This window comes from Cyprinus carpio, chromosome B12, assembly GCF_018340385.1.
Source record: "Cyprinus carpio isolate SPL01 chromosome B12, ASM1834038v1, whole genome shotgun sequence".
Classification (NCBI taxonomy): Eukaryota; Metazoa; Chordata; class Actinopteri; order Cypriniformes; family Cyprinidae; genus Cyprinus; species Cyprinus carpio.
The window spans coordinates 19,833,264-19,905,352 of record NC_056608.1 but is presented as its reverse complement, the minus strand read 5'-3'; the positions used below and the strand labels follow the sequence as shown (position 1 = coordinate 19,905,352).

Sequence of the window (72,089 nt, the reverse complement as noted above, 5' to 3'; positions counted from 1 at the left end):
GAGGGTTCAAGAGGTTTCTTATTGCTGTCTCTGTCCTTCTGACTGAGCCGCTTCTGAACATTTATCCTCCTAAGACAGGCCTTTCCCCCTCCTCCATATTCATCAGCCATTTATAAATTATTCTCATCTCCTCTATGACGACCAGATATGCCAGTGTGTGCCAAAGATTGCTGTGCAGAATTGGACCTTGCATGATAAATAAGCCACAGTTTATGGAAAGCTAAATAAGAAACTGTGCTGAAAATATTTGGGATATACAATATGCTGAATATATTTTGGCCAGTATTGGATTTTTAATTATGTATGCTCATTTCTTTTTATTTTTACATTTAGATTAGTTTTTGCTTTCATTGTAAATAATAACCAATATCAAAGACCACTGGTGTCTCCACCAGGCTACAAACTGTCTCAACTAGCAAGATTTTAGCTTAACCAAAGTCAACAAGTTAACCAAAAAGACCATGGCAATCAACCAGGTTTACCGGCTGGAGTTTTTTTAATTAAGCACGCAGAGCAACCACCCAATGAAGCATTACACTAATCTAAACTTGAGGTCATGACGTTTCTGCATTTTACATTGAGAGCATAGGTCATAATTTACATATATTTTTAAGATGGGAAAATGCGGTTTTACAAATGCTAGAAGCATGGTTTTCAAAGGAAAGACTGCTATCAAATAGCACACCTAGGTTCCAAACTGTTTGCTGTAGCAGTGTTCGACAGTGTTTTAGGTTATTATTTGGAGGTTTTTGGTCCAATAATTAAAATCTGTTTTTTTGTTTTTTTTTTTTCTCTGAATTTAGCAATAGGAAATAACTAGTCATCCAGTTTTATTGATATATTTCATCAGGCCGCAAAGAAATATAGAGCTGAGGATCATCAGAATTATAGGGAAAGCTAACACCATGTTTTCTGATGGAGTTACCAAGGGTAACATGTAAATGTGAAAAGCAGCGGCCATAGTACTGAGCCTTGTGGTACTTGACTGATTGCACAGACACTTTTTTTTATTGGAAGAGAGATGAACTGGATGATGACATCACTGAATCATCAATGAATTGGCTTTAAATGGAAAAAGGACTCTTTGTTATTGTCTTCTTGCATTATTTACAAACAATTTTTCAGTTTGACACTGTAAAGCTGCTTTGACAAAATCTGTACTGTATAGAGCACTACATAAATAAAGGTGACTTGACTTGATCAGCTAAGTGCTAACTATCTAATAATAAAAATGTATTGGTCAACCAGCTTTAGAAATACCACGGTGGCTATCGTTCACTAGCTAAACCAGCAAAAACCAGGCTGGAGTATGGAAATTCATTATACAGGTCTGTTCAGCAGGACATGTACTACAAAAAAAAAGAAAATTACCATGATTTTTGGTCACCAACATTATTCCGAAACAAAAAGCTCCCATATAAACAAGATTGCCATGTAACACTAAGCTCTAACTGCTGTCCAAAAACAGCACCAGGACACTGTGAAATCACTCTGGAAGTTTCATGAGATCAGAAGACTAATGTGTGCGGTGAGTTCCAGTTCAGTCCCTCCTTCATCCTGACGAATGTCCATTTTTTCTCTGCCACTAATCCTTTTCACTTTTCCATTTTAACTCCCTGACAGCTTTTCAGAAAAAAAAAAAACATACTGTAGTGAAAAGAGACCCTGAAAATGCTGAGCTTTGATTGAAAGACCATGTTGTTGCCCCTCGTAAGGGCTCCAGATGTAACCAGAGCTGTGTGCATCCGACTGGCCAGATCAAAAGGTCAGTGTCATGTGTACTAATTTAACTGTAAGAGATTAGCTGGCTTGAACATGACACAGGAATGTAATTTACAACACAAGAATGGATCAGTAATGTAGACAGTCATTTCTGTTCTTCTTGGCCACTGTCTGGTTCAGAAGGATTTGATATAATTCACCTAAGGTCTTGGAGACATCAACCAAAGGCTCCACATGTCCTGGCCAAAGTTTCTTATTCCTAAAAGCTAATTTAGATGGATTAAAGCTTATTAGAGCTCTAAATATCTTATATTGGCTTGAATAGTGAGTATTGTATTATAAGCTGTGACATAAGTAAATACAAGAGCTGAAGTTTAGCTGGACGCAACTATTATTTAAATATATATATATATAGGGGCTGTCATCAGCCCATCAGCATTCAGCTGCTATTATAAAATGTAAAAAAAATGAAAGAAAGAAAGAAAGAAAGAAAGAAAGAAAGAAAGAAAGAAAGAAAGAAAGAAAGAAAGAAAGAAAGAAAGAAAGAAAGAAAGAAAGAAAGAAAGAAAGAAAATGAATGGTCAAGTGACAAGAAGTTTGGTGGGCCTACTTAAGGACTTGAAAAAGTGTACACTTCAATGCTTTTTGGACACAATCTGGCACTATGTAATGGCAAACATGGACAACATTAGATAAAATGAATGCATGAAATGTGCATGAATTGTTATCCCATGTAAATACTGGGATAATGGGCTGATGAGCTAATGTTTATCCACTTAGGACCTTGGTTAAAGTTTTGTAAGTTTCCAACTGAAAAATATAATAATTATAATAGTGACAAAAAAAGGTTTCTAACACTTCAATGAATGAAATAGAAACATCTTACAGTCTCTGAAGACAGATAATGCTTCCCTATCGCTGACAGTGATGGGGGAAAGCTGGACCCAACACAAAGCAGCTTTGATGGAAAAGCTTTTACAATTGTTTAGGGAGAGCTGACATCTTCGGAGCATCTCTGTGCCACAAGATGTGGAGTGGTTTTTGCCTGAGTGCAATGCTTTTTGTGCATAAAGATTCTGCAGGGAGACTGGAGATAAGGATGGGCACAAAAATGTACTATTTTCTTCACAGGGCTTTACTAAAGTAAACATTCAGAACACACAAGTACACCGGTAAGGACTTTCCATTGACTTTTTTTACTTTTATACTGAGCTACACTCTTTTCCTATCCCCTAACTGCACCAAAAACTCTCAAAGAAACCTTTCTGCATTTTAAGATTTTCATTAAGACATCATGTTTACTATGCCATTTTCATCAGAATCATCTGCCGGTCTTTACCGTGTAGGTGATTGCAGGTTTTATCTTTCTGGGTGCATTTGGCCTCCACAATGTAGACAAAACCCAACCCACATAAGGAGCACACACCAACACGACTGAGTTCACAAGACGCCCAAATCTAAAACATACAATGTTCCAGCCCTCCTTACAAACACTAGGATAAAAGAGAACAAACAAGCTTAGTTCAAACACAAATACATCAATCTATGAACTCATTTATTCAAGCCATATCATCAGACACATTGCAAATGTAAACATAGGTGTGGGTGTATTAACAAGGATGTCAAGAAATGTTCTAATGTACAATGCATAGCCTGGTGGAAATGACCCAAAATGGTTGTATAAGGCCAATTTAAGCCCTTCTCTCTGCAGCCTGCTTAACAATCGTAAGAAGCCCTTTACAGTAACCACATATGTCTTTAATATGCATGGTGATCGTAACTTTCCCAAACCCACAGAACAAAGTGTCCCGTCACTGTTTGTGCTTTAGTTGGCATTGTTAGGTATGGGTCTTTTAATTTCCTTTCATATCATGATTTATGCTCTGTTAAATTCACAATTCAGCATGGTTTTTGCTTTTCATTATTAAAAACACCACTTCACAACATCCAAAAAATTCTTCAAAAAAGAGTTATAAGACCAAAAACAAGTGCTGTACTGCAAATCAGGCAAGAAACACACGCCACTGGAGGGTTCTGCAAACCAGAAAGGTTTGGCTGTGGAACAAACAAGTTTTATTAGGAAAACTAAAAAAGAAACACAATTACTGCCTTGTCAAAGGGAACTACATATCAAGCTTTTGTGAACTGTTCTTTTACTTCTTTTACTGTTTACACAGGTCGATACAACCGGCGGCAAGTAGAGTGTCAAGAAAAGTGCAAACCAAACAAAGTGTGAATGAGCCATTCCAACATAAACTCAACCCCATAAAAAACAAGCATATGATATACTCAGACCTTATAGGCGGCCCTGCAGCCACTCCGGCCAATCCACAATCTAATCATCACTTACTTTATGGACAAGTCAAGCACGCTGCAGGTAACGGGCCCTAAGCCATCCTCGCCCCAGCCAGACCCCCAATATAACACCTCTTCTGTTCCACAATTTCAGAGCCAAGCATATGGCTGCCCGTATACCTCCAGACAAGGCATTAAATAAAGCTCAGGGCCTGTGACAGCTGGGATGTGGGTGTGATACAGAAGACTAGCTGGGCCATGACATTGTTGAATATGGCTGGACTGGTTATCGGAAAGTTCTGACGCATAGTTTGAAAGGGTTTGCATGCTATGTACACTACTGTTTAAAAGTTTTGGGTCTGTAAGATTTCTTATGCTCACGAACGCTGCCTTTATTTGACCAAATATTTATTTCATTTATTTCCGGCAAAGCTGAATGTTCAGAAGCCATTACTCCAGTCTTCAGTGTCACATGATCCTTCAGAAATGATGATATTATGATTTGGTGCTTAAGAAACTATTATCAAACTATTATTAATGTTGAAAAAAGTTGTGCTGCTTTATATTTTTGTGGAAACGGTGATACATTTTTTCCACGATAGTTCAAATAATAGCATTTATTTTAAATAGAAATCTTTTGTAACAATATAAATGTCTTCACTGTCGCTTCTGATCAATTTACTGTATCGTATACATTTCTTGAAATAAATATTCTTACAGAATAAAACTTTTAAACTGTAGCATATGTTAAAAAAAAACTACATGGTCCATTTAAAACATCGTCTGGTTCATACAGTGGACATATGTTTATGTTTGCCTAACCACATTTAACTCAGCAGTTGCACAAAACGTCGCTAGTGATGTCTGGTATTTCTGGAATGCTCTCCATCATGTCTGCATTATCAGTAAACTGGTATTTTACTTGGATACAGGGTGTTAAAACACACCCATAGACACCAACACACATTCTTATCATGAGCCATAACTGATCACGTGATCAATATAGATGATGGCTAACAATCAACTCTTAAACCGATAGACAACATCCATTATGCTAAGACAACATATCTCAGTCTGTAGGCAAGAGGATCAAACTCAATATCCCTGGTGATAATGACTGGAGCCACTATGTCTTATCATCCTGTCCACCTAATTAGCTCTGATTATAGCTCTTTACAATATAGCTAGATTAAATTTACAGCTTTAGATGTGTGTTGTTTAATGAGAGAATTGGTGACTATACTGGATAAGTTTCTAAGCTAATGATGCTAGTTGCATTCATCCCTGGTGTCAGGGAGTTTGAAGTTAACTCTGCGTACTGCCAGTTTAGATCTATAGCCAAGATATTGTGGAGCTTAGGGAGAGAATTCACTGTTGGAACCTGGCATACATGTAGTGGTGTGTGGCGGAAAGTTTGGTTGCATGAAGCTAATGTTGTTCTAGCCCAACTGGAGCCTTTATAGACCAGCCTGACTGCCTCCAAATGGCAGGGGGTCTCTGACCCTGTCATGGCAACGATTAAAGCTGATCGACACAAGGACTCCCAAACACAATCTCATCCAATGTGCTACAACAGTTTGACATTGCTGTCAAAACTGGGAAGGTAAAAGCTGCCACGTTTGGTGACTCTACAGGCAAAACTTCAACAAAAATAATAGTATTAAAGCAGATTAACGCCTTTTGCCTTAAATTGATAACATTTGTCAACGAAAGGCATTCTTGATGTAGTCTGAAAATCAGCAGAGCAGTACTTATCAGCAGGCAGCCATACCAACCAGAACATGTAACCCTGAGTTCAGCAGGCAGGGACATTAATCAGCTCGAACAAACAGGTCATCTCCTGCTATGCTGAGGGCTTTGAGCCAGCACACCTCCAAATGTCTCATCTAAACACACTGTGACATGAGCTCCAGAGATTTCCAGGTGCTCACCACCCATGACATCACTATCTACACCACAAAAGAAACTTTGAGATAGGCTGGAGAGAAAAGAAAGCGGGAAAAAAAGAACTTTGTCAAGAAAAGTGGCAAAGACTATGTGATTGAGAGATTGAGTAAATACAGACAAAGAAGGAGGCAAGGCTTATCTTCAAAATATGGGAACTTTGTCATGTTATTAATTAACCAATTTTAAGTAAAGCATACTGTTTACAAAAATATAAAATATATCACTGCTAGATATTAACTATGCACTAACAATGAGGATGGAAAAAGTAGTATTTTTTTAACATGTTAAATATTTATGCATTTAAATTTATATAGTCTATCATTCAAAAGTTTGGGGTCAGTAAGATTTTTTAAAAGAAAATAATACTTTTATTGAGCAAGAATGCATTAAAAATGTATCAAATGATTTCTATTTAAAATTATTTTTCTGTTGTTTCTATTCATCAATAAAAAAAAAAAAAAAAAAAATGTATCACAGTTCCCACAAAAATTTCAAACAGCACAAAAGATTTCAACATTGATAAGATTTTTTTATTTCTTTCCTTGAGCACTAAATAAGCTTATAAGAATAATTTCTACAGGATCATGTTATACTGAAGACTGGAGTAATGGCTGCTGAAAATTCAGCTTTGCCATCACAGGAAAACAATACATTTTAAAATATAGTCAAATAGAACTTAAAATTCTAATTAAATTGTAAATATTCCAAATGACTGTTTTTACTGTAGGCTACTTTTTTTATCAAACAAATGCAGACTTGGTGAGACTTCTTACTGAGAAATTCACATTTTTGAATACTAGTAAATTGTAACATTTGGTTTGATTTTGTACGTTATTTTCATTGACTAAAATTAGATGCCAGTAGAGTCACAGTAAAATTGATGAATATAGAGGAGAAGGAAGGAGAAAGAACACAATCAGCTAACAAAGTGTTATGTGAACATGCAAGAAACAATACAAAATTTCTCCCCAAAGCCACCCTGTGCATATACCCAAACTTTCCCAAACACCAGTGCTCGATCTGTTAGCCGAAGGCTTATTAAAATGTCATTGACCCTTAAACTGCATATTTATGCTGTGTTTACTGAGCTGATACCAGAGACCTGCACACAGACTTATTGTCACTGAGCCTGGTTGAGTCAGACAGACTGTGGCAGTCAGAGATAAGCTTTATTGCACAATGTGTGCACAGGGTCCATTTGATTGATGCTTCTCCATTATTATTACACCACAACAAAATAAAACATTCTTTGTCATAAAAAAATCCTTCTAAAAAAGTTATTTCAAACAAATTTTGCTGCCCCCCCCGTCTCCCCTATCGCGCCATCAAAATGAGGTGGCACTGACACGGCGACGATTGGGGGAGCGAGGGCAGCGTCAAACGGTGCTCAAAACACAGCTCACAGGATTTTTCTCATTAAATAATAGATTTTTTCCTCTCTTTCTCACTGTCTTTGTAGACCGGTGAATGTTTGCTGCCGTGCTGTCAAAAAAAGACAGCGAAAGCAATTTGGAATGGGGGGTTCGACAGAAAAAAGCTCACTATTGCTAATCTCTAAAGACAACCAAGTATTCAACAAGAGGCTCACACTGGTGCCCAAGCTATCCTCCCTTCAAATTCCCAAGCAAACAAATGTGTAAATCATCCTGGATAATTAGTGTGTTCAAAGGGAAGGAGTCCATTCCCTGTCCCAGCTCTCCCTTTCTGTGCTCATTAAAAGAGATGCGGGAGGATGAGCTGGCTGGCCAGAGTCCTATTTTATCACCTGTTTGTCCCAGGGGTGGTAACACAAGCGGTGAGGTTACAGTACAGTTCTGTACAAGAGAGGAAGGCTCTTTCAGCGGAAGCACAGGGAAGAAGGAATGCTTGTCATTTGAATGTTAAGGGAGGACAGGAGGGAAATGGAGGTGTGTATAGTTGCGTGTCAGAGTGAAAGACAGTGAGAGAAACAGATATACGAAAGTGTGGGAGAGGTTTGGCTTCATGCCATATATTATCATGTTGATGTGTATGTCTGCTTGGTATGAGGGGGTTTTGGATATAAATGGGGACTGAAAAAGGCACCATACATAACTATATATCCAGATGTTCCGTTAATTTCATTCTCTGATCCCATGATTTGGACACTTTGGATGGCTTACCTATGTATTACACAGGAAAGACTGTAAGAGAGAAGAAGAAAGAGAAAAACCACTAGTCAAAGCACTAGTCTGCACAGCATTAAACAATTAAACACACATGTTAAAGTTTTAACAGTCTTACCATGTATATATTCATATGATTAGGGCTTCTTCAACTTAAATTCCATAGAAAATGGCAAGCTTAGTCATGTTTTTTCTCTACAAATTGTTTCCTTATGATACAAAAGTGCATCACAACTTTTTGAATTTGTTTTATAACCAATTATAACCAAATGACAAAAGCAACACATCTGAACTGTTTAAAGAAAAACAAACACTGCTTGATCTGCAAATACCTGTTAAAACCACTATCTGTTAATAAAGAAAAACACATACAAACATGCACAATCAGAGAACAAGAACAAAAGCTGATCAAAAACAGAAATGTCTGTAAAAAATAAATAAATAAAGCTTTAAATCGATTCTTTCTTTCTGGCTAACATTAAAGAAACCAAATATTTATCTCTGCATACCTAAAGCGTAATTATTATGTAAATAGTTTAACCCTGCCTTGCTGTTTTTTAAAGGCCTAGACACTGAATACACTGGTTAATAAAAAGATTTGTGTTTTAATGATTGTGTTGAGAGTGAATGAGTAACAAACTATTTGTCTCCCATTACTATTTTTAAACACATATATCTTATCAGTCAGACCACACTTAAACACACAACCTGTACCTCCTTTCTTGTGTAATGTGTGCCTTCAAATGCTTTATCAACCACCCCAGACCCCACCCAGAGTCACTAAGTAGAGTCTGACGCCTTTGAGTCTTCGCCAGACTGTAATTTCTTGCTTAAAAACAATGCTCAATGAGACCAACAGGTCAGCACAATTTTGCAGAGTATCAATTACACCGCTGTGTTAAAGCAAACAAAACAGAAAAAAACCCTGTCTCCATCAGCGCCTCCCTTAACATACCACTTTAGGGACTAATGGAGCTATTCAGGCACTTGTGAAAACCTTTAAACGTGCTGGAGGCGTCTGATGTCGCACTCAAGTGTATTCTTAAATGGAGTCGCTCCTTTTGCAGTTGGGAACTTTTCTTCAATTATACTTTTTACTTTAAGGGTTGTAATTAGGATACTTTACAGTCTTTTTAGTATTGTATGACTTGGTGGAGGGGGTACAGATATAGATTCAAGTAGACGGCTAAGGAAATATGTAATATTTTAATACAATAAATGAGACAGACAAGCATAACCAACCATTTTAATTCAGTTTGGTTGCCCTAAAGAGCCATTGAGCTTTCTGTTGAAAGGCAAGCAAGGCAAAAGCCAAAAGAGCAGCAACAAGCACCCTGTTGCTAACTCGCTCAACCTTTCCCCAGATGCAAAATCACTCTAATTTGTCATCACTCTTTGATTACGCAGTGCGGCTAACAAGGTATCTTTCACGCTCTGGCAAATATTAACAAGTCATGGATGGCAGAAATTTAATTATACAGTTTGGATGTTGTAAAAAATGCTAACTGTTTAAATGAGAGCTCTGCTTATGTCCTGGTTAATAGCATTAGGCTAGAAGCTGACATTAACAAATAGTGTTCATTACATATTTTCCGTGTGACCGGGTCAGATCTTCCTGCATGTAAATATCAGTGGGAGAGGAAGTTCATGCTTAAGGATGAAAAATGCTACAGTATTTGATTGCAAATGATAACTGATCATCTATCAAACTATAGCATAAAAATATCCCTGTGCTCTCACTCGGTTAAAATAAATAAATAAATAATTTATTAACCTTCTGTATTTTAGTTTGTTTGCTAGGAATCTGGTTTTCAGGCTTGATTAGAAAGCAGTCTGAGCTACATTTTTCTCCTTTTTGAGTTTTCCCACACTTTTCTTTCCCTCTTTTTTAACATTTATGACATCTATTTGAGATACTGTTACATCCAGCTGTCTTGACTGTCAAAGGCTCATGCAAAAATTCGAAGGCAGGGTTTCCACACTCTATCAAATTAAGGAAGATGAACTGTTTTTGGAATGGATGCAGGTAATGTGTACTCAGGTGGCTAAACTGAACGCCAACATTCTCTACAACAGTTTAAGCCCTAACCCAGAAATTTCAACATGATGGGATAAACTGGGTGCAAAACCAAATCTAATTTTATCATCTATCCCTTGAGTGCCTCAGATGGAACCTAAGATAGTCAAACTGTAGAAGTGAAAAATTAATAAAAACCTTTGTTACACACAGTGCTCCCCACCTCATCAATAACCTCTTGTAAACTTGGAAACAGGTACGAGTGCACATCATAACAGGTTTCACCTACGCAGAAGCTTTCAGTGGCTTCCTCCAGCTCTTCTCTTTGGTGTTGTGGACAAGGCAAGAGTAGGGAGATCTCTCCAGCTTTTGCCTGCAAGCTTTGCAGACCCTTTGAGAAAAATCAGAGAACCTGTCAATCAGGAGATTCTAGAATGGAGTGTGCCATCATTTGCGGTATTTTCATTTACATTCCATCACAGAGAAGAATGACTTCTGGCTTGGCTCAAAATAATTTGTGAGGAATGTAGTAAATCCAAGAGCTGGAATTCACTTTAAATTGCCAAGTGATACAAGTGATACAAGAAAAAAAAAAAAAAAAAAAAACTAAGTACAGAAAGCAATTAAAACTAATAAATTCTGTAGAATCTAACTGGCTGAGAATCTGGCTGACATATTTATTTATTAACTACTATTTTTTTATTTTATTTACATATATATTTTTATATACCATCAAAACATGACTTGCCTTTAAATTCATGAAGGGGAGTCACACATTTGTATTTCTTTTAAATGAACGGTTACTCTTTGACCTTTAATGAGCTGCAAGAGTTTGTTTAGGTTTCTACACTTCTGATATCACATATGCTTCTGGTCCCACAGCAGAGTATAACAGGGAGGTCGGGAACACGGCTGACATTTGTTTATGTAAGAAAGCAATCCATCTAATGACTGAGTCATCTTCTCAAAGGGCCTCTGGTAGAGGAGAGCTGAGATGAGAGTCACACGGGGAGGCTGTGAGACTCATCTCCAAAGCCAGGCCCATTAGTGTGATCAATGTGAAAGAGAGAGAGCGAGAAAGAGACAGTCTGACTAGAGTATTGTATTAGAGTGATATACACAGGAAATTTAACAAGTTTCAATATCATTTCTGTCTGCTAGAATCTCTATTTTGTGGACTGGATTTGTGAAATTCATGTATCACGTTTCCATAAGTCCATTTGAAGAGTTTAAGTATCTTCTCATATTTTTTAAACTATATTATTTGTGTTATACATGCAATAGTCATTCTCTATGGATGATCCCCATGCATCTCTTCTCTCTCTCACTTAATATTGCCTATCAAACCTTCTCCAAGTTGGGTTGAGTCTTGCTGCCTCTCAGAGGTAGGAATGTGTGACACACACACACACACACACACACACACACACTAAATCACACACACATTTAATCACATTCGCACTTAATTAGGAATTCAAAATCTGATTAATGAACACTGTCACACTTTTTCTCTAAATCTATTTTACATTGAGAGTCTTTTGTTGGCACTCATAAAGGTATAAAATTTGATGTAAATAAGCCTTGGGTGGTTCTTTGCAATCAATCTTGATCTAAACATTTAAGCAGCATTTCAAATCTGACTCTTAATTCGACTAAGAGCATGATTTATTTGCATTTCCGCGGTTGTGAATGAAAATCCTTCCTCTTCAGTACCGGAAAAAAACCTTTGCTTGCACGGCTGAACCACAGATGTGTTTATGTATCTAAATACATTTCCTAACCATTTGCTTAGACTTTGGATGTATAAATCCTCCCAGCCAATCCTGTATTACAGGAAAAGTAAAAGTTGTATTCAAATATATCACATAAAGCATAATAATCTATCTATGTCCAACTATCTATCTGGACATCATGGAATCAGAGTTTTACTGAACAGTTACCTCACATGCCCTTCTGTTTCTATGGCTGAACTGCATTACCTGCCCTGTATTTTTCCGATAGCACTGGCCGTAAAGATGTCTCTCTCATGCTGAGATGTCCCAAATCCAGACATAAAGCTGTCCAGAGAAAACTACAGCAAGCTTTTCACTGCAGCAAACCATGGGTCTCAGGATTCACATTTCTCGTCTACTTGAAGTTATGCTTTGCTGACCATAAACACATTAAGATCCTATTAACAAAAACAATGAAAAGAATGATAACAGCTGTTCATCTCATAAAAAAAAACAACAACTGTATTTTGATTTCAAAATGGATATATCTGAACTCTCTAAACAAATGATAGCAGATACTTGCAATTATTTGTTGTAAATTATTAAGCCTGTTTTATATTTCAATAAACTATAAGTATCCAGAGTACTGTAAATATAACAGAGATAACAGAGAGTTATCTATTATTTGTATATATGCTCTTACATTTTTGATTCAAAACAATGCACTGTATAATTACGCTCTGAGATTTCCTCTTCTGTGTTACTCAAGAGAACAAAAAAACCACATACTTCTACAAAAGTTGCAGTAAAAAAACTGCAAGGACAAACCCAAAAATACATAAACACTGGCACGATATTGTGCAATGAAGTGCTCTCAGCCTGCGTTTTAAGTTTCAGTGGACTGGCCTGTCCACTCAGAAACAGCATTTTTGCACATTCCTTTATCAGGAAACCGATAATGGTGGTGCAAAAACATTTGACCCAGGGGGCATTGCAGGGGGACGGCCCGGCTATGGTTGTTGCCTCCCCTTTCTCCCGGGATGGACGAAAAAGGCCAGGGTGTGATTTGTTAAATGCGAGTCAGCCCTTGCATTGTGTCCTCATCATGGGGACATCTGGCACAAGCAAGCCGGTGTTTTGACTGAGGTCTCCATCTCTATTCTGAAGCAGTGGGCTGTACTGCATTGAAACACTCCTTTGGCTTTCTCATGGTAATGCTGCAAACTACAGGAGCAGATGTGAAACATTTGGTTCTGTTCTTGTTCACTTGTAAAGAAATAATGCACTGCTTTTACTTTCATTTCACCATGTTGTGTTCTTCTCCTTATTAAAAACGAAAAAGAATACGGTAACAATGGGGGAAATAAATGACCGTCGTCCTTGGTGGCCTGAAGTGCGCTGAGTTCTGAGTGTAATCGGAGTTGGAAGGATGACGGATTAAGGGAAAAGCAAAAGAAGAGCCAAATGTTCTGTCAATGATGTATCTGTAAGGACATAAAAGATAAATAGTGGTGAAAACTGTGATGGAATGAACACCAACTTTTTTTCTCTCTGTTATCCATCCGAACAAATGATGAAGTGCACACACAGTGCACAATGTAGATTTGGAGATAATGTTTATAGATTTAGTCATGCAGTAATGCATGTCTGAAATAATCTTATTAAACCATTACTGTGACTGTGTAAACACACACTTGCACAAGAGATCAAACAACGTATCAGTTTCATACTAATTTTTTACTCTATCCAATGGCTTATCATATGTTTAGCATTAGCTTAAATATATTTTATATAATATTTCCAAACAAAATGACAAAGCATTCTGGCCTGACTTAAGTAAGGGAATTACAGTAAAATAATGTTTACAATCTTAACAACAATACTATAGCGTTGATTGAAGAGGCATTTGAGTCTTAGCAGTGTAGTTAGGTACTTGGTGAATATGGTGATTATTATGAATCTACAAACCATGTCTTGATTTCTCTACAATCACCTTGCGTAAAACAGAAACCTGCATTTGTTCGTCTGTGGCCACGGGCGCTGAATGTGACATTTGCTTTGAACACGAGCGTGACCGTTCCTCAGTCGAACTGACAGGTGGGCGGAGTCTGCCCTGCCCATCCTGCATCCTATTGGTTACAGACATGCAAATTACATGCGCTCGGGAAAGGTTTCTGGAACCTGATTGGACCGCGACATGTCAGTAACTTCAGGTGACGTCATTCTGAAGTTAGATGCAAGGCACACACGTGTGAGCTACTAGTGCTATGAAAGTTTATCAGAATTTCACAAATCATTTGAAGCAAACGCTGGATTAAAAAAAAAAGAAAATGTAAAATTTTACTTTTAATAATTAATACATTTAGATTCAAAACAAACTAAAGATATAATTCAAATGGACTCCTCTAACATAGTCATTTAAAATTCGCACTAAACTAATTCTCAGACTAGTAACTGTTTACATATCGACAAGGAGCTTTACATATGCGCAAGGATTTTTGGAGAGCGGCGCGTGCGAACTCTAATCCACCTTTGATGCTCTCAAGCTCCAAACTCTGCCTTATTTTTTGATGGCAAGACGGAATAATGGCAGTCTAGTATGGCTGTCTCTTCAGCTCATGCCATCCCTGGACCGACATGGCATTTAGCCGCGTCTTTCCGGACCCTCCGTCCAAGAGCATCTTTAAGACCTTCGCGCTCATGTTGCTGTCTATAGTCACGTCTTTATACTTTCTCCACTGCCTCACGGAGCGATGCGGGACCTGTATACCCACAGAGAGAAGAGAAGCGGGTCCGGTGGAGGCATTTTACGCCTCGAAACTTAAAGATTTTGAGTCGCTGAGGAGAAAGAGACTTCTTCAGAAATGGACCGTGATGAGGCACCACAGCTTGATCCACCGGCTCGAAAGTGTCCGTGAGGGAGGTTTAACGTTACCTGTTATTGATGCTGACAGACACGTTTTGCAGGCGCACGTAAAGATGTCAAACTCTTTGGATGTAGACTTGGAGACCGGAGAATCGTATTTTGATACAGGTAAACTTAGTGCGTTAGGTGAGGGCAGTAAGAAGCTGCCTCAGGCGATCATCATCGGCGTGAAGAAAGGCGGGACGCGCGCGCTGCTGGAGTTTCTGCGCGTGCATCCAGATATTCGCGCGGTCGGAGCCGAGCCGCACTTCTTCGACCGTAACTATGACAACGGAATGGACTGGTACAGGTAAGTTACATTTCCATTATGACGATGTGCCTAGTTTACACGAAAGCTTGAAAAGACATGCGCTATTGTTATTAGATGTCTAATAAATAAATAAATACGTTCTCTGGTGACCTTGGAGAAGAAATATTAGCATTATCATAATCTATTATCTTTTACATCTGAAGTAATGTAATAATGTATAATTGTATAAAATCATATTATTAATAATAATAATTTATTAGTAGTTGTATTATTATTTAATTTTGCTGTATGGAAGGTCAACAAGTGATTAAAAAAATAATAAAATAAAAACGAACAGTACACACAAGCCGAATCTAAATGTTAGCCTACTCTGTAAATATAGAAGTAGAATAATATATATTTGATAAATTTTGTAATAAAAAGAAAAAAAAAAATATTTGTTGAGTTCACAGTTTTGTTCATTCAAACAAATGTAAATTATATATATATATATATATATATATATATATATATATATATATATATATATATATATATATATATATATATATTATATAAATGCAAATAAAACCATCCCTTTTGATTGAATAATACTGTATTAGCAGTATTAACATTAATAATTGAAACGCTTCACACTAATTGCTGTAGCTTTTTCCTAAGTAATTAGTAGACTAAAAGTGTAATAGCCCAAATCTCATCTGCTCATTTTAAAATCAGTTCCTCATTTGGAAAGTTTCTCTTTCTATTGAATTTTTTGGTATTTTGAAATTGCAGAAAATTAAAGGGAGAAATCAAGCTAAAAAGTATCCTCACAATATTACATAATGCACATAGCCGTTTAAGGTCAATATTTTTTTATTAAATATAATAAAGAAATTAAAAAACGTGCAAGAAGCTATTTTTTACTCACTAGAAGATAATAAAAAAATCCCATTAAACTTTTTTTTTTTTTTTTTACTACTTTTCATAATTGTTTTAAGATTTAATTAACTTTTTACCTAAGAAATGCAGATTTAATGATAAAATCTATGAAACTGAGTCTATGGAAGTGTGAGACACTGAATGAAAGTGTTTTCTGTGTTTTCTTTTGACACACACACATTTGTATTTTTTTTTTTAAGAAACACACACACACTTTTACATTTATGCATTTAGCAGATGCTTTACTTACAGTGCAATCAGGCTATACGTTTTTTTATTTATTTTTTTTTATTTTCTTTTTATTATCAGTATGTGTGTTCCCTGGGAATTGAACCCACGACCTCTTGCACTGCTAACGCAATGCAATACCACTGAGCCACAGGAACACTTACTAAATGATATAAGAAAAACACCTTTTAGCATTTTTTTTGATGTGCTTTTATATGTACTGTATGTTTTCTGCATCTATATGGTGGGTGATAGTGTGTGTGTGTGTGTGTGCGTGTGCGTGTGTGTGTGTGTGGTTCATTCACATATCTTCAGGCTGCTGTTAGAGTTTCACAGCTTGTCTTTTGCTGCTCAGAGTAATGGGGCATATCAGACATCGCAGCTCTGTTATTAAGAGGGATTATGGCCATAATGAAAGGTTACCTGTCTGTCTCCGCAGGTATATTTCACCACCAGATTTAGTTAACATACCGGGTCATGCAAAAGTGCAAAGGCAAACTTGTCCTAATGCTGTCTTTCCCGCCCCTCTCTTCTAGATTTCCGGACTTTTTTAATTTGCCGAAAATATAGATAAAAAGAAACAAATAAATACAGAAATCCTTAAAAACAACAACAACAAAAAAAAAAAAAAACGTACTTCTTTTATCAATGTGCAGTCTCTCTTTTCAGCATCACTCTTTCACACCATTCTATTCATTCTTTGTGCTTCGTTATATCCATGAGGATCCGATCCCATCCATCCAAAAGAGTTGCCAGGATTCTTAGGAATGCGATACAAGGCTCGAAAAACAGGCCTGGTAGTCGTAAACCCTTCATCTTTTAGAAAGGAAGGGCCCTTAATTTAAAATGGCACAAGAAAACAATAACTGCAACATTAAAATGATTTGCTTGAACAACAGCATGTGCCAGATTACTCATCCGTTTACAGTATGTCTGCGTGTACTGTGTACTTTTTTTTAAACACTGCAATAAATGTGTTTAAAAGTGTGGCCCATCAGGTAAAATGAACAAAAAGTGAGTGGAATAACTAAGCTAGCAGAAAATATTAAGAAGCGTGATTTACTTGAGCCAAAACACAACTGTGGATGGGTGTCAACTTTCTACAAGACAGGAAAAAATAAAGAAATAAACTAAGCAGCCAATGTTTTTCTCTCACTCTCTTTTCTCAAACGAGCTGAAAGACATTTCCTGAATATATGCACAAGGCGTGACAGTTTGATGGATCTGTGCAAATGTCTTAAAAATAAAGAAAACAAACATAAAATTACTTTTGCGGCATAAATTCTCACCCTTTGTCAAGCCCTCTGGGAATAATTGCGTTCTCCCGACCGCTGAAGTTATGAATGGGCTCTGTTTTTTTTTTCTTTTTTCTCCTTGCACTAATCACTGTGTCCAATTTGCTGGAATTATGTGACTCTTTTCAGGCTAGGCTCTGAATGTTTAAACACAGAGACTTCCATCTGCAGGGATGAAGGTCCTTTGTGTGTCGTAATGGCTGATACGGAGACTGTGAAGGAATCACACAACTTTGCTTCTCTGTGGGAATGTGAGACGTGTGTGTGTGTTTTGTCAATTAAGTTGCTCGTGTCCAGTTGGTCGTATTGGTGGCGCAAAATGTCTGAAGAAAAATCTGAAAATCAAGATGTGCTATGTATTTTCTATACTGTTTTCAGCAGTTTGTCAAAGAACTAAATGAAAAAGTAATTGTAATGATGCCAGACTGCATCTGTGCTACTACAAATATCAGTGTTGTGGTTGCTTGTCAAAACATTACTCACCCATCTGCAGTCAACATCGCAACAGTGAAATCAGACACGCAGCCAGAACATCTGTGAGAGGTAAAACACGGCATATTAGATTATATAATATTATGAAAAAGTAGGCTTTTTCTTTGGGCTACCAAAGAACCCTTTTTTAAATTATTGACAGTTCATCGGCTCACTGTCAGCTAAAACAAAACGTTTCTCTGTCTTGTGCTGAGACAATGCCACTTAAACACCAATGCTTTTGTTATGGAAATCTGTTCTGCAAGTCCAAAAAGAGATCATTTAAAAGGCTTGATGTAATGGGAAGTCTTTGCTTAAATGAAAATATGTTACAATCAAGGCTTCTAAAATGACCCTTCCAAAAACCTGTTGTGTCCAGGGATGTGTGTGTTATTGATTAAATGGCTAGTTGCGCTACATGTCAGAATTGGACCATCATCTGTAATAAAATCATGAGACCTTTACCACTGGTCTCCAATACCTGACTTATCCAGTAGATACTGTATTCCATAATTCCCAGTTGTGGAGGAGTAGACACTTTAAAGAGTGTGTGTGTAATATAGTAAACTTTCCAGTCACATTTTACCTTAGTCTACCATTCAAAAGCTTTAGGTTGGTAAGATTTTCAGATGTTTTTGAAAGAAGTTTCTTATGCTCACCAAGGCTGCATTTATTTGTCCAAACATACTGTACAGTAAAAACAGTAATAGTGTGAAATATATTATTAAAATTTAAATTAAGTTTTCTATTTGAATATATTTTAATATGTAATGTATTCATGTGATGGCACAGCTGAATTTTTTATAAATGTTGAAAACATTTGTGCTATTTATTTTAATTTTTTGGTGGAAACTGGACTCTTTTTGTGAAATAGAAAGTAACATAGCGGTAACATAATGTAAAAGTCTTTTTGCATCTTTCTAAATAAATCTCTTAACTTTTTTTTTTTTTTTTTTTTTTGAAAGGTTGTACATTTATTAAGCTTTACAATGTATTGATAACTAATGCAGGGCCCAAAACCATATGAACAATTACACCCCATTCAAAGTGCGGAACAAACACTGTAACATCACCAAATAAAGTTGTGATACAACATCTTTGAAATATTACAGTATTTTGTTTTTGGTATTGCACTAATAGTCATACGCACTGAATTAGTTTTGTTCATAAATTACTTGGGCCACTTTACTTGCGGTAAATTGTATACTTCCTTTTAATTATAGCATTGTTTTATATGCGAGGAAATTAAGTAATTACACATCTGGAGAGCCTGTACGCTTATGTTTCTTTGCACTCTTCCCCCTTGGTAGCCCCTGCGGTGAGGGCTTCTCTCAAGTGGATTCAAGGAACGCATATCAAAGCGTAGCCACTCAAACTACATTAAAACCTCTTTAAAATTCAAGCTGGTAAATGTGGAAAAATCCTAGGCCACACATCTGAAGAAATTTCTTTAGGACTTCTCATTTTTCTCCTTAAACTATCCTAAGCTGAAGTTTGCATTGTGCAAATAAACTAGTTAGCAAGCGCTCCAAATCTCTCTGAACATTAATAGTATTCAAAGCAACAGACTTTGACTTGTAAAGATGGTTTGTGATTAAGTGGGAAGCAGGCTCTAAAACTCGCCTCTGTTTGGAGCTATAGACACATCTCTTTTATCACAGGTGTTGTGGAGAAGGTTTTGGAGGACCTGTGAAGAGGCTGGCTGGCCATTTGGCAGAGGGTAGTGTGAACTTTGTTGGAATAAGGGGAATGTTCTTGAGCGATACATGGCACAGACTTCTTGTTCTTGTACACAGAACATGGTGTTCGCTTCACACTGGCAGACACAGCCTGTGGTTTATAGTGGAGTGGCAAAGTTCCTGGGAAAATAAAACCCCTGTGTTAGTGGAAATACGGACAGATTCACATGAGTACAGTAAAAACTGACAGTCAGTAACATCTACATTTGCATTCAACAAACTATTATACATGTGGGCTGGTGGAATATTTCAAAAAGAGTTGTCTGAGCCCAGCATGATCTCATTAGCATTCAGATATCTGTATGTAAAGCTTTATAAAAAAAAATAATAATAACAAAAAGGTTCTTTATTGGTTGCTATTGTTCCACAAAGAACCTTTAACATCCATGGCACCTTTCTATAAAAGGTTATGGCACGAAGTATAGTGGAAAAAAATCTGGGATGAAAAAATCAGATTAAGTGTTTTAAAGAAAAAGCAACAAAGTTCTGAATCTCTGTTTAAAAACCCCCCTGTTAATAATAATAATAATAATTAATAATCACCAAGAGTCGGGGGCGGAAAAAAGAATATGAGACGCGTCACGCTCAACAATGTTACCAGTAGCCCTTGCGTGCTTGTCTACTAATATATTTAAAAAAAAAAAAAATGCAGTTTGTTTGAGTATCAATAAAATATCGTCATATTTGAATGACAACATTCATTTTCCCCGTCAACATACATAAATTGCACAAAGCAAGGAATTATCATCAAAGCTCCACAGGTAAATGATAATTAAATAATTAATTTAACTGCATACATTATATATCCAATAAACCCAAACAGAAGATTCACAAACATATTTAAGTTGACCAAAAGTTGTATGCCTCTAAAAAGGTTAAAAATACATAAGTGAAAAAATGCACACACTCAAAATTGCTATTGTGCTAGTTCTGCATCTTATATAAATACCAACGAGATTTTTTTTTTTGCTGAACTTAAGGTGCAAGAAAAACACAATAGAGCTTTATTATTAGAACCTTTATTATTAGAAATCCTATGCAGTCGCTCACCTGCTCGCACACACACCTGCATGTGCTTTATTGGACTAGTATAATGTTTTCTACCTGAGCCAGCCTTGGGGCAGGTTGTACTGTAATGTTGTAGCGCTAGGATGACATAAGCCAGCTGGGACATGAGATCACACTGAACAAAGAGACCCCTTTGCTTGTGTGGAGGCCTTTGATCTGGTTTGGCTAGGGGCACCGCTGTGACATGTTCGCTCAAGTTACCGCAAATACACTGAGAAACACTATCATCTCTCTCTGCAATTCTTACTCAGTTCAGACAGTTAAACAGCATAATTACAATCTTCCAAACACTTTTCGATAACTGCAGGTATGCTGATCACATTTCGCTCAAAGCATTTCCTTGATAAACACACTGTTACCAGTGTAAAATTGCACATGTAATCATACTCCTTGACTAAAATGGACTAAAAGTGGACTTTGTTTATTTTGTAGTGCAAGATGCCAACGACTAAAGCTCGAGCCAAGTTAGAGCCTTGTGATTTGCAATGAGACACTGAGAGTACAAATGTGCTTGTTTGCGTGTGTGTACAGACGTGGGTCACTGGAAGGTTCAGACCTTTTATGTAGGTCATGTTTGGAGGTGAGAGGGGTCAGTAACTGGATCTGAAAAGTGTAGGACTTCAGGAGGGTGAAAATTAAAGTCGGGGTACAACTGTGTGAGGGAACTCGAGAGGTCTCTTAACTCTTGTTGAGGGAATGTGTGAGCATGCAATCTGATATACACAGATAGACTATGGCTGGTTGCCGCCAACTACCTCATAATGCAATAGACCAGGGTTTCCGTTGTCCGGTAATTACCGGACATTGGCCGGGAAAAAAATTAAATGTCCGACAAAATTAAATCTCTCCGGTCAAATTGTCAGATTAAAACTGCCTAATAATCCCGGCCCCGCCCCCCTAACACAATCTGAATCGACCGTTTGAAAGTTTTTAAACAACATCGCATGTTGCATTTCAAATAAAGCGCACGCTATAATATAGACCTAAACCACGAACTATTGAGAGATGTTTCAAATATGGCCAGGCCCAGGCAGACTAGCCTTAAAAGTTTTTTTCAGAGGCCAGACGCGAAGGAGGATACTGAATCAGGAACGCCTGAAGCCTCAGATGTCCAGAGCCAGACAGCTCCGCCACCACCGGACAAAAAGCCGAAGTGTAGAATGGCTAAGATGTGAGGTAGTTGATGGTAACGAAAAAATTTTCTGTTCGCGCTGCGAAAAGGCAGGACGACGCAACGGATTCACAAGAGGGTCGAATAATTTGAGAATGTCTGCTCTCATTGAACATAGTCAGACCAATGACCATGTTTTAATAAAAAAACAATTGGTTGATTAACGCCAATCGGACGTTCATGTTTTTTTTCCGTCTATTTGAAAGTTAGGCTAATAAACATGTTGCATATACGGGCTGATTATGTCATTTTTTAAGTTACATAAACTGCTTTCAGTTTTCCTCAACTTGACTAATTAAGAGGCGATATTTGACCGGCATATCATCAAAATGTCCGGAAAACGAAACCTCTGCCGGTCACTTTGACCGGCACCATTTTTTCCTAGCGGAAACTCTGCAATAGACATTGCGATATATATATTGGGATGAATCATAATGTCATAATAGAGTCAGGATTAAAACTTCTTGTCAGGATTGAGAAACTTCTTGCATATTTTGCTTCACTTTTGTACGCTAATTTCAATATGAACACTTATGACATGATTCTTCATTATCTGAACTGTAGGAAAACATTTATTTAAAAAATTTAGATTTTGAGTTTTTCTCACAGACATAAGCATACTGAAAATAATTATGTTTAATATGTTTGCAAGCCATGTGAAATCTTGGTAATGGGCAAAAATTTGTAGATTTTTATTTATTTTTTTATTTTTTATCGTAAAAGTTTTCCCTAATTAAAGAGAAAAATTTAAGAAGTTTAATTGAAAAGTGTTGCCCGTTAAGCATAAGCAGCGTTAGGTTGTTCATATACACACTTCTTGACTAATATTATACCTTATTATTTTATACAGTAGTTTTGTCATTACTTGAACTCTAGAAATTTATATAAATGTAAAAATAAACAAACAAATAAAGCCTAAAATAAGACTTTCATAAAAGGACCTGAACTATCAAGACAAAATAAATAAAAAAAAAAAAATAAAAAAAAAAAAAAAATAAATAAAAATAAAAACTAACACACAAAATACTTAATCCCTTCCCACTCCTATGATCCTTTTTATTGATGTTTTATTTTTTGTACATTGTTGTACATAGACACATATTATGTATAATATAATATAATATAATATAATATAATATAATATAATATAATACAATATAATATAATATGTTAATCTATATAATATAATAGACTGGACATCTGTCCAAGGTGTTTCCCCATCCATGACTATATAGACAACAAGCAGTTTAGGAAATGGATAATATAATATAATATAATATAATATAATATAATATGATAAATATAATATAATATAATATAATATAATATAATATAATATAATATAATATAATATAATATAATATAATATAACATAATATAATATAATATAATATATTATATATAATATAATAATAAATATAATATAATATAATAGACTGGACATCTGTCCAAGGTGTTTCCCCATCCATGACTATATAGACAACAAGCAGTTTAGGAAATGGATAATATAATATAATATAATATAATAATATATAATATAATAATATATAATATAATATAATATAATATAATATGTTAATCTGCATAAAAATATAAACATGGTGATACAAAGACCTGAAGTATAAATGAATTTCAAAAAAAATTACACTGCGTTATATTTACTATATATTTTGATTATGACAGTCCTAATACATAAACAATACTACCACATATTTTATACCCTCACACACACACACAAACAAGCACACATACAACAAGTGTCTTATGACTTTCTCTACAGAACACACATTGTGTTAACCCCCTCAAACACACACACGCAAACACTCTTAAGCAGCTGATCCCCAGAGCCATTTGGGGGGCCAGGGCACAGTGCTGGCTGTCAACAGCTGCCTGAAAGGCATTCTGGGAATCCAGCCCCCAGTGGGCACTGAAGAGAGCGAGCAGGTGTAGACTGCTCCCCAGACACCTTCACACACACACACACACACACACCAACCTGATGCCATTATCTGCTACAGCTCCCTCACAACCTGAACACAGCTCAGCAGGACAAACATTTGCATCGTTCAGTACTAAGATGAGTACAAGCAGGTTTTGATGAGAAGTGGAAAATGGGATTGACGATTCGCAGGTTACAGGTCACAGAGAGCATCTCTAAAGGGCGAGAGATGTTGGCCGTGAGCGTGACCCATGTGCAGACACAGATGGGAATGCAAGGGATCGGTTACTCACAAGTCGGGTGTCATTACACTTGTTTATTTTGTTCGATTCATGCAAGCTTTGATCACAAGAAAACGGTTAGGGACTATTTTTAACTACAGAGTTAGTGTCTAGGTAATCTCAGCCTCAGACGTCAAAAGTGGAAACACTTCAGGAGTTTTGAAGTCGTCATCGGACTGGTTGAATTATACAGAATTTCTGGGAGACGTCTGTGTCGCGTTCTTTAACGTTCCACCTGGAAACAAAGATGCCGTGCCGCCAAACCCCCTCACGAAAGAAGAAACCCGCCGTGTTTACAATTGTGACGACGAGCGCTTATCAGGATCAACTAAATGCTGGATTCTCAAAAGTATGTAAAATATTTAAAGTTTGCAGCACAGAATCCTTAAAATACGTATCCTTTTACACACCTGACTGTTATTGTGGCGACATTTCCACGCCCCGAAACGTGCCACTGAACGAAACGAATTGTGATCGGTTGTTTGACATGTTGGTCAAACAGCTTTATGGGTGGGCCTTGGCCAAAGAAAGCTGCCATGGATTCCAGACCTTCAGCCATCAGTCTGAAGGTTTGCCTACGCGAGACTAGTGACTAGGCGACTTTTTATGTTATGGCACAGCAAAGAAGTGCAGAAAGACACTTACACGTCTAAAAGCTTCATTCACGTCACTCTCGAGACCAGCCTGCAACAAATAATTCATCTTTTAGAAGAAAATAATTCACACAAATGAAAAAGAGTCATCATTTACCCACCCTCAAGTAATTTCTAACTCTAATGACTTATTATTCTATGAAGAAGAAAATGTGATTTTTTAATATTCTGGTCACTCTTTTCAATGTAATAAAAATAAATTAAAGACTAAGGCTGTCAAAGTGAAAAATGACAGACAAAAAAAAAAAATAAAAAAAATAATTGCATCATAAAGTATCTTAACTCTTTTATTAAGTTAGTGGATTCAATTAAATTCACTAAAAATCAAACAGGTGTGAGGTAAAAACATCAAAACATGATTTAAAACTGTTTAAAAAAGGCTTTAAAACCTGTAAATATTATAAACAGTATTGTATTTTTTACAAAATAAAAATAAGTAGCATGGGAAAATACTTTTTCTTCATGCTTTCTGCAGACAGTAAAGCACAGCTGTAAAAGATCTAACCAGACATTGCATGTAATTTTACAGTAAAATTCTGTTAATTGTACAGCTGTTAAATGTAAAAAAAATTAACAAATCAATGTATAATTTACAGTTAAAAACATTTGACTGATATTCCCAGAATTCCCTTTGTTACACTTCACATTTGAAAGTATTTTGTTTAAATAATCTTGTCTCTTAATAGTTTTTGTTATCAGTTATGTACATTAGGGTTTTATATTACATCTTCCGTTGTTTAATGAATCTTTATCACATTATTTAAGTGTTGTGTGTTACCATGATGGTGTTTTGTGTTTGAGTGAATTACTCTGTGCACCTTCTATATATTAGTATATACTTCAGCTTGTGGAAAAGCAACTTGTGATGAACCATTTTTCAGTATTTTTTTTTTTTTACAAAATTATTCTTGCAACCACAGCTGTCAAAATTATATGTAACTATGGATTTTTTTTTACAATGTACAAAGTAATACAAGTTTGGAATAGCATGAGGCTGAGTAAATGACAATAGAATTTTAAATCTGGGGTAAATCATTTCTTTAAGTGTTTACATCTGCAGTGATTCAGACTTACAAAGTGACTGTTTTCAATAAAAGTTAGTCATTTACGTGACATGAGCAACAGTTACTCATGTGATCTACCTTCTAAAACAGTTGGATACTCATGGAGAAACCTGTAGCCAACTAACAACCAAAAGTACCGCATAGTCACAATGCAACCTCTGCAATTTAATCTGATTCTTTAACACATGTGAATTACTGCGTATCCATACACAAGCTACAGGAGACAACAAGTCTTGATAGCATACGTTAACAGCAGCTGCATTTGCTTAATCTTGTTTTGCCAATGAAGACGTCTCTTGAATATTTTCATCTAAGTGGAGGCGTTTTATTGCCACAAAATCGTGAAACCTCCACAGATAAACACAGCAATTTATTCAACGAGCTCTTAAGGGCATGTCTGTGAATGTAAATTTTTGTTTATTTGCTCTGGGCATTGTGGAACTACACTGGTTGATGTTTTTGTACATTTTAAAGCAAACTAACCCGGGGTGGTTCTCAGTGTATCAACTGAAGCAGCTCAAAATTTCAGCGCTTCCAGCAATTTAGAGTCATTTCACCTTCCTGTGCACAGATTCCTCACTCTTTCCCTAGAAAAACCTTGAAAGTGGTACCAAAGTGCTATCCTGTCATAAAGAAGTTGAAATAGTACACCAAACACTTGGCAGTAGAAGTGCATGTGGGTTTATGTCCGTGCAGAGCCTGCAGGAACAATGCAAAAGGAGTCTGACAATATAAAGGAGCCGCTGATGTCTGTGAACTAGACCCAGCAGTTCTGAACAAAACTACCCGCAAAAAACAACTACAATAGATCAATCTTGCAAAAGACTGCATGCGAGCAAAGCTGTTGCTAAAGCGAGCCAAAAGACGGTACCGAGAGCCGACACAAAGAGAGAGCGAGAGGGGTGTTGTGGGTAAATGATGCATGGCAAGAGCACATACGTGTTACGGGCCTCAATGGGGCGGAATGGTGGAATAAACCCTCTCCGTCGCATGATGGATTTCACTTTCCCAGCACACAGGCAACAGCTTTATCACAGGAAAGGGAGACAGCAATTTTCCACCCTAAAACAGACATGAGAGAGAGAGAGACAAACCATAGTTCCTTTTCCATTCTGAAATAACTGTTAAAATGGTTTAAATGAGCAAAAATCAACACTTTCCCAGCATGATGATATTAATAAGTAACATTTATTATTTATAAACTTGAAATGCAAACCCATTATAAGTACTTATTCCATTCGTGAATCCAGCACAAATTCCTCTTTTAAAATGCATAAGTCTTTTCTTGCGTTTTTGGCATACTTTGTTCACATTTGAAATATTACAAGAGCTCTTTTAAATTATACGTTTGCACTAGTGTTGATGTGGTTTCTATTGTTAGGTCTTTAACACTGTGGGTGTCCTGAGAGCTGCTGTGTGTAATGTGCGTGTTATCTTTCCATGTGACCCATGCCAGCAGTACAAACCATGCCAGTCCTGTGGTGTCCCTATGCCACTGTGAATCAGACAGAAAACAAGACAGAGAGAAGGGGGAGAGAAAAATGCCAAGTGAAAAATGTAATCGTGTGTGTGTCAGCCCAGTTTAACCCATTCTCTCTTCTTCTGCCCGTCTGCCAGGCCTGCAAGCTCTGAAAGAAAAATAGAGACCAAACCAAACCAAACAATCAAAGAAACACATCTAAAAGAAATCTATTCCCAACTTCTTTAAGACATTGATGGTGCATTCATATAATATCAGAATTACTGTAATAAGGACTTTCCAAACTGAAAAAAACATTTAATTATTTGTCTCAGCATTACATTATTCTACTTGACAGTTCATCACATAAAACAATTAAAATGACAGCTGTTTTAAAAGATGAAGACCGATATGTAGTAACCTCTATATGTATTATATTTTTATAGCTGATGTTACCTAATGTGCTTTCTTATTTCTTCAATAATTTACAAGTGAATATATTTAATGTACTATTTTTTATGAGACACACACAATAAGTCATTTATCACAGAGGCAACAATATTCATAGTACACAATGACAGATTTATAAAAAAGGCAGCTTAGGAAATAGCATAATAGAAATAAAATAAAATAAAATAAAATAAAATAAAATAAAAATATAGCTGCCAGCAGCAATTATGGGGCCAAGCACCACAGAAGCAAACGTCAGACCAACTTCAGCAATGAGTAATTAAAACCATTTTAAGATGATTTTAGTCAAAATGGCTGAAACATAAATTAATCCATAACTTTAAGCCAGCATGGTCCGAAGATGATCTGAGTCAAACAGTTTAGGAGGAGTTTGAAAAAGTAAGTTTAAAACATAAAGCAAAATGGCGGAAAGGAAGTTCTGCCAACTAGGGTAAAATTGGTATCTATGTTGTCAGCATGAAATGTTTTGAGATCAGTTTTATTACAATAGGCTAATGTAATAAAAAGTTATAAGCATTTTGGGAAATGTCATTATTAATGGACAATGAATGGTTTACTACTCTTGACCAGTAGGTGGCGCTGTTACCAAAATGATGGGGCCTGGTCAGTGTGAGGTGACAATGGCACATGCAAAGTTTGGTGTTAATATGTCAAAGCTTTGCAGATATACAGGCTCAGATGCAGTTTGGCATCTTTCCAGCAAATTCGTTGATGCACTAAGCGATAACTGTTTCGTATATCGACACGAAACCCATAACTTTTTGCCAGCTTGGTCAGAAGATGATCCGAGTCAAATTTGGTGAAAATCGGACTAACAATCTAGCGGGAGTTCAAAAAAGTAGGTTTTCAACATGAATCAAAATGGCGGACAGGAAGTTCAGTCAATTATGGCAAAATTGGTATCGAAGTTCTTTGCTTGATCCAAGGAATCTATCAACATCAGTCAATAAACTGAAGTAAGCAAAATATATTAGCATTTTTTAAAATTTCATTATAACTTTTGGCCATAAAAGTAGCGCTGCACCAAAAACTTTTGAATACTGTCAGGTCATGGTGCCAAAGACACATATCAAGTTTTGTAATGATATGCCAATGTTCAAAATGGCCGACACACAAAATGGTTGACATGGGAAAATTGGGTATGGTTCGACTCTGCATCATGCACTGAATCTAAAGAGATCAGTTTTCATATCAAAAAAATCAATTCTTCATATCAGTTTTTGATTTTTGGCCAAACCATTCACAAGTTATAAGCAAAGTAGTCTCAGGTCATGCTTGTTATAACACACACCAAGTTTGGTATCAATATGCCAAACCATTGTGAAGATATAGCCTCACATCCATTTTGCGTGCTATTCGTAGAATTTGTTTATATATTTTTAGAGAATGGTTTGACAAATCAAATTCCATAATTTTTTGCCAGCATGGCCTAAAGGTGATCAGAGCCAAATTTGGTGAAAATCAAACCGTCTAAGACAAGTTTGAATTAAAAATAACGAAAAAAACTAAACCTTGCGATTTGACTCGGCATGAGCCAAGGATTCAGAAGAAAAAAAAAATTTCCTTCTGTGTCTAACAGTTAAAAACGTTATTAGCATAAACATGAGTGAAATGAGTGACAAGTGGTGGCACTAGAGAGTTTGAGTTAGAGACTCCAGATTTGCTATGGTTAATGTTGAGACTGCCCTCTACCAGTGTGCCATATTTCACAACTTTCCCACAAGTGGTTCTATGTGCTGCTATAGACTCAAGAGCGAAAGAAGAAATGGAAGAAGAACAAGAACAAGAAGAAGGCCAACGGATACAATAGGTGTCTACGCACCTTCGGTGCTTGGTCCCTAATAATAGGAATGCCAACAGATACAAAAGGTGCCATCGTACCTTCGAGTCATGTCGGTGACCAACAAATTGGGATCCCTACCAAAAGGCCATGGATGTTGCCTCTTCCAGTGTCTTGTGTGAGCCTCCTGCGCCCCTTTTTGGTGTAGGCTGGGGTTAGCAACAAGAAGGCTAGTCACTCTTGTCGTAGCACTACTCACTCAGTGAGATTGGATAACACTGGGAAAACATACCCATTCCACTTGGAACCGGAATGTTGCAAAAGCCATGAGGTGAGGTGCCATGAGCCATCACCCTTTAGGATGCAGCACTTCTAGTGGAGTGAGCTCACAACCTGAACGGGCAAGGCACACCCTGTGCCTGATAAGCCAGGGTGATGACATCCACTACCCAGTGGGCCATCCTTTGCTTGGAGATGCATCACAGACAAAGAGCTGATCTGAGGTCCTGAAGCTGTGTGTCTGGTCTACGTACCATCTCAAGGCTCAGACAGGACAAAAGCAAAGCTAAGGCTGGCTCTGCCTCCTCCGGGGGCAGTGCTTGCAGGCTCACTATCTGATCCCTGAAGGAAGTAGTGGGCACCCTGAAGCAGCACCAGTGGTGTGACTGCTGTTGCAGCTGCTATATGCCCCAGGAGCATCAGAAACTGTGAACCAGTCATCAAGGTTGTTGAGAATGCGAATGCCCTGCTCTCTCAGGGCAACTGTTGTGAATACACGGGGTGACCGGCAGCCCGAAGGGCAGGACCTTGTACTGATATTCTTGTCCTTTGAATATGAACCGCAGGAATGGCCTGTGGTGCGGAAGGATTGAAACATGAAAGTACGCATCCTTCAGGCCGATCGCTGCAAACCAATCTCGGGGACGGATGCACCCGAAGATGCGCTTCTGCATGTGCATCTTGAACAGTAGCTTGTAAAGGGCCCGGTTCAACACACGTAGATCCAAGATTGGTCGTAACCCACCGCCTTTTTTGGGTACATTGAAGAAAGGGCTGTAAAACCCTGTCTTCATATCGGCTGGAGGGATCTGCTCTATCGCATCCTTCGCCAGTAGGACTGGGATCTCTGCACGCAAGACAGGGGCATCTGCAGCCTTCACTGAAGTGGATGCCCCTGAACTTGGGAGGACTCCTGGTGAACTGAATCTCATAGCCGAGTGAGATTGTCCACAGAGTCAAAGAGACAGGCTGGGTAGTGCTACCAGGCACCCAGACAGCGTACAAGTGGGACCAGCGGGACCACAGATGGACCAGCGGTAACACCGATGTACCCGCGGAGGGGCAGCGAAGTGGAACGTGGGGACCCGGCTTGTGGGCGGACCAAAGAGGCGTCTGAGTGTGCAGTGCAAGGCTTACCTGGTTCCATGGTTTGGCAGAGGGTGTGTGATTAGGGCCTTTGATGAGTGAGGATGAGTGTGGCCTGTTGCTGGTCCGTCCGCAACTCTCCATGCCCTCTTGGGACCCAGAGAGAGAGAAAACCGCCTCTTTGTCCAGATTTTTTGAAGCAAAAGATTCTCCACCCAGCCCTCCTCCTGGGGAGAGGTAAATTCACCATCTCCCGAAGACTAGTTCTCTCTCTCTCTGGGTCGCCCGTCCCAGGGCCTCTTGCTGTTCCGCCCACCTCTTGCTGTTCCGCCCAGGTTTGAAGGGGAGCTGTACGGGTGAGGCGGCCTGCCTACGCCCAACTCCACTGTGCTGCTTGGCTGAAGGCTGCTGTGGATGTGTCATGGTAGTGGGGATGGGAGCAGGGGGTGGTCCTCGGCGGATGGGTGAAGGCAGCAGCTGCCCCTCGGGGCAGGTTGTGTCGGATCGTATCAGTCTGCTCCTGTGCAGCTAAGAACTGCTGGGACATGTTCTCGACTGTGTCGCAGAAGAGGCCAGTCTGGGACACAGGGACCTTGAGGAACCAAACTTTGTTGGCGTCCCTCATGTCGACCAGACACAGCCAGAGGTGACACTTCTCGACCACAAGTGTGGACATCGCATGACCCAGAGAACTCGTGGTGACCTTCATCGCTCGGAGCGCAAGGTCAGTTGCGGTTTGGAGTTCTTTCATAACTTCCAGATCATGACTACCCTCGAGCAATAACGCAGATGAATATTCCTCTCTAGAAAGCTCCGGGCTCAACCTCCGATGCACCGACTGACATATGGTCATCAATAGGAGCTCCAAAGGATACTGCTGGTATGCTCCTTGTAGAGGACCCAGCACGTTCCACTGGCAGCTTAAATGGTTGCGGAGCACAAGAGGAGCGATGGTAAATTGCCGCACGGCCAACACCAAGAGCTCCAAAGAGCGCGCTGAACTCATTCAGTCTTTTCTCAAAGCGTAGTCAGGAGCAAAACGATGTGATCACTCGGCTTTGAAGCGAAAAGCTGAGTATGCATTGCACCTGCTGCCTAGTTATACTCGTGCTGTGATCAGCGGCAGCTGGATGCAGTCATCGTATCCCAATGTACATAGGCTCATTAAGTTTATACTCGAAGTGGATTGGTCTCTCTAAGCGAGATCCCAATTCATTGGTCACCGACATGACTCAGAGTGACCGACTGAAAGGGAACTAGCAATTCTGAAGGCAATCACCAAGTTCCCATAATTACGATAATTCTAACAACTCTTGAAAACCATATTAATTTAGTAGCTAATACTATCAATTAACACAAATTTGCTAAGTCTTACATCCATAAGACAAGCCTTGTCATAATTCTGCTGTATTTCCCAATCACATGCAACACAATCCACACTATGTGCACATATTGATTTTCTTCTTAGCCAGTGATGTGTTCGTGGCAGATTGTTTTGACAGTAGAAATGAATTTGGGAAATGTATCATGGCATTTTCTGTCTAATCCAGTGTTACAGAAACATGCACGAAGACCCGCGTACACCACAGCCCCAGTAACAGACACTTGAGGGTTGGCAGTCTCAGCCCAACTGGGCTGATCTCCCACACAAACACACAAAACAGAGAAAAAGAGAGATGTCTGTGGTAAAGAAAGACATCATACCTCACATGTGAATGCTAGACACTCTGTATTAATCCTTATTCTTGCGGTGAAATCTCTCAGGTGGCCACAGTCTCTGTAAACATACAAGCACTGTTAAATACTGCACAAAGTGCAATAAACCATGTTTAGGTGTTTAAGGTGTTAGTCTGAATAGCATAATCCCAACCACAATATCCGTAGATTTATGACACAAAATTAGCAGGTTGGGATGATCCAACATTCTTTCCGTTGTTCTTCAGTATTCCGCATTCGTTTCAAAAGATGATCCCTGTTGTGATTTAAAGAGTCTCATAATTCCCTGCACACTTTTCACTGGACTGATCCAATAGATGTTCTTTTGGAAATAATTCACCATCCAAACATAAAACATGAGCTTTTTGTGCTTAGCATGTTTGTTGAATTCATTCATCCTTTTTATGAATATACATTCAGCCAGATGCAAGCTTGTCCTTACTAGCTGTTACGGCAAGCAGACAAATCAGTCATCAGGAGAGAGTGACCTGCTCTGGCACCGGAGCGCTGATGAATGAAGCCCGCTGGCAGAGCTTGGCTCTTTTGCATAAAGATAGAGTGTAGGCCTCTGAACGGCATGTGATGGATACTGTAAGCACAGACTCCTCTGACGAGGTCCAGTAATTTAATGAGTCCCAAACTGAACACTTCTAATTGCTACTGGAACCAGCCCTAAGTCGCCATTAAACAGTCTGGAGGAACTTTGACAGAACGCAGTGTCTAAGTGATGGAGGAGAAGCACTTCTTTGCTTGTTTTGCTTTCTTGTTCATGAAAAATAAATCATTTATGGGGCATCGATTAGGCTGACAGTAAAGTGAAAAAAGGTGCTGTATTTGTTGAGAAACAGAGCAAGCAGGACAATACCAAAGGGAAGGATTAAACACTAAGACTGATTTCTGCTTACTTTAGTTATAGGGTTTCCACATTTTCTGACCAGCGAATTTCCATGATTTTCCAGCCATTTCTTAGTCACAGATTTTTAGAAATCATTTTCCAGAGATCATACTTACAAAGTCTAAAACAGTTAGAAAAATGTATATAGAGCATAGACATTTCCATGACTTTTCCAGTCATTTGAGATTTGAGAAAAAAATTTTTTAATTATTGCAGTCACAAAGTGTAATTTCTATCCTAAGAAAAAATTATATACTGTATACTACAGAAATGCCCATGACTTTTCCATGACCTTTTAAGATTTTATTCATTTCTATGAGTTTTCCAGTCACACTTTTGGAATTTCTGATATTTCCTGGTTTTCCAAGTGTATAACTTCTATTGCAATATTTTCTTTGAGTGTCCCAGTGTTTTCAAGAAATAACAACATGGGATGGGATTACCTGTTTGTTTGTTTGTACAATGGAAGACAGGAGAGTGTTTCTGCAGTGTTTTTGAAACTAGTCTCTTATGCTCACCGAGGCTGCATTTATTGATTAAAAATAATAATATTACAATTTAAAATAACTATTTTCTATTTTAATATATTTTAATATGTAATTTATTCATGTGATGGCATTATGCTAGTCTTCGCTGCCACAAAATCCTTCAGAAATCATTCTAATATGCTGATTTTGTGCTCAAGAAACTCAAATTTATTGTCCTTAATGAATAAAAGTATTCACTTCTTTTAACAAAATAAATAAATAATAATAAGAATCACTGGCCAGTGACTTTTTGAACTATAGTGTAGTTAAAAACTACTAGCTGCATTTGAAATTAATTCATTTCAAATTTCTAATTTGTTTAGTGGAGTCAAACAAAAGTCAAATGGAAACCACTAGCTTATAGGACCTCGCCTACAAGCCTTGAACATTTAATAACACTCAGACTAGTATAGTATATCTATGTCATTCTTTTGAGAGTGAGTGTGGCAGCATATTTAAAGAGCTTGGACAGATGAGACAGGAAGAGAGTGTTTTTAATGACATCCTCCCGAAACAGTACACCCTGAGAACTGCGATGCCTCTGAGGTCCTTAAAATCTCTCATTCCTTCATCCTCTTGAGAGACACAACCTTCAGCTACTGTCCCAAGTAATGATGTTTCCCCTGTATCTGGTTAATAAAAGTAGTTAGTACTTGAAAAACATCTTGCTGTTTAAATGTTGACTCCAATTCACTGTTCAAGTGGTCTCAAAATGTATTTGGACATTTTAGCCACTTAAAAAAGTATGAATGTAAAAATAAAATAAAAAGAACAGAATATGAAGAGAACTGAGAAAAGCCCGAGTTTCATTTGTATTCAGATGCCTTTTTCTTTTTTATTTTGTTATCTAATGCACTGAAGTAACAGTAAATAATAACTTTAGTAGAAGGTAAGGGACCATAAGTCAAAAAATGAATCTGTCAGCCACTTGTAAATTATCATGCTCTACTGCAGTGCTGAGAATGATCAGTTTGAGAGGCAGTGGTCTTTTCTTATCCACATTAGTTTATCAAATTCACAGAACTCAAGTTATATTTAGCCATAGTCTTCTGGAAGTATACATTACTCCTCATTTTATCTCTGAGGAGGAAGTTTCAAATCCTCCTTTTGTTCAGAGCAAGAGACCTTTGGGAATACAGCTTGGAAGAGCGCTGTACAGTAATATGGAGATTTATGTCCACTTTTAAAAATCTCTCAGATCACTTCCTGTTTCCTCCCGCTGTTTACTGTACACAGGCGGACCATTGTGGGAAATTTATTTTCATTTGCTTATCACCTTAATTGAGGTCTCCCAGAGTTTCCGAAACAACCATAATTCCATTACACAAACTATTTTGAGACATTTTATTAACTCAAATGAGGCTTGAAGCCCTCCCACCACACCTAATGTCACTCTGAGCAGCACACAAACAATCCCACACATCAATGCTCTGACGTCTGGCCAGATCAGACCATCAGAGCCTTAACAACCTCCGCCATTCAGAGAGGAAAGAGCAGCAGACTCAGAAGTCCTGTCTAGATATTGGTGCTTCCAATCCCTACAACTATAACTAGAAAACCTCTGACCCAGACCCTTATTTTTCTAGTTTATGCATGGCAGGCAATAAAACGGGTGTGGAAAAATCTCATAGACTGGAATCCAGACTTGACGTGAGTTCTTCTGATGTATCCCAGAAAGCAACCACCCAGAATACCCTTGCAACGCCCTAGAAGCCATCCAGAATACCTTCACACCACATTCATCACACTATCATCGTGGCGGTGAGTTTTGCACAGATAAGAAAATCTGTAATACAGAATATTTCCTACCTGCTTCATTTCTTTTAACATCTGGAGAAATTTAAACCTCTCCTGGGTGTGTGAAGGAAGAAGGCTGCTCTGAAGGCATTGTTCGAAAATCTCAAAATGTGCTTAGCCTTCTACACAACCATGAGACATGAAATGATGTATTGTTAATACTGCAGTGTATTTCATTAGAGAGATAAGTGAAATATGTGCTGGGCTGGCTGTATTTTTCTGTGCTGATCTCAGAGACGACACATCTGTTTTCATCAGAGATTCAGTTATTCTGCAATAATCATTGGAATCTTTTTAATCTAATTCTTCTTAATAATTTGGACGGCATAGCTGAGCAATGCATTTCATTTTAAACAGGGACTGGAGATATATAATATCACAGTGGATTAACTGTGAATCTTTGATGGAAATGTGCCATTTGAAATTCGTATACGTATATACAGTATAAACTGTCAAATCAAAGCTGATTTTTTTTTTTTGTGCTCACTGCAGTTTTTATGGATATATGCTAAACCCATGTTATGTTACTATGCTATATTGATTATAAGTTACATGTTGGGTAGGACACAGTATTTATAATTTGTAAGTTATAAAATATTAGTATGTAGTATTACAACTAAAGCTATTAAAAATGCTTTTGTTAACTAAAATAAATCTGAAATAAAATAAAAAAAGTACAAAATAATAATAATAAAAAAAAACATTTAAAGAAATTAGAAATGCCTTGGCAACTAAAATAAAAAATAAAATACATAAATAAAAGCAAACAAAATATACAAAAACAAAACCACAACATTACTAAAACTTAAACTAAAATTGAAAATATAAAAATAAAAGCTAATTCAACATGAATAAATACTGCAACAGTATATAAATTTACGTTGTTCCAAACCCACAGGAAATTTTTTGTGAAATGCAAAAAAAAAAAATAATAAAAAAAAAAAAAAAAAAAAAAAATTACCATACAACGAGAGTGAACAAAGTCAGATTTAAATAAATAAATACTTTTTATCGAGACACAAAATATGTACCAATAAGAACATATCACTGCAGTTTTCACAATAATTGAACACTAGAGGCAGTAAAACTCTGACACCTCTTAATCCTTTTCACACAAATTTACAGAGTTTCGATTAATAAAGGATAATTTTCACAAAATTACTTGAAGAATATCATGTTATGTCTTCAAAACAATATTAATATGTTGGGAGATTTGAAAACTGATGCTTTTGAATGTTAGCATCGTACATATCCAGCTTCATATCTATGGGTTTTCATCAGTGGTATGTTTGTTCGGTAGCTCACGGAGTAAGGAGATGTACTTGAGAAGCCAGGAGCTACAGTTCGAATCTCGTGTAAGCACAGTTTATACTGCATAAAAGGAAGTTCAAATGGCACGGTTGCATCAACAAATGCGTTTTTATATTAGTTTTGCATTTGTTAATACTATCGGGTAGGTTTAGGGTTTAGTGTAGGGCATATTTCCAACACGACAGAGCATTAACTTTTAGCAAACATCCCCGGATATTTGAATTCTGAACCGCCGCAATACGTACCAGAAGCAACATAAAAACATAGTACCTATTTCAACATAATAAAAACATGCCAGGGTTCACGAATTGAACCAGTGTTTTAGTGCCACTCAATGGACATTTCTCTTTGAAACTGTGGTGAAACGTGCAGTAAGGTTTGTAAAAACAGTGGGCAGAATGAGGTATGAATTTTTATGAGACCAGTTGCAAAACACTCATGGCAATTCATAACAATTTTAGGCTTTGGCAAATCAAATTGCTGACTATGTACAATATGAATTTGTACCTTTTGTACAATTTGCTTATGGTTGGATTTGGAGTGGACCTTCATGCACACTTGTTTTTCTAAAACTTGTAGGTTTTCGTACAGATTCTTACAAAATCGCCACCTTGTAAATGGCTTTCTCATGAGATCGGGTCGCATGTATTCAAATATGGCACTTTGCATCAGGCTGCACATAGGCAATTTAAATATGTGGAAATTTGTTGATGTGGAGAATGTGGAAATGTCAATTTCTGGGTGCTCATTTACCTGTAAAGATGCTTTCACACACTGACACAAATACTCATGCAAGCTACTTTAAACTACAGCACTGTGAGATTTAGAGCTGGCAGTGTTGCTTTTCGCATAATTGACAAAAAAAAAAAGAAAAAAAAAAGAAAAGAAAATCATGATTTTCTCCAACACACACACACATAAAATGTTTTTAATCTACTCACTTCTGCTGCCTCAAACTGTGCGTAAATGACCAACTGCCTCCTCTGCAATTTTCATACGTCGTACTGCTCATGATTGCTAATGTTTATGCAAATCAGATGGCATTATATATCAGATGTTAAACCACCGAGAATATGAATGCAGCTAATACGCATTTCATTCTCTATACTTTGGGAAATGTTTTTTTCTTGAGCGATGCTCATACAGTGATCCCATCCTCATTATAATCCATTTCGATCTCTAATCGTTCTTTTCACGCCCCGTTTTTATTAATAGACTCTGTTTGGTATGTGTGGGGCATTTGTCTTTCAAGCATGGCCTCCTCACTCAATCTCTCTCTCGACTCCCCAAAAATTCACATATTATCTTCCTTCAGCACTCTCCCATTATGCTAATGCATTTTGAGGAGCGATTGCATCAGTATGAAAAAATAGAGTAAAATCTCTCTGATTGATTAGGTGAGTTATCATATCAGGACGGCCCACCCCAACACCCCCGTATGCCATTATGGGCGACACATAGACAACTGTTCATTTATAATCACTGACATGAAGAGTGTGCAGCTTATAGAGTCAAAAGTAAGAGTTATTTTTTAGAATAAGCACATTAGTTATAAGACAGATAACTGCAATTGTGAATAAATACACCACAGAAAGAAGGATCAGTATTCACTTAGATGTAAGTTTGTGTTAAATTTACCAGTCTTTTGTTTAACAGGACATGCTCCGTGACCCTTTAGCTCGCCATCATTCAAAACTTTAATACTTCCATTGTTTTTCTTATTTGCAAAACTGGCTTATTTTCCAAACAGCCACTCTATCAAAAACCAATCTTTCCATTTTGTTCCAAGACAAAAGCAGAGTTCTCAATAGGTCTTTTGTTGAAGCCTTACAACAGCATCCTTCTGTAATCCATTCCTCATCTTCTCCTCTTCATTTAAATAACAGTGTGTATGGAAAACTAACCATTGTTGACAGCTTTTCACAACACCCTCCTATCAGCAAGTGAACCGTTTCTACTCAGTGACATGGGTTTACCTTCACTGTAGGAAAAAGGAAGAGGTATTTCTACATGTTTCTATTCTCCAAGGACAGATATTTCTTTTAATCGGGGTTCACCGCATATTTTTATCGGTTTTGTTGAATCTGGGTTGGATCCCAGTCCAACCACTGCTCAGTTCAGACACCGTTACAAACCACAAAGGCTTTCTTCATCATCCTGCTCATCTCTTCCCCTCTTTTTCAATCTTCCTGCATATTAAACATACTAACACAACTGCCGCAGATAGCTTTGCTCTTTCATTTTGTCACGGTCACCTGTACCGCATGATTCAGTCGCTGTTGGATGTGAACGAGGTGCACGCAGCTCCATTTCTTCCTTGGGCTATTTACTTAATGGCTAATGCAAAAAAAAAGGCTTCCAAAATGGAAATGGAACATTAACCCACCCCTTTTTTCCCATTTTCTAGCCCTCCTGCCTTTCTTCGAACTCCTCGTTTGGATAAATTACCGTGCTAACACATTATTACGAGGCACATTACTTGTTCTGCCCAATATATAAGAGGAAAGGGAGATGAAATCCCATCAAATATTTAAAGCAACAGACTTCTAATCGACCTCATGATGGCTAACACTGCTGGTTGTTTGTTTCTAAAAATGCTATACTAAACAAGAAATCTATGTAGAAGGAATAGAAAGTACAGTATATGTAACTGTATTTGCTGCAAGAGCTTGCAGGGTGTTAATGTTTCAGGTAAGATAGGTTTAATCAAATCAAATTAAATCATCAAATTATATCATCATTCATTTTCTGTGAGCTTTATGTGAGAATCAACATGACCAGACACCATATTTGCAGATGTTTAGATATATGAAAGAAAAGAGTAATCCTTATTCAGTATGCAAATGCATGCAAGAAAAAAGACCATGCATGCAAATTTTGCCTATGGCACAGGTTAAATATTATGACATTTGGTTAAAAAGCACTTGGGAACTAATGACATTATGAACCAATGAATGCCATTGATGCCTGCTGGCACCATAGACAATTTTTGCATGCTAAATGTACACTTTTTGAATAAATAAATGTATTGAAATACAAATATGTATTTAAATAAATGTATTTATATATTTATTTATAAAAAATAAAAATAAAAAACTTAAAAATATATATTTTTAAGTGAACTATTCCTCTAGAAATGTATAAAGTATGCTCATCTGCATATCTACAAAATATCTTTGCAGCATCTACAAAGTCAAGTCTGTATGTTTGGGGTGCACTCATTTCAGACGTTTAATATGGTCCAAAACAAACCCCGAAGCAGAATGTTTAAGGAATATCAGTCTAGCGCTGCCTTGCTAGCACTGTAATGAGTTTATATGAAGCATGGGATAAAATGGCATTTTTAAACATGCTAATCTGTGCTGAGAATTCTGTATGATGGCAGGCTGTAGCAGCGCAGGCAAGAGCTGTGAGCAGACTGCTGCTATGTCTCTTGCAGCTTGGCACCATGACAGGCAGAGCAGGATGGGAGTCTTTTATGTTCGTAGAGCTCAAAGTATAAGAGTCTTACAGAAAGAGAGAGAGAGAACTGATGAGGAACAGAGACTGAGTGAAGAACGACTCAAGTATAATCACATGAAAAGAGCTCGGGAAGAAAAGAGAGAGAGAGAGAGAGAGAGAGAGAGAGAGAGAGAGAGAGTGACAGTGAAGTGCAAGTGAGGCTGATGAAAGAGCAGAAATTAAAGGGGTCCTATTATGCTTTTTCACTTTTTGAATTTTAGTCAGTGTGTACTGTGTATGTTTGGGCATAAAAAAGATCTACAAAGTTACAAATCTAAAGTCCACTCCAAAGGGAGATATGTTCGGGTTTCGGGTTCCATATACACATCATTTTCTTTCCGAAAGTGGTATTGGGAGGAGGAGGTGTATCACAATGCCGGTGTTCTGACGATTTGTGCTACCCTGTCAGATTTTGCTAACTTCCATTAAAACAGATGGTAGCATAATTTGTTAGCGAAAAGTGTTACAGTACCTATCAGATTTTGCTTCCAGAATGATATGAATAAGGTGTGAGGCTTTATTAACATGTACACCTACAGTCTAAATACAGTCTTGGTAGCATAATCATCAGATTAGATCATTGAGATGATTACATCAGGTAGCATTATTTGTCAGAACACCGGCTCAAGAACCTGATGTCTATCAGCCATTGGCGATGGACGATGCCATAGTCTATCAGCCCAACCCTAGTTACAACTCTTATATGTCTTGCAATATCCATGCGTGCAAAGGTTCTTGTTCAATATTCTCAAGCTCTGAAACTGGCTGAAATTGATATGGCAATATTGACGCCATCCTTAACTATATGGGAGCAGACAGAACTTGCTGCTTTGGCAAGGGCAGTACTGAAACACCATCTAAGCTGTTTGCCAATCACAACGCACTGGGACAGCTAACCAATCACATCACATTTCATTTTTCGAAAGGTGGGTCTTCATCATTCCCAGAACTAGTCAAGCCATTTGTACCAGGCTGGGGAGAACGGTATTATAAAAATGTACATTTTGTGAAAAATAATGCGTTTTTCAAACCACCAAGCATAAGAGCATGTTCTAGTACACCCCCAAAACAAAATCAAGATTTTGTAAAAGAGAGTATAGCACCCCTTTTTTTTAAATGAGGAAGAAATAAAGATTATAGCTTACAGTAAGAGTAAGTTTAAGACAACCAGAGAGGGTCTTAGAGAGAGAGAGCAGACTCTGTGTAATCAGCTTTGCTCCTCACTCTTCCATAAAGTGCTTGATGGTTCATCCCTAAGCCTTTTTTTTTCTTTATCATCTTCCATTTTCCCTACTTTCATCCCTTCCCAAACCGCACTACTCGGCCTCTGCCTCCTTTTAGCTTGTAGTTATTGGCCTAAATAGGTCAATAAAAGTTGTGCAGACACCAAAACGTCTGTATTCTGATATAAAAAGGAATTAAACCTCTGGCTCCTGTAGAAAAATCATGATCAGGTCGACCCTGCACAGCTTCAGATTGTTTAAACAGGTTTCTTCTGTATGCTTTTTATGCACAAAAACTGTTTCCATACTGTATCCAAACATCTGACGTTAGTAAATTTACAGTTTACTACAGCTGTCTCCTTACTGAACTCTGCCCTCTGACACCCCCCACACCATGCACACAGACTCCTCCCCCACTTCATCACTACATCTGACTGATTTATTTATTTATTTATTTACAACAAGCAAAACAACAAACTTGCTATTACTTGCACTACTGTCTGTTCATCCAGGAACACTGAATAACCCATTCGCACACTGAAAATATTTTCTATGCACTTTACTTTCCATTGCAATAGTGTAAATTGTTCATATGTTCATAGTTCTGCCTATAGTGTACATACACTTCACATATTTCATCTGTATAGTATGTTCATAGTACACCTGTATATCATGTTGATAGTATTTAAAATCTGTAAATTTTGTCCATAATACTTATCTGTATAGTTATTGTACATATTGTAGACCTTGTATATTCTGTACTTACTGCTTATTGCACTTCTGGTTAGATGCTAACTGCATTTCGTTGCCTTGTACCTTACATGTGCAGTGACAATAAAGTTGAATCTAATCTAATCTAATCTAAATTTCACTAATCAATTTTGCAGTTTTGAAGCAGAAGGACTGAAATAGTATTTTCTTGACTCATACTCCAGTTCACATTCAGATTTTACATTGTAAGGACAGACATCACAGTTTGCATGCTATATATGTAGGGCCCTATGATTTCCGCGATGCGGAAAACGCAGACAGAATCGTGGAATCCAGTCAGAAAAACAGAATTTACTGAATAACGTGGAATGTCACGGAATTTGCAATATTTTGGATGAATAAATCAAAAGTAGGTACCGGTAAGTACACATAGATCAAAATGCAATGGTTTTATATGATTGTCTTATATTAGATTATAGAACATATAACATTTGTTTTATTAACTGGTCTTGAAGACCAGTCATTGTCCCTGATTTCAACACAGCCAGACAGGTTTTGTTGCCTTTAGAGCAGAACAATGGCTGCCTTCATACAGCTGCTGTTTGACAGGATCTCATATTGTGGGAGGACCAGGTGCCAGGAATCGAGTTGGGATTTCCCTTTTGCACGCCACTGGTAGTGTGTGAGTGTGCACCCATGTGCCATGTGCTGGCCCTATTTGCATTCACTCAAGTGTAACCCCACATTATTAGTTATTAAGTCATACTTACATCAGCTTTTATTACTTTGGTTTCTCCAAAGCAGCAAACACGAGTGATCCGGGAGTGAACTTAGATGCAAATGGTGACATCAGTCTATTTCGACAGATTAAAAAATCCAGATGATGAATGAGCCTTGTGCACTGATTTCACGGCCACAGGGCATTGGTTTCAGAACCGCTGGTCCATATTAGACAAGCAATGAGAGCACAATGTCTAATTTATAGCCCTGTTACCAGAGCCATACACAAAAGAGGAGAGTTTGAGCACAGAGCAGCTTGTTCATGTCATTTTCACCTGGTTTGATTTATAGTGGCTCTGATGATTTTCTCTCATTGGGAGAATGCTGCTCCGTCTCTACTGGTCTACGTCTCAGAATGGGGACTAGAAATGGCAAAATAACCTTTTTGCAAGTTTTATTCTTGGTGTTCGGGATACAAACGAGGAACCGTGAAGAAGGAGCTTTCGGTTACAATGGTCTTTGCATTGAAACTAATTTTCTACATGGCTTGTCTTTCATAATAGTCGACTATAGATTAAAGGAATAGTTCAACCAAAAATAAAAAATTCTGTCATCTTTTACTCACCCTAATGTCATTCAAAACCCATATGATTTTCTTTCTTCTGTGGAACATAAAAGGAAGAAAGAAAGTTAAAAGAACAAAATAATAATCTATAAAGAAGGTTTTTCCATGCAGTTACAATGGGGTCTGAATCTTTCAAGCTTCAAAAAGAACTCAAAATTACAATAAAACTATTATATACAATTTTAAAAGCAGTCTATACGACTAAAATATACTCCAAGTCTCTGGAAGCCATATGATAACTTTGTGTAAAGAACAGGCTAAAATTGTAGGAAAACATGTAAATGTAAAATACATGACTCAATTATCTATTCACAGTGGTTACCAGCTCAAAGGAAGTCAATATTATCAGTGAATAATGAAATAAATTTAGGTCTGTACTTCATAGAAAACTACTGTATGGCTTCAGAATGTTAAAATATTATTTTAAGTATTGACTGTTGTTTAAAGCAAGCTTTGTGCAAGCTCTTTCTCACACCTCATTTCTGCCCAAAACATCAAGAATGAACCTTGCAAAAAAGGTCATTTTGGCTCCATTCTGAGATATCCGAATATTTAAAATTGATTAGCAATGAAGTAACATTTTACAATGGTACTGAACCAAAGTTGGAACTCTAATAAAGGAAGAGTCTGATTCTTTAATTACTTTTTCTACAGACAAAGGGGTCAAAATCCACCAGCAATGATATTAGAGCCCTCCTGAAGAACACAGATGGGGTAAAATACTAAGCCAAACATCACAGTAGTGCCTAAAGCACAACTTGAACTAGCAGTCAGCGCAGGTCTCTCACCCACAGCGTCGCAACTAACAGGAAGAACTCTGACATGTGGAGCGAATCCTCTGAGCCTCTGTTATAATAGAGAACATATGCAGGCATACTAGAGGTCTAAAAGTCATTGAGAAGAAGCAAGTACCTGCAGATTTCACTGTAGGAGTGCCAGACTAATGATACAGCGAGCATCACCACAGCATGGCTGCCATATGTGTTGGGTTTTGATCACCTCAGCTGTAGAAGATACAGAAGAACATAATGTGGTCACAGCCTGTGTGTTTCTGGTTCAGCATGATTTTAGTGCAAGGGTAGAATAAAAAGAAGCATGTATGTGGGACTTTATGAATATGTTTTTGCGAATTAATTCAACATTTAGTCCTGACAACAGCAATCTATTCACAGTAAAACAGGTAATATTCTATAGTATGTACTGTATGTAACACTGTCAGTTCAAAACATTCTCAGTGATTGTAACCAATGCTAATATCACTAACAAAAACCAAATCAAATTGCTACAAATAAAAGGTAATATAATTGTGTAAAATGTAATTAAAATAAAACTAATTTTTATGAATCCAAAAAGCAACAAAAAAATTAAATTAATGTTAGTTTTGATAAATAATGAAACCAGTGATAATATTGTTAATAAAAAAAAGAAAATACAAGAAGATTGTTTGGAACCATTGATAATAACCATAAATAATAAAAAAAAAAAAAAAAAAATTAAAAAAAAATACAAATAAAAAGTAATGTAACTGTGGGGGGGGGGTGACTATTTTTTTATGAATCGAAAAAGTTACTAAAAACTAAATGTGGCCAAAAATTAATGTTAGTTTTTGATTCACCTCGCCTTCATTAAACATGAAACATTCACAAATGCTACTTGAATTATACTGTATTGTATAACAATAAAATTAAAAAACTAAAATTAAAAACAAAAACTATAAATAAATAAAAACTCAAAATCTAATACTATTATAAAAAATAAAACTATAAAACATGAAAAATGCTAAAACTACAAACGCCTGATTATAAACCAAAACTACACTACACTGAAAGGACAAACTGAAAATAAAATAAAAACTGAATTCAAACCTATAACTCTGTCTGGAACTGAACAGAATCACTATTGTGGCCGATTACAGTGCACAAGTTGAGGTTAACATTTATTGAGTGGCATGCACAAAACAATCACTCAATCGAAGCAGTGAACTTAAGGCCTTCTGTTTTGAGCCTGAACAGACAATCTTTATAGATTTTTCCAGAGGTCGAAATAACACAGTGAATCTAGTACAACATGGAACTGACCTTTCAGTCCAAGATATTTTGCTCCAGCAAAATAATCCAGGGACCTTTAATGTCGGGAACTACCAAATGAGTCTGTGTCCAAGTCACTGAGCAAAAACAAAGACATTTCCAATTTAAGACATTTGTTCCTTAATTATTTTTAGATATAGCTATAACAAATCCTATTTTCACTCTCTCTGTATACATACACACCTGGACCTCATTAATAAAGTTAAAGATCCAATATATTACTTTAGTAAGTACTGTGAAATCGAGCATGCCATTGCTGCTGATGGAGTGATTGTTGTTTTGCGGAGGTCAAGTTTCTTTGTTATTTTTTTCCTTATGTGGTTCTTACTGAGGGATTTTTAATAGGTCTGGAGTAACACACGTCTAATCGTCTCCAGCTTCCTCCTGAGGGATCGTATCCACGCCTGGCAGAAAGAATGAACCTGGCACAAAATCATTGCCTCTTAACGGAGGGCTTAAATGGAAGAGGATATACTAAAGAATAGGCCGTTTAAAGCTAACTAATCTCTGCACAGCTCAGCAATCAAACACACATCCATTATTTTTTTCCATAAACTACTCAGTGCTGACTCTTAATAAACATATGGTGTCCTGCAAGTGAAACTGAGATTAAATAAAACACTTTCACTTGACATGTACCTCACAGATGCAGGTCTACTAAAAAAAAACTGTTCTAGTCACATTTCTACATTTCCAGACACTGGAAGAACCAAAGTAGATGCAACACCGCTTGAGTATTAAGCTGATCTGCAGGTAATATAAAGTCTCAAAAATGAGCTTGGCATTAAGTTTAGGTGTCTTATCACTCTCAAGCTCTAGAATTTGCTGAAAAATAAGAGAAAGAATGTGTAAGACAGGGAGAAAAAGATAAGACTTTGTGAAAAAAGAAAAAAGAGAGAAACAGGCCTTAACATGTTTAAGAGTAATCTTGTTGCTGTGCGTGGTGTCTGTGGCTCACTGCAGCTCAGAAACCAGTGGGTCAGAAAGACATTAAAAAATAATGCAGATGCAGCCATGTTGAAGTGTAGTTCAAACTTACACTAAAACTCATCAGCCTACAACACACACACTGTTTGCAGAACCCCGGTCACCACAGCCACACTTGGATACACGTATGCAAAGATTCATTTTGCATTTCATTTGGCATATTGACCAGGGGTGTAGAATCCACTGCAATACTAAGTACGCTTAGCACAGTAGGACATTGTAGTATACATAAATGTATACATAGTTGTAAATAAAACAAAGATTATTGGAGTAAGTTTTAACAAATCTTTCTATACTTGTCATTTCTTTGTAATTATTTGTGAAATTATTGATTGAAATTGGTTTCAAATTTATATATACTTTTATATTATATTTGTATATTTACGGCTGTCAAATCGAGTGATAACAGTTTGTATTTACATATGTGTGTGCATTGTGTATATTTATATGTATATGCAAATACACACATATACATGTATAAAAAAATATGTAATTTATATATGTATTAGTGCTATCATGTTCGCAATTAATCATATCCAAAATACAAAATACAAAATACTGTGTGTAATTTTTTTAAATATACTGTATACATATAAATATACACAGTACACACATAAATATCATGTATGCAATATATGTAAATATATCATGTATGCAATATATGTAAATATATATAGTGATCACTGCTAAAATTTTAGACATTATTGAACAATCTTTTAAAAAAGGCCAAATAAACTGAAAAGAATAAACAACTGTAGTTCTACTACTACTACTACTACTATTACTGCTACTACTATTATCTCTATTAATAACATAATCAATCAAAAAAAATATGCTAAAAATCACAAATGTTATTCATTTCCAATCACATAATGAATCAAAAAAGATATGTTAAAAATCACAGATGTAATTTCTTTGATCATTCCTGAAATGGAAGGATTAGTTAAGTGTACAGTGTTCCAAACAGTACTGAATGTTGCTCATTTTGGAAAACGTAGGGTATTCTATGCATACCGAACAGAATATGCATACTACTGTATATACTACACCAATATTAAGAGCAGTATATTAGAATACTATCCCGAAGCCTACACACACACACTTCGACAGTTCTTCAGTGGCACACACTCACACTAATGCGTGAACTGCTTCTCTAGTAACCGTCTGTTTCTGCGACGGCAGCGGGGTGGGGGATCAGGACTATAAATCCACAAATGTCTTCAGCCACACTCAGCTCATTTCAGGCATTCACTTTTCAATCCACAGCCCAGTTTAGCTGCCAAGAGGATCAGAGGAGCAGTCAGGGTTTTCCCTCAAAGCAAATGCAACATTAAAGTTTCCCATCTCGTAACGGAAGGCCATAAGAAGGGGAAGAAGAGGTTCTGCATATCTGTGTGTGTGTGGATTTTAACTGGTGGAATGTAAAAGCATGTTCATCCTCTGATGGCAGAGAGTGTTTTCTCTCTGTCTTTCATTCCACCCCATCTTTCTCTACAGTTAGAGAGGGTGAATTATTCACAAGAAGGTTGCCACAGAGATACTGCTTATTTTTCCTCTCTTACACAATAAACTTGGGAGTTACTCGAGGCACAGAGAGACAAGGACTGAGAGAGCAACAGAGGAAGCTGTGCTGTGCTTAAAATGCTGCTGATATATTTATAAGAACAGACTGTAAAGCTAACTCTATAAAATTTTTACTAAATTGTGCAAAGGCAGTTGCTATAGAAAGGGGGAAAAGAAAAACACCTGCAACACACCACAATAACAGCCTACCGCACTTCCTGTAGAAAGATATATTTGTTCAAAATGAGGTTGAATAAATAGCATTCAACATAGTATTTTTTGTAGACATACTAAGTAAATGTGCACTTCCCCTTCATTCCTGTTATAGTGAAAGTGGAGCGGCTCAGTGAAAACTTTTTTTTTTATCAGTGTACATTTTCCCTTGCACTGGCCCAGTTTGACTGTGGTTTGAATAAAGTACAGTGTGTGTGTGTGTGTGTGTGTGTGTGTGTGTGTGTGTGTGTCAGGTCTGGAAACTTTGCTTGAATGCCTAAATTAGATTTTATTGGATTATGGTAGGAGTTTAAATCACTGACTGAATTAATGCCATAAGGTACCAGTAAAAATCTTTGTGTGTGTACATTCTTGAATCTGTCATGAAATGAACTATTTGTTTAAAATTTCATCTCCCATATTTAGTCTCTATGAGAAATATGTCCCTGCAGTTTTGTCCAGTTTATTCGCTTTATGAAATGAAATACAGGAAAACTTTCTGCAGATTTCCCTGCAGCTATAAATCCTAGAGTTTGAATTCCAACACTTTTTGCTAATTTTGCACTTTCCTAAACCCAGATTGAATTACCTTATTTTTGGACTGCCATGTTATTCTCCATTGTTTATTTATTATAATTTATAATTGCATTTATATATTTAAATAATCTATATTTATACGCTATTTTTTTAAGGTGTAAATGGCATGGTTGTTTATAAAATATTATATGATTTATTATTACTTATGCATTTTATTATTTGTTTTATTAATTTCAATACTGTTTAAAAACTTTAACTTGTTAAATCATTGGTTAAATAATGCTTAATTTGTTAAACAAACAATAAATGCAATATTTTAATTTAAATAATCATTATTTCAAAATAAATATTTTATATTATTACTATATTTTTAAATAATAGTGACGTGGACCCTGATTCAAAGTGGTCTTGAAGTGTAAGAGTATCACTCTTACAATAATAAACAGAGAAACATACACAATTTTGCAAATAGTAGAAAGCTATTTATCAAAAAAAGTGGATAGAATGTAGAAGTAGATAGAGTGAAGAAGACTGTAGAAATTAATATGGATACGTAAGAGATAATGGTCAAATATTTAGCAGACGCTGTAATCCAAAACAAATGGAGGACAATAGAGGCAATCAAACCAACAAAAGAGCAATCACATGTACAGTAAGTGCTGTGACAAGTTCCGGTTAGTCTAACGCAGTAATGCAGTTATGTCATTTAGTAGTCATTATATACAAATATTTGACTGTAGAATGCTGTGATTGACCAATCAGAATCAAGTGTTCCAGAAAGCTGTGTAATGGTAATGATACAACGACTTCTGTCACTCTAATACAATCTGCATTGCTTCAACAGTTTGTTTTCAAAGCAAAATGCACACACTCTTACTCAGATGTCACTCTTCGCCTTGAGTGTATGACACGATATTTGTTAAAAAAAGTGAGGTCAGAAACATTACAAAAGATGACAAAAGACAATCCACACTTGTCTGGCAGTAAACTTTGCGCATGGCAAATAACAAAAGCTTACACAAAATAACAGCTTGAAATCCCTTTGCCGTGGCCTTTCTCAACAGCCAGGGCCTTCTTGATAGTTGAGTGGAAACAACACATATGATTTCCAGCACTCATCTGCTCTGTTGTCCATCAGCAGTGATTAGCTCTCGCATGACCGTCAAAGACTGCAACCTTCGAGTCACTTCAGGACAGGTGAACCATTGCAGCTTCGTAAAGCACCGGCTGACGGGGTCACAAAGTCAGACGGTTGTAGTTAATTCGTGTTATTTCAAAACACACAGACTCGCACACAGACTGTGACGGTCGTTGTAAATCACAGACACACTCTTTTGACCTCCACTGCAGTTCAGCGGTGAGGAAAAGAGAAAGAGACTGTCTGGCCAAAGGCTAGAAATATTGAGCCAATTAGATGACAATTATCTGCTCTGGTTGCCAGCGTGGAGTTGTGGAAGATATTTATGGGTGTTTTACCTCTCTACGGGGAGACATGAATCTACGGCGCTGTGGCCCCTGTACCCTCATGGTTTTTTGTGAATACCGCCCGCTTGACTCGCCGTGCCCCGTCTGTCCCTTTACGCCAAACTTGCGCTACAACAGGAAGACGTAAATCTGGTCTGATATGAAGAGAGATGCTTGGCGGCAGTTCATTTGCATTAAACACAAATGGAGCAGAATGCTTTAAGAAAAGGTTGAATGAATTTGTGTAATCTGCCATAGTGCCTTTTTCAAAAGATTTAGGCCTACATTTTTCATGCAGCTTTTAATATATGAGTTGTAAAAATGTTGATTTTTAATTAATTTCACATCAAAATCCAACATATACATAATTTGCTTTGCTTAAAGTGATTTTTTTTATTTATTCTGTCATCATTTTCTCACCATCACGTTGTCCTACCTGGTATGACTTTCTTTTTTTCTGCGGACCACAATATTCAGTGTTATTTTAGTATCATTGTGAGACTATTATAGTTTTTATTAATATTTTAAATTGAATTTTATTTTATATGTTCAGTTTTAATTTTTGTTAATTTTTTTATAATGTTTTAGTGTTTTTATTTTATGTCTGTATTATTTATATTATTTTATTTCAGTTTTAGTTTTAGCTATTTTAAGATAAAATACATTAAAATTAGAATTTTTTATGGTTTTAGTTTTAGTAAACTATAATAACCCTGTCTCAAACTTAATCTTTCTCTCCAATAAGCAAGTAATTTGACCAGATCTGTGTTTTAAACTCGAACAATTCAGTCTGAACGAATGATTAAGTGATTATTATGTGAAGTAGATTAAGTGATTATTTGAAAAGAATTGATTCAATCAATTAAATCATGAACTTCTATTAGGAGCTAAGTCATAATATTTATATTATCCTTTGGATCGCTACGTGTCAGACCCTGCAATGAACCGGATGTGTTTAATGGCTGAGGCTTTCTGCCTGTATTAAATGGCTGAATGTGTGTACAGGGAGTCATATTCTTACAGCGTGAAGAAGACATCAAACATTGCTCTGAAAGGACTGTAAATCATTTGTGCTCAGAGGCAAAGCTACTTCAAGTGTTACATCATTTGCGCCGCCAATAAACATCTGTTAGAAAAAGCCTCACTTTCCCTTGCCAGAGAATGGAGAAAAATATTCTCTCTCTAGCACCCTCCCTTTTATACTTTCCCTCAGAGAACGGTAAAGCTGTGAAAGCTGTCCGTCATATGTTCTCTTTTCTCTTTCACTCTGTCTTCCCAGATCTCCCTTGAATTCCCTCTGTCTCTCTCACACTGATATCATTTGAGACTTACAAGCACACAAGAGTTTGTTTAACTTCTAAACTCTCTACGGGCTCTAATGTCTGAGAAATGGCCTTGTGCTGTGACAAAAAGAAGATTTATTCTGACTGCTGGTCTGTTTCAAACAGTTGCATCCCAAAAGAAGATTCTTGTTTTTTTTGTACTCATATTTAAAGGGTTAGTGCAGCCTTAAAGGAATATTTGATCATCATTTATTAATGGTGTTCACAAACCTGGATGAATTTCTTCCTTTCTTGGAACACAAAAGGAGAAGGATAGCAGTCTCAAGTGTTCTTTTCCATATAATGAAAGAATGAAACTGAAGCACTGTTGAGCTAGACAAAAAAATTAAATAAAATAGTCAAATTTAATTAAATATATTATATTTAACTTTAAAGAAAAACATCTGAATGGAATTTCTTGACAACAAGGTGATGCAACTTATTAAATATGTATGCCAAGTTTGGACCAAGCTCATGTCAATTTTATAAAAAAGGCAATGTTGTGCATTTTGGAATAGACGTAGTTTGTCCCTGATGGCCCTACAACCTCACAGGTGGAGCTCAGATTGCCTTTGTTTTTTAAAATTTGTTTTTTAAAATTTTAAACGCCTCATGAATTATATATTTTGCACATTTGTCTTTTGGTATTAGAATGTACTGTATCTTTATGGCATATTTAGAAACATATAGTAGTAAATTTATGTAGGTCAATGAACCTGTCAAACAGAATATGCACATGCATGCTATAATTACCAAATGAACAAACAAATGTACTGATTAACATGCAAAAAAAATTAAAATCGTGTGTACATTTGTGCTGACAAAATTAGCATGTTAACGCAGCCGATTACTTTTTCCAGTTTAACAGCATTAAAAATATTTGAATATGGCACACACAAATATGGTACCGCTCTTAAACCACTATCATCCCATATTAAATGATCTAATTAAACCAAAAAAATGTGTCTCAGATCTGCATCATGTTCAGCAGCAGCTCTTAAAGTAGTAGCAGCCCAGCTGCTGTGATGTCTGTTAATCAAAGAAAAAATGAAAAAAAAAGCGAATCAATAACTTTTGTAGCTTTAAGGATTCAGCTTTATTTAGTTTAGAATTTAGTGATGATAACTTTATTCAACTTCTGTATATTTCCTACTTGCTGAAGAGTACAGGTAAATATGACATTTATTATAATGGGTTTATGTGAAGATTGTTTTAAGTTCACTTAAATTAGAAGTCGTTATTTTTATATTTAAAGTCTAATAAATGTTCAAATTGATAGCTCTCAAATATACTGTAATGCTGAATGACTATTCAATGGTAAAATATTAGGAATAAAGAACAATTTCCTAGAGGCATCAGTAGTATTGGTATCAGTGATACTTGCCTTCGGTCTTTATGTTGTCTTTATGTTGTTTCTACATTAATTTGAATATTGAATGTGAAATTATTGCAATATAAAAGTATATTTAAAAACTTCAATGATAGGTGGGATTTATTGCTATTAACCGCTGCAAGTTCAAACCTAGCTAGATGCATGTTTTAACTATCAGCATTGTTGCATGAGCAAAACACTTTTACTTTTGGATTACTTTTGGGGGGCTGATCCTGTTAAAAACATACTTAAAGTCACTTAAAACATCAGCTAAATGAAAAAACAAGTAATATGCGAAAAGTGTTGCTGTGTGTTACATCACCAGTTTAATCTGCGCTCCAGAAACTTCTTCCGTCTGTGGGAGTGCTACAAACGGCCCAGCTGCAGAGCACATAAACACTAGCTGCCACATGCTGGAATGTCACTGGGCTCTTGTTTTTATCAGAAGGCATGAATTTGTGCCGGCATGTGACATGAAATACAATTGGCAATGAAAAATAAGAGCCATTTTCAGAGTGACCTGAAGGGCTATCTAAAGCCACTGACCCTCAGCCCGCTAATGCCATTACGGCCCATAAACCGCCATTGGGGTTGAGGGAGGCCATTTTGTCAGGGCCTAAACCCCCCAGAGGAGGGAGATAAATAATTGAGGGCCGCATTCTGCACTTGGGCTGAATTTGAAGCGAACGGGCCTTATGAGGCTCTAAATGGTGGAGTGGAGTGCTGTAAATCATTAATCCACTGCTTTTATCCTCTTTGGTTCAGGTCAGTGTCCTGAAGGCACTAGAGAGCAGTGGGAAGAGAGAGTGAGAGCGGCATGGACAAACAGATTAGACTCTTTTCTTCCTCTTCAAGATACTACAGAGCTAGAATGCAAAGCACAAGAGAAAAATCACATGAAAAGTATTACCACTGCACTTGCTGACTTGTAATGGAAACGAGATGAACAGCAATTATTCCTAAGAGAGGACTATCTTAAAAACCAGCATGAGCAGAAACTTATTTTGGTGTTTTTGTCAGATGACACTGCATATCTTTTTGCAGTTTTACTCAATATTTTGTCTTGTCAGTAACTCCGATACAAAAGAAAAGAAAAGAAACCTATATTAAAAGCAGAGAAGGTCTAGGGTCATGTGATGTTGGGGTCAGTGCTTGATGGTCTAATGGAGTCTCGATTGGCACTAAGAGCCTGTGAGAAAAGCATTCATGCTCTCAGAAATGAACAGAGGTCAACTATGAGAACAACTCTGAGTGTTGGATGCTGTTTTGGAGTGAGAGCAAAAAGCTTTAGATACAGTTTACCAATTAAACAACTGACCAAAAAAGTTGTAAAATGACAAAAAAGGTGCATCATGACAATATACTATAAATATATTGTTTTGACTGTAATGCTTTGATCAAATGAATGCAGTTTTAGTGAGCAAAACAAATTTCTGAAATGAATGATGCTGAAAATTCAGCTTTGCCATCAAGAATAATTTACATTTTAAAATATAGAAAACAGTTATTTTAAATGAATAATATTTCACAATATAATTTTTTCTACTGTATTTTTGATCAATAAATTGATCAATATTGGTGAGCATAAAGAGACTCATCCATAAAAATCATAAACTTTTAACAATATGCAGTGTAACTGCTACAATAATTACATCAACTTATCTTTCTCCCTTTCTTTCTCCATAGGGACCTAATGCCTAAGACCCTGGAGGGTCAGATCACCATGGAGAAAACACCAAGTTACTTTGTGACCCGCGAGGCTCCGGCCCGGATCTATGCCATGTCCCGCGACACCAAGCTGATTGTGGTGGTCCGGGACCCCGTCACTCGAGCCATCTCTGACTACACGCAGACACTGTCCAAGAAGCCTGACATTCCTACTTTTGAGAGCCTGACATTCAAAAACAGGACTACAGGGTTAATCGACACCTCGTGGAGCGCCATTCAGATCGGCATCTACGCCAAACACCTGGACAACTGGCTACAGTTCTTCCCCATGAGCCAGATCCTGTTCGTGAGCGGAGAGCGGCTGATCAGTGACCCGGCCGGAGAGCTGGGCCACGTGCAGGACTTTTTGGGGCTCAAGAGGATCATCACAGACAAACACTTCTACTTCAACCAGACCAAGGGCTTCCCTTGTCTCAAAAAGGCAGAGGGCAGCAGCAAGCCCCATTGCCTGGGTAAAACCAAAGGGCGGACCCATCCAAACATTCACCCTGAGGTCGTGCAGAGACTTAGAGACTTCTACAGGCCTTTCAACATGAAGTTCTACCAGATGACAGGCAGGAAATTTGGATGGGATGACTGACAGTAGACAGTGAAATAGACCCTGGATTTTGAAACAAGGGAGAAACAACCTTACTGTGACCTCACCAGCAACAAAACTATGATAACCCCAAAAGTGGTCCAATTTGGTTGTGGAAAATGATAGAAATGTCCGCATCCAACTCAAGTTAGGCACAGAACACTATGAACAAATGTCAAAAACAAGAGTAAATGTCCTCAAACTGCTATTACAGTTCCAAATTCTATTCAATTTTAGATTCAAAAATGGCATTTTGACCTCTTATAGCTTCATCAGGCAAAAAGATGAGGATTATACATTGCCTTTGTTTTACCCAGTCAGACTTTAGCCACATTTCTCATTTAAACAGCCATAAACTGTACTGTAAGAGGACCTAGAAAAGACACCTGAAAGCTGAAGAGATCCACTCTAGAACTATGCATTTGGAGGCTGAACTGTGAATTATCCACTGTGTCTGGACTTGGAGTTCACATTAGTTCTTTTGCCATATTTAATGTAGAAAGACTATCTGCTTATATACCTTTACAATTATTTGGAAGAAAATATCAAAAGAATAAAAATAAGTGTATTTTTTGAAATTTATTTATTTAAAAAATATGTACACATATACAGTTTAACTATTTTAAATAATCTTCACTAAACACATCCCTTCACTTTTTTTTTGGCATGTGAAAGGTGGGTGATTTCTTTTGTATTTTGAACCATATAACACAATGCCTTTTCTAAAACGTTTCAAGCGGTCTGAAGTTTAAATGTGCACATTTAAATGTTTACCATCCTATTCACTGAGAGTAATGTTTTCTCAAAAATGTTTCTTATATTCATGGATCAAAGACAATAATAGAATGGCCAAAGCAGTAAACATGCAGAACATGATGTAATTTTCCCCCAGGTTTGGGTTTTTGGTTTTACAGAACAAATGAATTTAAGTCCAATTTGTGATTTGACTGGATGGCAAGCTTTTAAGCGTCCATTTAATGTTTTATCTCTATGATGTGTGTGTGTGAGAGAGAGAGTGAGTATGAGAAAGACACTGTTACAAAGCAGCAGTGCCTCTAAAAGCCATTCAATCAGTGTTTCTCCATTTAAAGGTGATTTGTGTAATTGTACAATGTTAGAATGCTTTAAAATCCCACATTTAAATGAGCCCTCAATAGGCTGTTTTTTGCTCAGAAAGTTCAAGGTGCGTGAACCTGTTTGGAAACTTAAAAGCAGTCATTTTTTTGCATTACATGCATCACCTTTAGTTTCAGTGTGAGTGAATTTATTGTTTTCCTTTGCAATATTATCAGTGACATTATGCTTTTATAGTTCTGTTTATTTAATTTGAATAATGAATTTTATAAAGCACATTTTTAATAAAAACATCATTTTTTAAAAATAATTTCCAGACTGTGATTGTATTTGCATTAAAGTTATAGTTCAACCAAAAATAAACATTTGCTGAAAATTTACTAGCTTTCAGGCCATCCATGTAGATGAGTTTGTTTCTTCATGGATACAGATTTGGGGAAATTTAGCATTATATCACTTGCTCACCAATGGATCCTCTGCAGTGAATGGGTGCCGTCAGAAAGAAAGTCCAAATAGCTGATAAAAACATCAAAATAATCCAAAAGTAATCCACATCACTCCAGTCCACTTTAATGTCTTTAATTAAAAGAAAGAAAAAAAAATGCATTAAGTTGTTTTCATTTTAAACAGTTGCTTCTGACTAAAATACAAGACTATTATACATAACGCTTTCTCCAGTGAAGAAAAAAAAAAAATAAATCCATCGCCTGTTGTCCTCACACATAAAAATCCACCAAAATATTTATTTACAACCGTTTTGGACTGTTTTTGCTTGTAAACAATTCTTGATCTGTGCATATTTCTCTCCTGATCCAGATAAGATCACTTTTTCACTGAAAATTTTAGCCAGAAAAAAAATTTAAAAATGTCTTAATGAATTTGTTTACACACAGCTTTTTATTTTTTCAAGTTGTCAATTGATGAACTTGTGTAATTATTTCAAGATGTTTTAATCAGCTGTTTGGACTCTCATTCTGATGGCACCCATTCACTACAGAGGTTCCATTGGTGAGCAAGCGATATTATTCTAAATTTCTCTGAATCTGTTCTGATAAAGAAACAAACTAATCTTTATCTTGGATGCCCTGAGCATGAGTACATTTTAAGCAAATGTTTATGTTTAGATGAACTATTCCTTTAATAAGAACTTGCATACAGAGCGTATTAGCCTTGAATTATAACACTCAGTTCTAAGTTAATGCTGCATAAATCAAAAAAAAAAAATAAAAAAAATACAGAGTGTTTTGTGGCTCCAGAAGGCTCAAGACCATGGCAGCAGATGACAGCCCTCATCCTCCACTGGATGCTGTCCTATCTGTCCTGCTCCATCCAGCCTCATTGTCTTAGCTTATCTCAGTCTCTCGTCCAAGCCAGGCAGTTGCAGGATGCTCCAAGGCCCCCAGAAGATGCTCCTCATTGTGAGTTTATTATTTTCTGGATTGTGCAGAAGCCTGTCGGGAGTTTGCTTTTCTAATTTGGCTGGTTAATGACTTTGTCGAGCACCACTGGAAACGGAGACGGCAAGACATGGACAAAATGGATATTTGCATGGCAACTGCAGAAACCTCTTGAGGAGGAATTGGATTTTTAACCCAACATTTCTCTCTCTCTCTCTCTCTCTCTCTCTCTCTCTCTCTCTCCCTCTGTTTATCACATGCAAATTTCTCCCCGCTTTAAGGCTCTTGACAGCCACCAGCTCTCCGCCAATCCCTTGTTCCTTGGCTTTCATTTGTTTTCGTTTTCATCCCTGGCTTCCATGTCCCTCGAGTCCCGTCGATCCACTCGGTGTGTTTGTTTAAAAAGAGACTCTGCAGTCAGGATGGAATCTGACAGTGTTCATTATGAACTTAAACAGTGTGTTAACCTGACTCGCATTGAAATTAAATTCCACAGGTTGGGTTTCTTACAGACTCTATTCCAGCTGTTCAGCTCAACCACATCACAATCCTAATCAAGGGCATCTATATAAAGCTGTCGAATTTAAGGATTGAGAACTTTCTAATGAGCCCACAAGCGCTTAAACACATGCAGTAATCCATACATCAAAATAATCATCCATCACTGTAAATCTACAATGCTTTGCATGATGTAAAATCTTCTCAAATAACTCTAAACAAACCACAAATTTCTTTTTAAAAATCTATTAACTCTGAAAAATCTGCAGACTGGCTCTGACCTTCGCCAACTAGCGTTGAAAATCAAAAATCTATTAACTCTGAAAAATCTGCAGAAAACAACTCAAACTCGCCAAAAAAATCTATTAACTCTGAAAAATCTGCAGACTGCCTCTGACCTTCGCCAACTAGCATTGACGTGGCCAAACTAAAAAAAAAACAAGGCAAACTGGGCAAAGGATGTATATTCCTGCTTTTATATTGCTGTTAGTCAGATTTTAAATGCTGAACGTTTTAAGAATGATGTCATGTTTGAATTTCAATTGGTCTTTTTGCTTATATATCTATTTGCATATTGGATTTTGATTGGAGTGTTCTTTCTTGAATTTCTTGAAGCATCTAAGCTGCATTTACATAGTAAAGACAATGGCACATTGAGGCTTTGGATATGAAAGCAAAGCTTGACCCACAAACACACACAAGAGACTGTACCTGTCCTCAGCTGTCAGTGAGGGTCTATGTAAACTCAACACTGGGAGGGTGAAGACACCTGTGTGTAGTCACTTGTACACAATGACCCTCTTTCAGTCTTCTGTTAACCCTGATAACACACTCATCCTGCCTCAACAAGACCTTGTGTTCTGCAATAGGACAGAGAGAGAAAAAGAGAGAGAAAATGGGACACAGATAGCAGTTTTAAAAATGAACTTTTTAGGGGCAACATTTGAGTGAGGTGCTTTTTTCAACCTTTTTAGAGATTCATATATATCAAAATGTATAAATGTATATCATACAGTGTATTTAATTCAGTTATTTTAATAAATTCTAGAAATGAACAATTTAGACTGTTGCCTATAAAAATCCAAATAAAAATAAATTAATTAATAAATGTAAATAATGCACAGAAATATATAAATTCCTATAACTAAAGTTTGTTACTTGGAAGTAAAACAATCTTTAACTGATTTTTTGAATGAACATTTTATTTTTGCTAGTTGCCAAGGCAACATTTCCCATTTTCATTTAGTTTAACTTGACTTACTAAAATAACTAAAATTAAAATAAAAATGAATAAAATAAAAACTATATAGACAAAAAACAACAAATTCACGAACTTTATCTAACATTCAAATGAAAACCATTGTAAAAACAATTGTAATCGATATATTCTAACATAATTACACCTTTATCCAAGAAAAATCAAATTTGTTCATTTTACATTATATTACAGAGCCCTACATTGTCTAACATCACCATACATTTTGATTTAATTATTTAATCATAATAATTATAATTACTGTTTTAAGTTTTGCTGTTGTTGAGTGTGGTTTCTTAATGTTTTTTTTTATTATTATTAGATTTAGTTTTATCTTCATCAAATAGCTCCACATTCAACAACCCACCTCTGGAACAGTGAATACAGATATAAAAGGTCACTACAGGATCTGTAGAGATGCTAATGAAATTTGCTAAAATTAAATATCTTTTTAAAAAAAAGTCTAATGTTTTAAATATGCTGATCCTGGTAAAGTAGCAAAAGGCTGATACAAATCTAGGTAAAATAAGGAAGAGGTATTTGAGACAGGTAAATGCATCCAGCACAGATGTTGTGTGCATGGTTCAGTAAAAAGGTCATGCAATGTAAATGAGAATGTGGAGGGGATCAGTGGTCACCTTTGATGCTGTAGTGATGGTGGTCTCTACAACTGACTCACACATGCAACTTTTCTGACATTATATCGTGCATAAACACACGCACCCAGAGAGCAGTCAGCCCTGCGGTTGGCCATCAAGGCGATCTGCACTTTGTTTTCGCTGGATCTCAGAAGCTATGCTTAATCTTCATAATCATCTGAGCAAACACAATTCAAAAGCGCAGCCTAAAGCCTGTATTAATAAAAGAGCTTTTCAGCCCTGCGTCTCGGATGGGTTTTTAAATGGTTTTGTTTCATCTTCATGTGGACGTACAGTCCAGACAAAGAGCAAGTGATTTTCAAATGAGGCAGAGCTCGAGGCCAAACGTCCTGGGTAAACATATCAAAATCTACATTTAATAGACCCATTTGTCGCTGTCATGAAACAGACTAGTTCTTTTCAAGATCTAAGAGGTATTTTATGAACAGATGCCACTCCGACTGGAAATATGTTGTGTACAGAGCAAGTTCTTTTTAAGTGCCAGTCTGGAAATTAAGAAAATGGACAAAATTGGCCAATTTGAGAGCAGGCGACTGTCCCATTATAACACTTGGGACATTAACACATCTGTTCAGAAGGAAAACAGCAGCACCTCTTCAGAAGACTTCATATTCCTCTTAACTCTCAAAGAAAGTTACAGCTTTTTTAGGAAATATTAATAAACATTTCTACCCACAGCCCAGAAAACAAAGTTATATGGCAGTCTCAACAGTCCAGTCCCAGACAGCCTGGGAGTTAGAGAAAAACTCAAAGATGTAGACAGGCAGATGAACACATTTGTGTGTGTATCATACACACACACATAGACATATACATGCCTTTTTCAGGATTTTTTTTAAAAGGGGTCACTGGATGCCACATGCACTTTTACAAGTTGTCTGAACTGAAATGTGCGTTAGCAGTGTATGCACACAACCACCTTATAATGATAAAGATCCACCCAGTGTTTATTTATTTATTTATTTTTTAATCTCCTTAAATCATTTCCCCTTTCTCAAATCAAGCCAATCTCAGATGCCTGTCAGTGCAGAGCTCATTTGCATTTAAAGCGACATGCAATAAAACGGCTAGCTCTGAAAAGAGCTGTTTTTGACAGGGTAAAACGGTGTTGTTTTACACTACCATTGAGACATTTTAACCAAAATGTGTTACTGACTTTTCATCAAGACCCTAAAGAATCATATCAACTTGTGGAAAATGGGCATCCGATGACCCCTTTAAGATATAAGGGACTAAATAAGGACTGTTCCACAGGCAAATGTTATGGTTCTATGAAAACTATGGAAATGTATAATATATGAAAAATGTATTCCCTTTGTAACTGTACACTAGTCAACATTTGAAGTGTCATCAAAACCTTTCATCAAAGTTGACCTAAAACCAAAATGCATTCTTGTCTTAGGACAACTTTGATGAACTTTTTTGATACACTTCAAATGTTGACTACTGTATCTTACAAACTTATCTTTAAAACACAGTATCCTGAACGTGAGAGGTTTCTCTTTTACACACACAAAAACACACACACACACACACACACTGATGTATATTTAGTTTCGAAAATGTGGTCAATTTTTACAGGATTAAATATAAATCACGCAAGGTTATCAGAAAGCAGATATTTCAAACTGAATTCTGGTAAAACCATGTGACACTGATTTATTGCAATAATTGACTTTTATCACATTTAGCAGGAGGTCCTCTTACACTTGTGAACATGATGAAACCGTATCATCCTATTGAAACCGACGAACACGAAACACTCGGTCAGATACTCCATCAAATATACATGCTGATAAATGGCCCGTCCTTGTGACAGGGACAGTAAGAAAGCACAGACGCGTGAGACGAGTGGGACCATCTTGTTTCTTGGTGGCCTGCAACAAACGGCTCTGAATAAGTAATAAACATGTTTCTCTATTCAGTGAGTTTATAAATTAATGAAAAGCTCAGTGTTTACCCTTTCCTCATTATAAAGGGCAGAACCTGAAAACACTACAACACACAGAGCACATTGTATTCACACACAGATGAAACCGCACACTCACACACACACTTGAACAACACAGTTCAGTCAAGCAAAGCAAGTGATGATGAAGATCATAAATAATTAATGCCGTCCGAGTGCCAAAGTGCCATGCTAAGAGATGACATGCAAACAGACGGGGGGCAAAGTCAGCGACTTGAGCAGGAATTATTCATGACCCCGGCACGCCATGCGGGTGGCAGGATCAAGAAGCTCTGGGAGTGATGGACAGGGTGCCACCTAAATAGTGTGCTTGTTTGCCATCCCAATCAGCATCACAAAGGACCACACTCATTGAAGAGCTGAAGAACGGTCTGGAAATGCAGTCTGCTCTGGATTTATTGGGTTCTGTGCGCTGGTGTGCCGACACTTTCTGCCAGGGTGCTGCTGGATAAATCAAGCAGCGCTCAGGAAGCCTGTATGTGGTTACGATGGAAATTGTGGAGAGTACATAAATTCTGCTCGGGCAAGAAAGGGCCAAAGGGCAGCAATTAACCTCCTTTGGGAAGGTGAAACAGACCACTGGAAAATTTCTGAGAGCGTCATGGTGAATAAAATAGAGAAAGAAAGAGAACAATGCCTGATCGGCTCATAGGGAATCAGGACGTCCAACAATCTATATTTACTTTCCAGCCTACTCTTATCACAGCATGAGTTTCCTACTCCTATTTCATCCCATAGGAAAGCAAAAGCACAAATGAGATATTTCAAATGACTGCAGTGGCACGCCGCAACCCAGAACACACAATTACCTCATTTTAAACAATAGGAAGAAACAATAGAAATAATAGGAAGTAGCCAACCACCAAGTTATGTTAGCGTGATATATAGAACTGAAGGTTTAATATGCAAAGTAAATATATATATGCTAATAAAGTCTGATTTATATGCATGTAAGCAAGGTAACAGTAATTGATTTTATGCATGTTTGTAAATATCATAAACTGTATACTTGCACTATTTATTTTGATCAGCACTTAATAAAAAAAATAATTATTAGAAATTTGGAAGCAATTTATTGACATCTAATGCTAAATTAAATATAACGTCACACTAAAGAGTGGAGTAATGGCTCCTGAAAATTCAGCTTTGCCATCACAGAAATAAACTACATTTTAAAGTATATTACAAAAGAGAAAACAATTATTTTATATGAGAGTAATATTTTATACTTTTTACTGTGTTTATTGTATATTAAATGCAGCCATGATAAGCATAAGAGACCTAAAATATTTTTTTTAAATGATTTTCAGCAGCCATTACTCCAATCTTCAGTTTCACAGGATCCTTCAGAAATCATTTTAATATGCTGTTAATTAATTTTTAATGAGTGCACATCAAAGTATTAATAACTGTGAAACATGCTGTTCACATTCATTTTGTGTCTGTATACTCTTATTGTAAACAATCATCTTATTTGTTTCTACTGTACATTTACTAGGAATTTAAGGAGAAACACCTGAGAAAAGCATGATTTTATTTGAAAAAAAATGAAAAAATGAATTCTCCATAATGTCATGCAATAACTTCCTCATTTATTTTTTGTTTCGCCAGCCATGACATATGTGCTGCTGTGAAGTTCAGTCAGTCTGTAAGACCCAGTTACAGCCTTATAAATATGCAGTTTGTTATTTTTCACAGTAGTGGGTTTTCTCAAGGCCTCGCTATATGATTAATGCATTTTAAACCTGACGACAGTGTAAACAGGTTATATTACGTCTGAGTCAATGCTGAGCCAGACAAGTTCACACAGACATTCCATGTTTGGCTTTAGTATGACATGAAATGTGCCATTGTTTGCTTGAGGCACCTTTTCCTGAGACATGTACATAAGTTACTGTACATGTTTATGGAATTTATTATGGAATAAGGCCTATAATTACAGACAAACTGGCTGGCAATTTGAAAAATTAAAGAAAGACATCAATTACACAGCTGTATTTGCTCAGGTGACTGACCTCTTGGTAAACAAAGCCTATGTTGTAGCACTTAACGAATGTGCTGTATATAAAATAGCATGTTAAACTAATTTTTACTGGTCTGCTTCATCTTAGAACATTACACATAGCATTGCATGATTAATTATGTGCAAATGAAGTCAAACAAAACCAACATTTACTGTAGCCTGTCTTTGGCTGAGGGTGATATAAGGAATATGATCCAGGTAAGTGTGGTGGCATCTATGTGTGTCTATTAGGGTCAGATAACAGAGTCCAGGTGGCAAACCAGGAGCACCCTGAGGACATGCTTGAGAGCTTTGTTTTGCATTTCTAATCCCTCATTCCCTTTCTCTCGTGTTGGTGTCACCTGATCCAGGGTGAGGTGAAAAGGAGGATCGGGTCAACACAATGAAGCCCTTTTAATTAGCAGCAACGCTGGGATTCGCTCGAGAGGAGCCGATGAAAGACGAGCATCACAAGCACAGGCTGTACACCGATGTCTCTGTCCTTTACGTTTTATTGGCTGATATCATTGAAGAATTTGGATTCGAGCCACCAGTATCAATTTCTACAATCAATATGAAATCAAAACAGACCTTATTTACTTAATGTACATTACTGGCCTATGCTGTGTGCAGGGTAAGCAGCCGCTTATTCCCCAGGGCCCTAGACTTAGCAAGTAATAAGCCAGCCGCTTAGGGCCCAATGGGGAATAAAACAGAGGGGGCCCCATCTGATATGGGCAAAACATATTTGCAGCATTGAGCAATGTAGCCAATCACAGACATATTTGTTGATTTCTTTAACGCACTGACCAGAAGTGTTTAACTTAGAAGCCACTCACCTCTCAAAATGCAGAGTTTTTGTCAATTGCAGAGTTCTGCAAGCTCGGGAATCCTCTGATTATAGCAAAGTGTAGATATGATGTAAATAAGAGATTCATAGTGCAGTGTGCAGAGCTTATTAACGGAACGTAGGGAGATCGCAATGAACTGAAGTGAGTGACAGCTTTAAGGGAGCACTCTTTGCTGTACAATACTGTCTCAGAACAGAGATATTCACATCAGTAAAAAAATTTTTTTTATTATGTTTCAAGTCACAATTTTATTTGTCTTGATGTTTCAAATGTCTCTCTTGTGTTCTTTTCCTAGGCGCACTGATGCAAAATGCCTTGCACTTGTATAAATGCACGAATGCAATGACTTGAGATTTTCACTTGATAATAGATTACATTTTCGATTTGTTTCTCAGCAAACACTACTCCAAAACCTGTCTTCAGAACACTTGGAATACTTGGAATATTCATGTTTGTAAAAAGATTAAAAAAGTTTACAATTTATTAAATTGACAAGTGCAAGCATTATTTTTTGATGATGTCTTCTTTTGTGATCCGAAAAAAATAAAGTAGCATAATACAGCTTTAGAACAGCATCAAGTTGACTAATTACTGGTTGTGAAGGGATAAATAAACTATAAAAGCGAATGAGCAAAACAAGGGTTAGGCCTAAAAGAGCACATGGTTATTGTGTTGGGGTCCCCAAATCACTAAATCCACCCCTGTTCACCTGTGCACATTGTTTCAATTTAATAATAATAATAATAATAATAATAATAGGCATTGTTTCTCTCAGCTTCCTCCAGCTCTGAAATATCTTTCCTTCTCAGCTGACATCACAAGTGCCTCTTATTTACAGCCCCTCCCCTCAAAATACAAAATACATTTCCTCTCAAATACAAAAATGCTTTCTATTTATGAATTAAAATTAAATTTGTACATGTATATATAATTTCAAAAGTATCATAAAATCATATTACATTATTATTATTATTATTAACATTTCTTTTTTTTGCATATACCATGCTTTTTTATTTTTTTAAATCAGAAGCCTGATGAGATCATAATAAATTTAAAATATATAAATGTAATAAATATACATTTCATGTATGTGTTCATATATAAATGTTTAAATATTATATATTTTGACCTTTTAGTTTAGGTCTGGTCAAATAGAGTAACCCAGAAAACATTAAATTATTCCTAAAAAGACTAAATTAGAGAAACATATAGTCACGATATGAAAAATACTATTTTTATGGAAATACAGATAAAGACAGTCAGTAATGTTGGCTGGGTGTGTTATTTTTAAGAGAAAATAAATGTTTTGAATCAATTAGTTTGACATTTAGCACGGAGCAGGCATGCCGTTGCTTCTAACCTCTAGGTTACAGAAAGCCTGTATTTGTTCAAGCCCTCTCTCTAGCCCACATTACTGATATATTGCTTCTCATAATGAGCAACACACCATGGCTTCTTTCAACGGTGGAAGTCTGACATGCCCGCTGGGCCTTTGGCTCTCCATCTCCCCAGTTTAGCAGTCCGACCACACTTACATCCCAAATCCAGCCCCCACTACAGTACACCACAGCACACGGGACCACCATGACAAATGAGTCACTGGAGTAGAAACAAATGCCAACAAAGTACAAATGAGGCCTCTCTTGAGATTTAGAGGTGAGGTGAGCTCACCTATCATCACACGAATACAGTAGTCCAGGGCGACTTTCTCTTGGCATTAGGTCACCAAACAGACGCACAGGTTCTCAAAGAAGAGGTAAGAGGTCAAGTTTGTGTTTTGATGGAGTCTTCTCTCTGGATTTTCTCAGGCCGTGGTTCAGAATTGGAGTTTGACTTCGCCTCAGGGCCGACTGGGGAACGGCGATTCAGGATGACGGCCAAACGAGACATCGATAAGAATCATGACAGAAACAGGGTTGTGTTAAGTCACTCAACAAGTTGTTTGAGTAGATTTTAAAGATGAATAATGGTAAAAGAACAAGCAATACATCAACACATTTCTCAAGTTTGTCCAAAAAACTTATGCCAGCAATGTCAGTAGGACACGAATGAAAAGAACTGGATCTTCCTTGGTCCTCGTGGAGCCAGTGGGATGTCTGAAACGATGACTATTTCAGCCGCTTCAATCACAGCTATATCACCTCATGCCAGAGCAGGTTATATGGCCCATATTAAAAAAATCTTTATTTCCTGGTTTCAGATGGTGTCCTCTCCAGCACACCATGGAAATCGAGTTTCAGGCCAAAAAAAAGCAGCGGCAGCAGCAAGCCCTTAAATTCTCTACCCAGCCTCCACTGACATACAGACTTCCCTTTGAGGACTAACCAGGCAAAACGAGGGAGGATTGGCTCTTCGTAAGAGTTATGGAAGCCCTGATCCCATTACTCGCCCCTTGAAGAATGTATATGTGTGGCTCGAGCGCTTTTAACCTTTCGCTGCTCCTGGCTCTGGATCACTAGGGCAGTCCAGCGCCTTTTTAAAGCTTTGCTTTTTGTCAACCTGATGGGCCATCCTCCTAAAGAGCATCTGTATTTCAGGGGGCTTCAGTTGGGAAGTAGTATATCCTCATTTTGAGAGCACTAGCCTCTGGACACATGGAGCAATCTTCAAGCTGAAGAGCACCGGAAATGATATAAGTGCTGTCAGTTTATAAGTATAAGATGTGGGAGGGAAATTACAGTAATAGTCGAGGAAAAGACACAAGGTTAATCAGTCATTGACAGAGGTCTGTATTGTTCAAGACAAACTGGCTTGTAGGTTAAGAGTCTTGAGTTACATCAAAAGGTTGCATTTGGTTTCAGTGTACAAACCTTATTTTACTTGCAAATGGGTTTGTATGCAAAAAAAAACAAGGTGAGGAAGAATGGAAAGTGGACACTCCCTGGCTGGTTAATGCTGGTTAAGAAGTCTTATGGAAACAGCAGCCGAGGTACAAGAACAACATACTCTGTTCTTTTTAACAGAATTACCAAAAGCACAGGTGGAGAAATCAGGTGTTTTATCTCAGTCTCCCTACCAACAGTCAACATGGCTTCTTGGAAAGGATCTAACAAAATTACAAGAAGATCAAATAGTTCTTCCAGTTGTTAAGACCAATTAAAAAGTCAAAGACCCGATGTGATGCACTGCGGTAAAAGTTAAAGCTATTAAAGTTTAGAACTTTGAACTTGAGCTCTGACCTAGCACCAAATTTGGACTTATTCTTCATAATGTATCGCTATCCCCCTTTTGATGAGACAGGTGCAAGAGTGATGTGAATGTAAAATACATTCTTAAAACCATGTGCATATGCCAAAAGTACTCGACAGATGCCAAGAAATGGATTCCTGCAGCATGTGAACAACAGATGCTGGATAAGCAACGCTTCAGTAACGTGTCTGTTTGCACAAAGCCACTAAATGATTAACAGGAGTGGATGCATTGAGAAGCTAAATATTAAACTGTACAAAAAAAAAAAAATACAAGGGGGAATAGATGCAGCAAAAATGAAAACCAAAAACTTGCAAGCCTTGAGTGACAAATGAAAAATATTGTACATAAAAAAGTACTGTACATACATTTTTTTAATTTTCCACAAATGAAAATGGAAAATGTGATGGAATTCCATAGAGCATATCAATGGTCACACTACCAGTTATTTGGAGCTGTACAATATAATGAAAAATATTAAGTTCCCCAAAGTTTAGGAGGAAAGGATGTCTAGACATGGTCTACTGTGTTATATTTGGTATGTTTTTCCATCAGTTTAGTGATAAAGACTCCGTGGTTCTGCCTCATAGACATCAGCCCTTTAATTTATGAAAAACAAATTGTTGAGTTAATCCCTGTTGTTATGGGATTTCCCAGTCCTGAATATTATAAGTCATCCAATTAATCATTTCATCAGGTGAGACTATGGCTCCTGACCATTGCATGGACAGCTTTTGGGGACCACAGACAGCAGGTCTTTAAAGATTTTGTGAACAGGCAAGTTAGGATTGCCACACAAAATGGCTAATTTGTCACAAATTTATAGCTTTTTGGATTAAATTGGCCAGATCGCAATAAAAAGCTGTATATCGGTTGCAAACTGCCAAATAAATATATCTAAAAAAAATATACAAACAAAGTAATTAATTACATCAAAAAAAACAGAGGAAAAAAAAAAAAAATCATGGAACATTATATTCAGATGCACACATTCTCGTAATGCTGTGGTAATGTACGGAAAAACATCGTAAATTTGACTCTATAGTTCATGCTCTTGGGGTTCCAGGGCTCAGAAAATTTCATGCGGTTCTAGATTGTTAATTTTAATATAGGGAGGGTAAAGTCTAAAGGTAAAGTGTGGAACACTATCAAATCTTGGTCAATGAAGCATCAGAATGGATTTTTAAGAAGGTCATACAAATTAGATGCCAAAAGAATGTACCGTTAAATGTACCGAAATCTGTTAAAACGATAAAGCTTCGCTGCTCCAATTTCAAAATGTACAAGCTCAAAAGACATTTTCAGTTGTAACTTTCCTTTTACCAGTGGTTACAGAAAATCAGAAAGCCATCATGACACTGTATTTTCATCTGAGTGCTGATGTTGTGATGCATTCCAACAACTTGTTCAAATCCATGCATTCTCAGCTCGTAAATTGCAAAGTGTTGACTGGTTTACTGGTAAGGTTTCTGTGGCGACAAGTTCCTAGGTGATGGTTTGGTACTCTTGGGGTCTACAGTGCGTTTTATGAATGACCGTGGCTGTTTAAAGTTGATCCAGTGGCTTAGAAAAAGGCCCAACAGCACAGCTTGGGAACAGCTGTAGAAACATTTTCTCAGCCTGTTTTTTTTGCTCACCGATTCAAAGAGTTATTAGCAGCTCCACGATGAACCTTCAACAGGCGCGGTGGAATGGATTCCTCTGACGGGGACAAAAAGAAATATTTGGAATATAATGAATAGGACTCACAGTAAGGAGCACGTATTCAATCCGCACCAGGGGTTTGGTTTGTCTTCAGATCTCCCCTCCAAAACCATTCCCCAGTCTCATCATAATGGATTTATGATCGATAATCTCATCAATCTGTTATACATCAACTGCAGTCATGTCTGTGTTCTAAATGCCTAAGATAGCGGGTCAGCTGAGAGACGCTGTCAGGCATACTCAGGACATACTGCTGAAAGAACGCAGATGTTAGTGGTGGGAGAGAATGAATCTTTGACATAGCCAAATGTACAACTTTCATGCACAAATGGAAAAAACACACACACAGGGGTATTTTGACTTTTAGCAGACTAATAAGTTATTTGCTACAAGCTTATTAATCAATACCACAAATGGTATAGAAGGAGAAAAACCATTTACAGAAATAAGGACGAGTAGTGGTGTTGCAGCCGGTTGCAGCAGTATTTACAAACTTTTTATTTATTTATTTATTTATAGACAAGGCCATAGCTTGTTCAGTAAAGCACTGTTCAATTAAAAAAATAAAAAATAAAAAAAAAACTTCTTTACTGAAAATATACAAAAACATTGATTTAATATGAGTTGTGTACCCAATCCTAATAATGAGGGAAAATAAATAATAAAAATAAAATAAAAATGACAATGCTCAATATGACAGTTGTACAAATGAAAGCCCCTGAAAATATATGTGATTTCCTGTGATTAATATAGAATATTTAACATGTTAAAAATGAATAATACATTTTATAAATAATTTAGAAATAAATGTATAAAAATTCTAAAAACTTATTTTTATTCTTTTTAATGTGTAAATATATATATATAAAGAATAAATATTATAGGAATGAATTTTGAAACAATTATCAAAAGATGTATTAAATTTATTATACTTTCCCTAAATTGGTTCTACATTAATTTGTGCAATCAATATACTTGACATGATTAATCACAATTAACAACAGAAAACTGTGATAAATTATATAAATGAATTTTGATTTTTGTAATTTTTTTATTAATTTTTATTAATATGATTTTTGTGCAAGCAATATAAAAAATACAAAAAGATATTACAGCATAAATTACAGAAAACAGGGCAATTATTAAAATTTGTAATCGATTATCAGCCTAATTTTTTTTTTTTTTTTTTTTTTTTTTAAGCAATATACGCTAAAAAATTTAATATATTACACCTTTACTACTTACAATTTATAGAATAATTAGCCACATGCCATCCATTACAGTTAACTGGCTCAAAAATATGGTGTACTCATGAGCAATGCTAAAAGAGCTCTCTCAAGGTCTCTATCCCCATGTTGTTTCACTAACAGCTCAAACTTACTCAAAAAACATGTGAAAAGGTCATGAAACCTCACAATTTCACATGCACATTTTCTTTCTGCTTCTGGAAGCTTCAGGCACAGCCGTGATTTCTTTTTGGCAGCGTTCGACTCTCAGCAGCAACACTACAACAGATGTGTTAATGCTGATGCTCTCTATCATTCTCAATCATTTGTTTTCTCATTCCTCTTTCTTAGTGACTGAAAGAAAACCCTCTAGAACAGTCCAAGCGACAGGGGGTCTCGTGTGCAAATATGATAAGAGCAAAAAAAGATTGCCAAACAAGAAACAAAGAAAGAGCAAAACAGAAAGAGAAT

At 36.8% G+C, this 72,089-nt stretch overlaps 1 protein-coding gene and 2 long non-coding RNA genes across 3 annotated transcripts; 1 reads left to right on the top strand and 2 right to left on the bottom strand.

The window, feature by feature from the left end:
* Positions 1-14,112: 14,112 nt before the first annotated feature.
* Positions 14,113-57,154, top strand: si:ch211-216b21.2 (heparan sulfate glucosamine 3-O-sulfotransferase 3A1). The gene is made up of 2 exons (XM_042735922.1): positions 14,113-15,052; positions 55,176-57,154. Exons 1-2 carry the CDS (start codon positions 14,475-14,477, stop codon positions 55,795-55,797), a joined length of 1,200 nt encoding a protein of 399 aa, XP_042591856.1. The 5' UTR covers positions 14,113-14,474; the 3' UTR covers positions 55,798-57,154.
* LOC122139268 lies at positions 19,558-32,713 on the bottom strand. Its single transcript, XR_006156165.1, has 3 exons — positions 32,623-32,713; positions 26,783-26,905; positions 19,558-19,787 (listed from the first exon to the last, which is right to left on the bottom strand). It is a non-coding gene; the product is annotated as an uncharacterized LOC122139268 (long non-coding RNA).
* Positions 43,297-46,114, bottom strand: LOC122139269. The gene is made up of 3 exons (XR_006156166.1): positions 46,023-46,114; positions 44,857-44,948; positions 43,297-43,453 (listed from the first exon to the last, which is right to left on the bottom strand). It is a non-coding gene; the product is annotated as an uncharacterized LOC122139269 (long non-coding RNA).
* Positions 57,155-72,089: the final 14,935 nt, after the last annotated feature.

What these genes read in the sequence shown, in the direction of transcription:
- si:ch211-216b21.2 (XM_042735922.1), top strand. Translation starts at nt 14,475, where the DNA reads ATGGCATTTAGCCGCGTCTTTCCGGACCCTCCGTCCAAGAGCATCTTT. An exon ending in AACGGAATGGACTGGTACAG is followed by an intron (nt 15,053 to 55,175) that starts GTAAGTTACATT and finishes CTTTCTCCATAG; the next exon opens with GGACCTAATGCCTAAGACCC.